Below are 70525 nucleotides of genomic sequence, written 5' to 3'. Positions count from 1 at the left end.
ACCAGAGAATATTGTATTTCTCATTATGCCACAGGTTGAAAAAAAAATACCCGGGTGTACTTTGAAGAGTTAGACATAAAATACTGTATTTTTATCGCTACTGTTAATGTTAATGTCTTTAATCTCCTACAAGTCAGAATGTTACAGGTTCCTAGTCATGATTTCTCACTGCTGGCATTAGTATTTCTGTGCCTTTTTCCCCCTGAGTTTTTGAAGTTCCTTCTGATTTTCATATACAGCAGAAATTCCCCTCTCTTCAAGAACTCTTCATTTGAATCTGAGCTGAGGCACGAGCTTCTCTTTCTTTTCTTACCAGCAGAACAGCACTCCAAGGAGGCAGTACATTTCTCTGCCGTGTGGAGCAGTTATTTTAAAAATAACACAACATGAAGTAACTTTATGATATGTTTTCCAGTTCACAGATTATTTGGGTAGGTGTTTATTTCCTAAAAAGCATCTTCATTCCTGGAAGGGTGTAGGCCAGTGCTTCTATCAAAATACGATGCATCTTTTTTTTTTTTTGATTTGCGTTCATATAAATTTTTAAACACCCAGCTGAACCATTTAAAACAGGCAATGCCATTTGCAGCTGCCTTTTGAAGGGTTCAAAAGGGTCTGCTCCCTCCATGTCACGCAGTGAGCTGCACCCTCCCCACTCCCCACCTGGTCCTGCCCTACCTCCACATCCAGCACCTCACGCGCCAGCCCTCGTGCCGCTGCCAGCTCACGCTCCCTGCGTATTAGCATTGATTAAACACCCTGGCCAGAAAACTGGCCATCTCCCAGGGGCAGAAGGATGCATTTTCCTCACATTGGATGAACAGTATTTTAGCAGCAAAGCTGCACTTTGGGTTATGGTGCCCACAAACATCTGCACTGGGCAGTGTTGGCACCTGTTTGCATATGGACTATGGTTTCAGGAAGCAGAGTAAAATAAAATTAATCCACCTGCTTCACCTAAACCGCTTCTTGTGACCAAAAACATTGGTGGAGCTGATGAAGGACCTTAAACCAAATGCTGCCCTGAAGCTGGACACTGCACACAGCTCTAGGTCTTATTTTCATCAGCACATAAACTGCTTAATTGCACTTTCTGTCCCACGAATTACTGCCATCTCTTTCCGATGCACTGCTTTGTGTACTTTTCATTCCCCACTAATGGTGACACATGTGAAATTAATGCATCTGGACAACTGAGCCCTTGCACGCTCCACCCTGCATTTGGCAGAAAATGAGTCCTGTTTCCCCTCCCTCCCGTGGGATGCTCCAGGCTCTGGCCCCTTGCTCTGAAGGGGCAGTCCATAATTTAACAGCCCCCCCCATGCTTCCCAGCTGTGTCTCCAGCCTGGGACCTTTTAGGCTTTACACAGATGTTCACTGTTAGATGTTTTCTCTGCCAAAGAACCATGGTGGATGATTTATTTTAAATAGATCTGATCTTTAACTTAAAAGTCCATGCTGAAAAACACTCTGCTCGTCCAGAGCTGGCGCTTCAGCAAAGCGGGGCTGGGGGGAGAGAGTTACCTCAAAAAGCCAGACGAGGATGACGACGGCGCCCATGGAGCTCATCATGCTGCTGTAGTAGTGCAGGAGGGCTTCCCGGCAGCCCCGGCGCCAGAGGTTGAGCTCCTCTGTTTGGTAGTCGTAGCTGTAGTGAGCCGAGTTGTTGGTGACCTGGTACTGGATGCAGGGTCTCGGGGAGCTGGGGTTGCAGCAGCTGAAAGGGACACCATCTACCAGGTACCGTCCGTCCACGTTGCTTTTTATCCGACTATGGGCAAGGGCAGAAGGAAGCATGAATACACACACATATGCACACATACATAAAGATATACCGGAGCAAACTTGCTCGAGAAAGGAAAGCAAAGGCAACACAGATTTTCCACCGTGCCTCCTGGCCATGCCGTTTCTCTGCATCCTCTGTTCATATAGCAGTGTTTGTCCCAGGTGTTTTCCTCTCTGAAATCGTTTTCTATGTCAAGGCTACACCAAATCTATAATTAACTCTTCATGATGGAAATGCACCCTCCAGATCACTTCTTAAAAAAAAACTTATTTTTTTGAGAAAAGTAAATGGCAGGGAGAAATTTCCGGAGGGGCAGTCAGAAAAAAGTGATCACAGCACAGTTAGGGTGGAAGGGAGATGCTGGAGGTGACCTGAGCTTGGAAAAGGACCCGCAACAGCCTTAGGACCCACCATATTCAGCCAGACCATGGATCTGGCAAACCTAATAGGTTCTGTTGGATGATAATAGCTCCAGGAAGGGGTTGTGCATTTACTCCTGGCTTGGGAAGATAGCCAGCATTTAAAACGTGAAATGTGCTTCAGCAACAGGATGCTGAAAAATCTCTGAAGTCGTTGCAGGAGCTCCCCAGCTGTTGTTCATTTAAGACTGTGGTTGCTCTCCATAAACAGCCATTTAGTCTGGTGCCTTATGAGATACTTAGATGAGAGATACTTAGAAGGCAAATAGTTCCACTGAGACTGTAAAAGACTATGATAAGAGGACTGCAACTCTAACAAATGCCATTTTGCTTAGAAAATGACAGAATGGAGAGCCCCAGTGACCCAGAAAGGTGAAAAAAACATCTGAGAGTCACTTGTAGCTTTCTATACGGATATCTTACAGCTGTGTCATAGAGAGAGAGAGGTGATTGTGACAGCCTGGTGAAGCAAAATTCCACTTTGCAGTCATGACCTAAATATACCTAAATGCCAAATGCAGTTGAGGTTTTATTTCCAGGTGCAAAGTGTGCTCTGAGTTGGGTCTAATTCCCAGTGATGTGTAAATGCTCCACCAGCTTCAGAGAGATTGTATCAGGCCTTCGTTCTACAAATAATATAAGAATCACATTGCTGGGGATAGACTCCCACCTTCCCTGGAATTAAGAACTTTGTTATTGACTTCAAAGGGGCCGGAACATCGCGCCAGGAAGGTGAGCAGACATTGTGCACCACAGCGTAGTTCAAACCTTGAATTGACTCATTAACATCCATTTGTGGATTTTTAATGGCCTATTTCCTGCCTGAGTAGTACAAAGAAATTGCCCTGAGTCTCAGTCCCAAACAAGACATCAGTTATTAAGGGCAATATAACCTTGTTTTGCCTCTGTGCTTTGCCCTTCCACTGCTGGTGGATTAAGTTACAGCTCTCAAATCTCCATATAATGCTGGCAAGGTGTTTTCAAGTAGTTATTTATACCCATGGGCATACCTTCGCAATGCAAATACTCCCTTATTAAATAGTGATGTATTTGTTATAACCCCACAGTGCAATAGGTTAAGCCTGCAACAGTTTTCACTATAAAGTCCTAGTTCAGAATTGCAAAAACAATCAGACCACCCAGCAAGTCAAAACAATATGCAGAGAGACACACACATGAAGTAACTCTTACACAGTCAGGCAGGGATCCCAAGAGATACACAAAGCTTTTTACAAAATTACTTCAGACATTTTTAACATAGGCAGTATATTTAGAAGGCAGATTGCTTCCAGTTTGCAAGACCCTTTGTGCAACCACAGAGCATGAACGCTAATGAATGATGTTCCCAAAGAACTCTGAATAACGATCTCTTCCCCTCGTACTTATTTTTTTTTAAAGTTGTGGGTATTTGTGCTCAACATTCAGTTTTTAATTTCAGAAGTTCTTTTGTTCTCGTTGTTTATTTCTTACTTGTGCTTACGGCACCTAACCTGATTTTGAGATTACTGCCTCTTTAGGCACTGACATCAGAGCCATTAAGATATTTCTGGTCAACAATCTGTCCTGGTTTGTACAGAGGAAACTAGTGCTGTTTTCTCATGAGGTTTAAAAAAAAATTAGGCACAAGTATATATATTGCACATGTTTTTACACAATGAAGAACTTAAAATGCCTTTGGCTACCGGGGACACTGTGCAAAGCCAGGAACATCAACGGGTGTTGATGCTCAGTAGTGTCACAGTGCTGAAGGAATCCATGGAGTGAATATAAAAATCAAACTCTAAATCTTAAGGATTTAAAACACAAGTTATTGGTAAAGTGTTACTGTTCCTATTTGTTTCCATGAGACTGATTAATTGCCAATACCTAATTGGAGTTTTGAAAGTGGCATTGACAGTATATATCCAGGGAAGTCTTGTTTTAGGAACTTGGTAAGTCCACATTGAAATGTGCTTTAGGATTAGTGAAGTTCTGATACTTTCCTGTAGTTTTGGGAGTAGGTATGTGTGGCTCAACAAAAAGGGTTTACAAAGAGGTAAAAGAGTAAAAAATACTACTTTAAATCTGTTCACGCTGCACTGAGTAAAAGTGAGAATTGTATATGCTTTGTATTTTAGGCTCTGGATAACATTAGAGGAATTTGTCAGGGGAGGAAGCCATCTAGCTGATCGTTTGGAGTCCTTATTAAGCAAGAGCAGAACAAAACCCCCTTGTATACAAAACCCCCTCTGGCCAGTGCCTCTTGGGATGTACATTTCTTTAGTATGAACGGTACTATGCACTACAAACCCCACTACGGCACTTACTCTTTCACTTCTTTGGAGCTGAAGTCCAGATATCTGTTGCTGATCCACTGAATTTCAAACCAATCTTTGTAGCCGTTGTTCCCACAGCATTTGAACTCAATTTGGAGCATGTCAATGGTCTTCTTCATGAAGCATCTTCCAGGGGTGTCTGTGTCCCGGTAGAACTTCATGCCATTCTTGAGCCCCTGGGCCAGCGTGCTGTCCAGAGAGCCCCGCATGAGAAAGCAAACCAGAGCAATGAAGAAAACAAGTATGTTAAAGAAGAAACATAGTGCCAGGTAGGGTTTCAGCAAAGGCTTCCACCTGGCAAATTTAGCGGGATCCAGAGAATCATAACAAATTTTGCCAGCAAAACCATTGTAGCCGCAGGATAATATACCCATCAATATCAAAGAATTGGGCACAAAGTGGCTTTCAGAATTGTCCATCACTTCACTTCGCTTCCGGAGTTCAATTTTGAGGAACAATCCCATGCTAAAAACAACGATTCCAGCAAACACTGAAAACCAGTTCATGAGCCATAGTCCCTGTGCTAGTTTTACCCGTTTCTTCTGATTGAATTTGACTTTCATCAGTGCCATCTTTGCAATGTGAGATGTTGGAAGATTTCACAGCCTGGACCCCTCTTCTCGGTGTGAGCAACTGGAGGAAGAACCATTCAGGCGTTGGAGGAGACCCTGAACGGCACGGCGGGAAGCAAGCCACTGCACAGTCCTTCCATCTTGAGCTCCCCCAGTCAGGATTTGAGCAAGTAAAATATTTAAGGATCCCAATTAACAATTTCACATTAGTGAGAATAATGGGCAATTAGCACCTACAACTATTTCTGGTAGTTCCTTCCAAGCAAAGGAGAAACAGTCTCAAGGTTTCAAATGATTTGATCTGGATCTGCAAGACGTCATTCTAATACCTTTAATCATTTGATCCAATCTGGAGAAATGTCTGTCAACAGATGAGTAGAAATAATCCCTCATGTTACCATTTAGTAGATTTGTGCTTTCTTATGGTAGGCTGCTGGGCAAAATATGAAAATCCAGAGATATAAAAAGACCTTTGCTGCCAGAAGAGTATGGATCCTTTGGGGAAACAGGAAAAATATACATCGCCTGCGTGATCCTGACCTATTCATATCTACAGCCAAAACCATCTTTCTAGTCCTTACCCTTCTGTGTTGACATGAGGTGACATCCCGTGGCTTATGTGTTCTGGAAGCAGATAAGCGTGTAGTTTACAGTGACCTAAAAAACCTAAGCTTGGCATTTTCTATTAACTTCCAGGGCTCGTACTGTCTCCGGGCCTTGGCAGGAGGGAAAAAGAAAGGAAAAGTTCAGAGAAACTCAATAAATAAAGCCTGGGGTGAAATTTAGAGGTGCTTTTACAAAAAGCGAGCTGACATGAGCAGCTTATGGGCTAATCGCTGGGCTAGGGAGGAGAGCAGGGCTGGCGGGGCTGCCTGGGTGTCCCGGGAGCTTACACCAGGGAGGAATCCCACCGAGCAGCTGGGGAGGGACCCTCGGCCATTGTCACTAGCAGTGTAAGGGAAGCACCCCGGGGTCCCCGGGGTCTGGCTGAGTGACCTGCAGCCTGGTCCCGCTTCCACACTGTAGTAGGCAGAAAAGGAGGGATGCAACCCTCCTCTTCAACGGCGGCCTTCCTCCTTCTGCCGCACAGCCGTTCAGGGAGCACAGATCCTGGGCTTTTGCTATTTCCAGTGCTTTAGGAGTTTTCCTCACCTGGAAATATCACTTCCTGCCACCCCCACCCCCCTTGCCCTGCAGAGGTTCAGAGCTATTGGGAAAGTCCTTTTTCCACTCACCACCTGCCACAGCAACACAAAATTAACCTCAGGCAACCTCCAGCGATGCAAAAGTGACTGCAGGTGTGTGATGGCGTGGGTGCTAACGCCACAGGTGAGAAAGGAGCAGCCCCAGGAGAGGGACCGGGAGGCTCTGCCCAGACCCAAACCAACCTGACCCGCTGCCGCCCAAGCGCCCTGGGGGCATCCTCTAGTGGCTGCCAGCAGCATGGCTGCCTGCCCCGAGCCAAGGGTGAAGGGACCTGCCCAGGAGGAAGGCAAGTGTGAATTTTTTTAATTTTTTTTTTTAATGCACTGAAAAATAGCATTTTGGTAGTCTCCTGCGATGTGGTACCATGGATGCTGCTCAGTTACCATTTGAGATCCTGGAATGCTGGAGGTCCCTTCAGTAAGGACAAAGGCTATCAAGCTGCTACTTTTTCCTGTGCTAATAGAAGGTTCTTGTGACGGACCGTTTTTGGCCCATCCATGTGCTATCATGGTGACCTGCACAGCACCTGGTAACTGGGATTTTCTCAAAGCAGGCCTGGTTGCTCACACTGCTGCCGCCCTTGCAGGTGAAGGGCGAACACGTAAGAGGAAAGGAGGAGGGCAATTATCCACCAGGGGCTTTTCTCTCTGCTTGCTGTGAAGCTGATGAAAAGCAGCGTTTCTTGGGAGAGCCTGTTAAATATTTTTGTGCCATAAACCATAGCGCTGAAGTAACATCTCTCCTGGCTTCTCCACAAAATATCCCATAACCATGCAGCACGTGTTACTACATTTCACTGACTCCTCCAGGGCTCAGCAAGGAAACATGAGATTGCAAGGGGTATTTATCTGACAGCCTGAAGTTAATTCTAGAGAAACTAACTTGAAACTATTTCCTTTCTTGCCAGTGATGACAGAGTGAAACTCTAGTTAAAGTGAAAGAGAATTTTTTATCAGGTCTGTGGATTATGAGGATATACAGTGAGGTATGTTCTGCAGTGCAATTAATAGGACAAAAAATAGTAAACCTGCCCACAGCAGAAGTAAGCCTGGTGCTGGCTCTCAGTATGGGAGTGTTCGTGTTCAGGAGCACAGATGATAGACAGTTTGAATACCTGCTACCTTAATAATTTAACATTCAGAGATCCATGATAAATGCAGCAAAACCATGTCATCGTATACACTAGGGCATTTCTTGTTAATTTAGGCATAAAAATAGTGAAACAGAACATGCAGCATATGCTTCAGGGCTCCTTGATCCCTCCAAATTGACTTTTTCTTAAACAAAGGTAACAGGAGGGGTCCTAATAAATCACTCCTAAACAGTTAGTGTTTTCCGGGAGACAATCCGTGATTCACCTGATGCTCAGAGAGGGACACTCAGGTACTAATTAGACCTTTAGGACTTCAGGTGGTACCTTTAAAGCCATCACAGAGAGCAATCAACACGATCAAAACAACCCAGATTTGGAAATCTGCTGTTTAATTAAGTAGTTTCTGTAGTTCAATACCAGCTGGGGACCCACCTATTGAGTTAACTCACCGTGCTTGGAAGCTTTAAAGGGGATTGGTGACAGTAAATCAGTGACACATGCTATACTTTGATGCTTCCTGCAAACAATGAAGGTAATGTTTTTAAAAGTGGGGAGTTAATGCTTCCAGCTTATCCCAGACACTGGCAAGCCCAGTGCAAGCTTCAGCACAAACTGGTCAGCTGAGGGCTGTCTCAAGCTAGGGCAAGCTAAGAGGAGGGTTATGGGGGGATATCAAGAAGTGTTTTGGGGTGCAGACAGTACAAAAAAGAAAACTGGTTTTGCCTGGCATCTGCTTTTCTTACAAATCTTTACCTTGGCTGGGATTTGCCTTTACTTGGGCAAACTTACTACCACTTTCTATCTCAAGTAGAAAATATTGAACTGATCCATAGCAGATAAAAGCTAATTGCTGCAAGAACGTTTCAATTAATGGTCTCCTCAAAGGCTGCCTATTAAACTCAAATGTATAATTCATATGGCATTTTGGAGGAAAAAATGGTAGAATAAAAATTTTAAATTATTATTGATCTCACTATGAATGTATTCAGATTCAAAATACTGTTTAAAAATTGTAATTTCTATGGACAACAATACAATATTGATGTCTTTGCAAAAAGCTATGCTTGCTAATCTAAATATAAGCCACAAATTTACCAGTTAATAAGAAGGAGGAAAAAATGTTTTTAATGCAGACAATACAGTCTGGTATTTGCTATATGGTCTTCTGCTCAGTCCTGGACTAACAATGCTCTTTCTGTCTTCAGGAATACGAGATATAAAAGGCAAATTCTCTTTGTATAGGTATATCCTATGTGCCTAAACTATGGAAGTGCTCTTAATTGGTAAAAAGATTAGTTTCCTGGCCCAGTCTTTCTTTTACACTGCTATGTGATATGAAACAAGTGGCTTACATGGGTTCTTTCTTCTTTTCTTTCCTTAGAAGTGGGGTTAGATTTCACTGCAAGAATGAAGATGGCTGGTTTTACCTACGATAGGAAGTGACTTTGTAGAGATAGGTTTGTTGATGCACTGTAGCTTATGGTTTTGATGCACTTGTAGCTGTGTGGTGTGTATTGGGCCACTCCTGAGGAGCAATGTGGTAAAAAGGTGGTACCACACTGTGTGATTAACGGGGAGAAAAGTCCGATTTATTACTTCCTTCCCCTCCCCTCGTATGTACACAAGTAACTTGGTAGGCTGCTATTTTTGTGGTGTGTGAGGTGACTGCAGGTCCTGAGGCTGGAAACAGGGGCAAGTTGCTAAATTCACTGCTGGGGCTGTTGCACACCCTGGGAAGGGTGATGGGACCCGCTGGACCCTGTGGCTTCTAAACGACGCTGGCTGGGGGACACTGCAGGGTTTTGCACTGGGTAGTTCCCAGCATTTTAGCCACCCTTATCCACAGTGTGGGTAAAGTGTTCAGAAAACACAGGAGGGTTTTGACCCCCCAAGATGCTCATTATGAGTATTTATTTGTATTACTGCAATGCCTAGGGTGTAGTTCTTCACTGCTGAAAGAATAAAGAGTTATAAATAAATGTTTGTCCTTGCAGAAACGGGAAAGAAATATGTTGGGAATTGAAAGAAGATTAGGAAAGGCTCCCAACAGTCATTACTGCTGGAAAACATCTCAGCACAACAGATGGATCCTCAAGTCAGATAAATCAGGTCACGATGTGAATGGAAATGCTGAAATTCTACAAATTGCACAGATTATTTTTGTCTTGCTGTTCGTATCTTTCCTTGTGTGTCATGAAATTGGCTTTTTAGTACAGTACAGGCTATGAGCGCTCTCATGCAGATCCGATGGCTGTAACAACAGCAAAGCTGCGTAGAAAAAAGGTCTCAGTCACAAGAGGTGGGGAGAGTCTGGTGGGAAGTAGGAGGTAAGAGGGCAGAGCTGAGCAGCAAATGGGTGATGCATAAAGGAGGTAAAGAAATGTACTCGTCTGCATAGAGTTCTCAAATCCAACAAGTCTGCCCTCAGATACCACTCTTATGTGCTGGGAGAAATCCACTTGAGAAGAAGTAGGATGTGTTTGAACTGAGGTGGGGGGGAGGAGGATTGTATTTATTCACAAAAACGCCTTCAGCTAAAGAATTTCTAAGTATTTTGTAACACTGAAGCAATTCCAGGTAAAGCCACTGAGATTTGACCCTTGTCTACATACAGCTATTGCTTAAGTAGGAAGAAAGTATTGAAAAGGAAAAAAACCAAACAACTTAATTAAAAAAAAATATCGAAGCCCTCAAAAATATTATGCATAAAAAGTGTGTAAGAAATTCTTATGCATGTATTTCTTACCTGTTTTTTCACACAACAGTTTTGCTAGAGCCCACACCAGAATCTATTTAAATGAAAGCGCGCTGGAGAAAGAGAGAATGCAAACAACTCCATTTTTGTCCCTGGTATTCAGAGAAGCAGGTGCTGGGAAATGCCTGGACTCCAGCGGGAACTGAGTGGGTCAGTCCTGCTTGGGATGGACCTCCGGGTGAGATGGTGGCCTCGCTGGAGGCAGCAGCAAAGGTCTCAGATGCTTCTCTGGAGGCAAGCTTTGGTATGCGCTACGTCTCACAGCCTCAACACTGGCTTTAAAGAATTCTGTAAGGCTGTCAGCTGGAGGAGGGCTGTCCAACCAGGCTGTCTTTCAAAAATGTTTAAAATGAATTTGCTCTCCAGAGTCCCTGTGGAAAATAGTTCCACACCTCAAAGCCCTGCACTGTTTTTATAAACTTTCAGCCAGTTAGCTCTCTATTCAGGGCCAGTTTGCACCTAGTTCATGGTGCTGATGTTTCTGTTATCCTCCTGTCTTCACAACCATGTCCCTGGCAGGCATTTATTTTTCAGCCCCTTCTGATGCCTAGCATAATTAATTTTTTTAGACTATGTGGGTTTTTTTAAAGAAGCTCCTTGTTTATTCTGGTGGCAATGAGATGCAAACCAGAGCTAGAGTTTTTGAGGAGACTTTGTTTGCTTGAGCCTTGCATTGTGCAGGCTACGTGAATCCAGCCACCAGATTGCATTGACAACCACTATGGCTGGAGGCAAAGCGGTGCCGCTGCTGCTTTTAGCTGGCCTGGGGAATTACTGTCCCTGAACACGCTCCTTCAGTGGGCTCCTTTGAACAGTTTTCTCCCATGCATCATGTTTTTAGTCCTCCATCTTGCTACTAGGCAAGGCAGCTTGAAACCAGCTGGTTTTCACAGCAGTTCCGGCTGCTTCTTCCCTCCCTGTAGCACGGCTGTGAGCCTGATGTTACCCGCTGCCGCCTCAGCCACAAAACCTGCTCAGCACAGGCTGGCCCAAACAAAGCACCTCCTCCACTGCGGGTCTCTGGGGAAGGGGATATTTGCAAGCCCTACCTAGCGGGTTAGCCACAAAGCAGTCCTGGCTCCTGGCCTAGAAGAGGCTGCCTGGCATTTTCTTCATGTCAGCAGGGCTTGTCGTTCCGAGGGAAGAAGTCAAGCATGGGCCGTGCTCCTTTCTCCACGCTGCTATCGGCAGAGGCTGGGACCGGGCTGGCATTGCATGTCTCCTTGACTCAGGAGAACGGAGAAAGCCTGGCACATCTCCTCAAGCCAGCTGCTTCGTGAACTCTGCCCAGCCCTCCCCATGAGTATTTCTTAGTCGCAAGCTTCAGAAGGGGAATTCAGGAGCCCGGCCACTTACCGCTTGGCAACTCAGGGCTTGTCGTGACACAGCCCTTCGTGTCTTTGAAGGTTTGCTTCAGTGTGATGTATGAGATGCTCCATCAAGTTCCCTAGAGACAAGACAGCACAAACTTCCACACTTGTTGAAACCAGACACTCTCAGTAAAACTGTTTCATTGCTTCCATACTTAATCTTTTTGACCCTTTGAACAAACAAGGCGCTACCTGCAGACAGGAAGCAGTTTTTCTGATGCCTTGTCAGTTGAGGCAAAAAGAAAAGAAACATGATGAAGCTACAAATACTGTGGACTAGACTTTTAGTCTTGGTGTTTAGCATTTACTTTGTAAGTAGTTCCAATGAAATAATCTAGACAATTCTATAGTCTAGACCTGCCAAAATATCCCCAACATCTTATTTCCAAACATTAGTTTGAGTATGTGTCAACATAGGTTTTTTCCATCTAAGAAATACTAAAAAATTAGTGCAAGAAATAGCTGTGAAGTTTTAAATACAGGTTATATACATCTAACTTAAAACAGCTATTTATATATATATACGTATATACTTCTTATCATGGTTTTAAATACTTCTGTAAAAAACTTAATGAGTATGTAATTCTCAATACATCTGAATTATCACTTTTCACTAGATTTGCCTGGAAAATGGATTCTCAAATGAGTAACTATTCTTTTGCAATATTGGCCAATAGTCTCTCACTCAGACGGCACGCAGAATGCTGGGCTGCCTGCACTGGTGCTGCCAGCAGATAATGTTCTGGGATACACAAATGAGTCTGCTAGTGCTTATACTAATTGTGACTTCCATATTTCTACTAAAAAATCATACTATAGTGTTGTTAAAGTAACTAATTAGATAGAAATGCTTAAGTGTTTCTTTCTTCCAGACCTGAAAAAGTTGCAATTTCTGTACTGATAGAACCTATGAATATACTAGCAAACCTTTTCCAGTAACTTGTGTTCACATTCTACATTACAATGAATGGAACATGCTTCTGTTCCAAAACAGTTTTGAATTTCTCCTATTATGAATATATATTAGGAAATGAACATTCAAAAAAGGTGCACGGAAACAGCAGCAGCTCTGTGTGTGTATAGATACAAAGGTATGTATTTAGAACTATAAATAACATCCAAATATTTACCTGACCAAACTCTTCCAGACTTGCTGTTCTCAGACTGAATTTTCTTGTTTCACATCATGCTTGAGCCCAAGATTCAATTACTTGTTTTGTATTACAAAGGTAATGATAAATCTTTAAGGGAAAGTAATTGTCTGGAACTTCTTTAGCAGCCTCCTCTGAAGTCATGTTCCTAACCTATCATTTTGGTTTGACAAAAGTTAAGTACTTGGAGGAAAGAAAACATTAGGGACTGGGGTATCAATAACTGATCTCTGAAAAATGTCACTAAGGAAGCATTTTCAGACTGAAATTGAAGTTTAAATGTCCTTGTTTTGATTAACACTGTTTATTCAAGCAATGCTGCGTGCTATGGACCAACAGCTAATACAGGAACGCACTTACATGCCAGTTTGAAGTGCATCAAGAAGTGCACATCTGTGAGACACAACAGCCTAGTGGTAGTCTCTCCATTTCTAGATTTGCCGATGTCCATCAACATACTTAGAAAATGACAATGTTTATAGCTTTTGGCTAGCAGAACAAAGGCATTTCTGTAGTTCTTACAGGCTGAACCATCTGCAGTCCCAGGACTAGGGGATGCTAAAGGGATTGATTCATCATTACCAGGATACGTGGAGAAGAAAGATTAACTGCAAAATCAAGTTCTGTACTAAGATGGATGTGTTAAAATTAAGATACGCGAGAGCCTCATCTGATCGCATCCCTTTAACAATAGGTATTAAAAATTATGTATGTTAAAGCAAGACTAAGGGTCTTTTCTTTAAATAATTTTATGATGCTGTCAAGGCAAAGAAGAAACAATTCAAAACAAATATATGAAATGCAAAATCCAATTCAGTCAAAAAGTATACATTAACAGAAGTAAACAAAACTGAAAGTTGTGAAGAATATACAAAAATTCCCTTTTCCCCCTCCCCTTTTAAATTAAACATGCTGAAAACAACTTGGATAAAAGGTTTCTCTGGTCAAAACCAGTCAAGACTCAAGTGAAATCTCAAGTACTTCTCGTGGCAATGATGCAGTTATTGACAGTTTAGCTAGTATGCATTTTCTGTTAGAGGCACATATATGATGGTAGGGCCATATAAATATTTTGTAGTTTTAAAATAGAACTCTAAGCTGATTCTTAGGCAAGATAAACCATGCTTTCTTACAAAATATTACAAGCTAAGGAATGGTTTTGGAAGCTTAGAACTACTATGTATACTTGATGTACAGATAGCGGTTGCTTCACCACCACTAACAGGCCATTGTAAAACTACTATTCTGTAAGGCTGCTACTTTTTTTTTCTTTTTCATTTAGCAGGACTGAAGAAATAGGGCTTAACTCACTGTGCACTTTATGCACGACAACATGCAATTTCAGAACTGGAATACAGCACCTCATCTTCCCATTTTACTGACTCCCTCTGTCAACACCGCACTTACGCAGCAGCAGGGTGCTGTAAATAAAGATCATAGAACCACAAAGTCTGTTGTTTGGTAGACAGATAAAATAGCTAGTAGGATGTAACAGAACATCTCTCCCCTGAAGTTTCAGACTGCAGTAGAGCAGTCACATTCTGTAATACTTTGAGCGCTTACTGTACACCTTCAGAAGTATACACAAAGCACTTATTTTATCCATCTCAAGTTAAAAGTGTTTACAGGAGCATCCTTTCACATCTTTTCAGATTGTGAAGGTTTAGTATTTATACAGCCTTTATAGATTTGTTAACTTCAATCAAATATATTAGGAGAGCACTAAATGTTCATTAGGAGACTCCTTTTCCTTCAGACTTCTCACTTGAAATAAAGACAACTTACAAATTTTACCCATATGAACAGAACCCAGCTCACAATTTTATCATAGCCTAGGATTCACCTCAGTCTGCTGAACTGTTCAGTTTACAAACTCCTTTAAACTAACTTTTTGTCCCCATTACCTCATGAGTCCTCTTCTCCCATGCTCCCCATAAGATATAGCGCACTGCTGTCTGCAACTAGAGAACTACAAAAAAATGAGAAGTTTGGTATTTGATCTTTCCATGCCATCTTAGCTTGTACTACTGGCAGGTAATTTCAGGTTCTGCCCAGATGACAGAAAGCAGCAAACCAGTTCTAATAGAGGCTCACTGTCGTTTGCGTATCGGTGCCCCTTCCCCCACCTTGATCTGAAAAACTCAGCAACGAGGTACTGTAGTAATTGGCAAATTCCACAGTGATACATAAAGATTATAGCAGCAACTTGTGTAAGAACAGTAAACTATTATTTGACTGGTATTCTTCAATTAAAAAAATCCAGTCATACACTGTAATTCACAATTTAAATATCGAATAGAATCATTTAATGGCATACTGGGGATGAAGTCCCACAGTTTATGAATCAATACGTTTACACCAGGATTTCTCGCTCTGCGCCGAGCTGCCTCTGCAGTCAGTCCCAGCAACTGACTCTTTCCTGCTCGGGGATCAGGCTCCAGTTGGGCGAAGGCTTGTCAGTTGCCAGCCAGTCAAAGTCATCCACCAGGTTCCAGTTGTTTCTGTTTCTGTCCAGCCCAGAAGACTCGAAATCTCTCTCGATACCAGGGTAGCTCCACGCGTAGGGGGCGAAGAAGACTTTAGTGCAGTCCTCGATTATGGCGCGGCTGGTCACCTGCACGTAGAAGCGGCTGTCGCGGGTGCGATGGGTGCGGAGCTGCTGGCAGGCCAGCACCAGGACACACTCGCTGCAGCCGTCCACCAGCACGGAGGTGGAAACGGGCCCGCAGAGCACGGTGCAGTCCCGGCAGTCCCGCACCCGCAGCGTGTTGGCGTTGCCGCGGAGCCGCACCCGGCAGCCGCGCAGCTCGGACAGCACCACGTCGCGCTGCAGCAGCTCGGTGGGGCCGAGCTCCAGCTCCTGGCCCTGGGCGCCGCTGAACCCGCACAGCGGCGGCCCGCTCGGCTCCCCTTCGGCGGTCCCGGGGCGGGGGGGCGGCGCGGCGGCGGCAGGCCAGGCGGGCTCGGCGGGGCGCGGCTCGCTGCCCGGAGCTGCTTCTTTCTTCAGGGCCCGGAAAGCGAATTTCTTCTTGGGCTGTAGCTGCTGGCGCCGGGCCGCCAGGTCCCCCTGCAGCCGCGCCACGGCCTCCTGCCCTTGCCGCACCTCGTAGGGCGCCAGGAACCGCACGCTCTCGGTCAGCAGCTTCTGCAGCCCTTGCAGGCGGGCGGCCGCCTCCTCCAGCGGCCCCGCCGCCAGCAGCGCCTCCACGGCCTCCCGCTCCCGGGCGAAGGCTGCGACGAAGAACTCGCTCCGCTCCTCCTTCACCACCTGCGCCTCCTTCTTCTGCCGCTGCCGCTCCACGCCCTGCTGCCGCTCCGCTTCCCGCCGCTGCAGCCGCTCCGGCAGCACCGCGACGGCGGCCACCTCGGGCTGCAGGGGAGCCACGAAGGCGGCCGGCGCCCGCAGCTGCTCGCCGGGCACCGCCGCCTCTCCCGCTGCCTCCATCTTGCCTCCTCGCTTCCCCTCCGGTCACTAAGCGGCCCGCTGATTGGCTGCCAGCAGCCCCGGTTGCGTCGCCGCCGCCGATTGGCGGGCTGGGGGGCTGCAGCGGGAGGGGAGGGAAGGAGGGCCGGAGGGAGGGGTCTCCTGTGGTTTTAAAGGGGCCGGCGCCTCTCCGCGGGATGGGGTGAGTGCTGGCGGCAGGTGCCGCGCGCCGCGTTAGCCCGCTTCCCAAATTAGCAGCCGCCCTGTAAATAACCCCCCGCCCTCCCCGCCGTGCGCGTCCGCGCGTAAGTCCCTGCTCCTTCTTCCCCCAGGCCGCGCCGGCAGTTGGGCCGTTGGTCCTGAGGGCGGCCCCGGCACCTCGCGGCCCGTCCTACAGGCGGCGGAGCCAGAGCCGGGCCGGGGGCGCCGTCTCCCCGCCGCGGGGCTTGGGGCAGGGCGGCTCCGCGGCGGGGCCCGGGCGGGGCGGGCGGCTACCTCAGGCGGGCTGCGGGTGGCGGTTCTCCGCCCGCCGTTAAAAATACGGGCGGGCCGCGCGGGCCCTGCCTCAGCCGGGCGTGTCTGCCGTGGGCGCCGGCTGCCCGCCCCGTGGCCCGGCGTGGTGCCCGCTGCCCCCGGGCCGGGTGGGCGCGGGGCTGCGGCCGCTTGCGGGGCCGGTGCCTTCGGCAGGCTCTGTAAGCGCGGGGCTCCCGTGAGCCTGCCCTGCCGCTGTCCTCTTCCGCGGTGGTGAAAAGGGCTGTCGGTACCCGCGGGCAGCTGCGGAGGTGCTGCCAGGCGGGCTGGGTTGAGATGACGGGTTGATTTATTGTTTCCTTCCAGAAGAGGGTTCAGTTCTTGAGGGAAGAGGCGACAGCAGTGCCAGACGGTGGCTGTGCCCGGGAGAGGTCTGTGTGGGGAATCCGCAGAGGCCCATGTGGAAGCATGACAAGGAAGGCTTGCTTTACATGTTTTAAGTTTTTTTTAATTTGAGATGTGTTCTAAGTAAATCTACAGCAGGAACTAGAAATGAAGTACACTTGGCTACAGAGCAGAAAAGTGACTGCTCTTCTGATGTATTTTTTTGTGAAGAGCTTTTCTATTCCATGGAACATTAATTTTTGCAAAGGAAGTTAACACAAAGCACTCCTTTTAGAAACACAGGAAAATAAATTTAAATTCCTGTCCAGTTCTAAGAATACCATTTCCCTTCCCTCGGCATTTCAGTTACCTATAATAAGTTAACACAGGACCTAAAACTATCCATTGAAACCAAAAGGTGGTAAACCCAAAGTAGACATTCTGAATTTACCGTTCTCTATTTGGTGATAGCGTGAGTATTCTGTGTAATGTTCCTGTCTGAAAGCATGGATTGTTACACTACTTCAGGTGAGCCTTTGAAAGTAGCCATTGTTTTCTGTTTCCTGGGAAATACGGTTTAATTTCTGTGTTAAGACATAACATCGTTCGAGGGTAGGAAGTACCTGAACCTTATATATAATCATGCCAGCCCAATTAGGATGACAGAAGAAAGGCAGTGAAATGCCTTTAATCCTTGTAACACATAAAAGACTTGCACTAAACCACATAATATTCTCTCCTTATAGCTGTTACAATATAAAATTGGGGGATTTCAAGGGATTGTTGTACAACAGTAGTATGCCAGAGTAGGTTAGGTGCAGGGCAGCAGGATGGATGGGTAACGTTACGCTCTATCTGCAATGTTAATGTATCCAGAATTTTGCTTCTACAACATCAGATTTTGAGTCTTAAAAATTAAAACCTCTTACCTTGTAGAAAGGGAGAATGCTTCATCGTGAAAAAGGAGCAATACCTTGAAATAGTCTTGCTTGATTTCTTTTTCCCTACCAATGTGTTTAAATGAGGCATTTAGTAAGTCTTAGGCAATTTTGCTAATAAATAGCCAAGTCCACTCCTGCAGTAATTGCAGTAATGGTACGTTAGGCAGGAATATGATGCAATTATTTCACTGTAAGAAATAAATAAATCCTTATTTCCTTCTTGTTTCATAGAAAGATTCATTTTATATAGCATGCTTTTTTGCCTTACGCTCCCACTATGAGTGTAGGTAATACAGATAGTAACAGTGAGTGCTTATCCCATGCATGAGAATATTGACAGAAACAGGCTTTTGCTGCTTTGCAGTATGCACAAATGTTATCAAAATATGGCTTTGGTATTGTTATACAGATGTGACCTGGCAGATGTACTGCAGTGGGTAAAACAACTTTATGTATGAAAAGATTACAAAAAAATACTAGTGTGCACAGCTCAAAATATATGTTAAATATTTTATGCTGCAGTATAATGGTAACTTTTTATTGCGTTTGGGCACTTAGAAAGCTAGGTGTTCTAAATTGTTTTTTCTAGAGGTGGTTGGAGGTTTAAGTTAGAAGCAAAGTAACCCCAGATACAAGAAGCTGAAGTGTATGACCATAATGAAAAACTAAAAAGGGAGAAGTAAAATTCTTCCAACTCTCTCATTTTGATGTTCCAAAATTGCTTTCCACACTTACAATCTGAGGTTTTGGTATAATTGATACTGGTGTGTGTATATATATATATATATTGTGATAATACAAAGACTGACAATTTTCTTCCTGAATTTGCTGGCAGCAACTTCTGTGTTTCAAAGCTGCCTAGTGTGCTCCATTATAAGCCATACAGAATGGAAGACTTAAAATATCCCAAGCAGTAACCACCTGGATAAAATGTAAGCCTTCTAGCTCAGGCTTGGACTCATTTTGGTAAGCTGCAACAAGTAGTTTAGCTGTTTGAGGATATTCGATAGAAGTAAGGTATATAGTTCTGCCCGTGCTATAATTTTTTTCTGTTCCCCGTCCCCCCTGGCCCAGACGTGCTTTAGTTCCTCTCTGGGTTTAAAGCAGATAGCAGTCATTTCAGTAAGACCTTTTGCTGGTTGCTTGGACTGTGCAGTGTCATTTGTTTTATGTGAAGTCGCAGGTTGCACTTGCTTACTTGGATCTAGTGCTGTGAAACTCCGAAACATAAGCTCTGTTTATTGCTTTTGAATGCTATCTACCTAAAACATTTTGTACTGACTTAAACTAGCTCAACAGCATTAACTCAGCTTTTTGAGGTGAGATGTATTGCATAATTCAGGTGAAGCTTCAAGATCCTGTCTCATTCCATCATTATTTTAATAAGAGTGGGCAGTAGAAGTGAGATCCACAGAAGCAACTGGCTGTCTGGCCTCGCAGTAGTGGATTGTTAAACCCGAGGTTCCTGGGCTTGTGGAAGTCAAGAACCTCATAGTTGTGGTGTGATCTCAAAATGTAGATTTGCACTCTCTAAAGCAAAGGAAGGAGTAAATACAGTTATTCCTTATTGTTGGTACATATTCCCAACACTGACATTTTGTATTCCAAAGCGTGTAATGTATGTACATTGGACCGTTGCATACAAAAATGCTATTTTGTCTTTTAGGTGTGTCTTCAAGAAAAGCAGCAATCCATGTCTCTTGTGTGGAGCTCTTATCTGATAGATGTGATCTCTGCCAGTTAGACTGAGTTTCTCCAGGAGAGATTAGCAAATGAATGTAATTACTTCTGGCTACAAAGTAGGTACTTCAGTGGCTTGCACAAGCATTGTATTCTACAGCTGGCTTTAGTAAGCGCTCTTTGAACTCCTCTGGCACGGTGATCAGGCAGTACAGATGCAAGCTGTATTACAGTTCATTTAAGGTACTGTAGACTGTACATTTTTCACGGTGGAATGGGGTTTCAGTAAAACTGACTGTCAAGTCACTATCTCTGTTCTTTTCTTGGGAAAAAAGTAAATTCCTTTAAGTTTGGCGTACTGATTGTTTTTAAAAAAGCTTTTTGGACTAAAATGTTGTGCTTTATCTATTTGGCCATATGGAAAGGCAAGACAATGTAAAATATGTGTGTTTTTTAATTACTAATTAGAGAGTTAGAGCTAAAACTATAAAACTTACTTGGTGCATCTTAATTGCTCTGAGTAATGCAAAAGCTTTGAAATGCAATCCTTGGGAATGCTTAAGTTACTAATTATATTCCAACCAGTCAAGGTTCACTTGTTTTGAAACCAGTGTGAGCTGGTCCTTTCCGAGGACCTGGTATTTCCAGTGACAAAGATGGAGAAACAAATTTATTTCTATGAAAATGAGTTACTCTCCAAAACCAAGGACAGACTTCAAAGCATAACATTTTATGACAAGAGGCGCTTCAAGATTAATAAAGCAAGGCCCACATATACCACACACAAAAGCTCAAGAGTGGAAGTGCACTTAGGTTTAGCTCAGGTCTAGCTGCTAACTGGTATTTAGAATCCTAACTTGCTAATTGACATTAAGTTAAATTCCAAAGACCAGTATGTAAGCTACAGATGCTGTCTTATGGACTCTCCCTTTGAGGTACTTATTCTATTAGTTCTAGAATTCCTAAGAGATTTTTTCAGTGCCTTTAGACTTCAGGTGCTTTTACCAATTTTAAGGCATTTCAGGAAACCATGTTTGGTTATTGGACTAGCCAGTTCAATGGATCACCTAGGTTCAACAGTATATCAAAGTTTTCAGTTTTGGAATTGTGAATCTTAATTGCAAACATATTAAATTTATTTTTCTGAATAATTTAAATATAATTAACTCGAAGTCATTGTATCCAAGTTTACTGATTCTCTGTTAGCTCTCCTGTATTATATTCATTAGTTAACAAACCATATTCTCTTTGCCTTTTACTCATCTTACGAAAAAATCTGTCAGCAATCATTTTGAAGGAGGACTGCCTCTTGTTATTATTAGCATTTGTTCTTTAGTCTAAATCCGAGAGAATAAATTCCATTCAAATTGATACACTTTCTAGCGATAATACTAAGATTTATTTTACAGCAGTCTTTATTCATATCCAGATCTTAACCAGCTGGTTTCTAGTAGGGTCCCAGGAATACCCAAGTAAAACCATTCTTTCTCAAAAGCTGTGACTTGCTGCTTTATTCAAAATGTCTCTTCTGTTCCTCCATTTTGTCTTGTCCAAGTATGGCTTAGTACGTTTGTGTTTCTTTTCTGAACATGAATGCTTTTGGTTGCAGTGGAACGCTTACCATTCCACTGTGTTTCTATTATCCCTGTAACACCTTGTTTCATGTTTCAGGCCTCCATTTTTTGCTTAGGTTCCTTCTATTAGTATTTATTTGATTTTTTTTTTTAAATACTTCACAGAACCCCAGCTGCATTTGGAACGGTCCTTTTGTTAGTTTCGTTGCCTGGCTACTGTTTTTAATTGCTACTTCTTTTAAAAAAAAAAAACCAAAAACTTTTGTCCATCTACTCATTAACATACTCCTGTATTTCTGTATCCTCACTTAGCTGATTTTTTCCCCCCATTCATCTATGCTAACCACATTAACTGTGCATATTATAGAAGCTTCTCCCAATTTCTGCCATATTTTTTTGTTTAATTTTCTTATATACATTTTGGCATTGTTAGTTGTTGAAGATGATTTTTCCAGATACCATAGTAAAGTTCTGTCTCCAGAGGTGTGTTTTTCCAATACATTTCAGTGGCTTAGTATCTTAATATTACTCTAAATTGGAAATGAGAGCTATTAATCTTTCAAACTTAATTCTCCTTTTTAAGGTACTCTAAGCTGAAGAATATGAGAGACTATTTAAACAACCTAGAGCATGATACAGTTTATCTTGGTCTGTTCCAGTAATAATTTTGCATTGTCTTTTGTTTCAATGGGAGGACCAGTCACCACATTTTCTCTGGTTTTACTTGATTGTTCTCCACGGACCAGATCCACATCTCAGAAAACCACAGTTCTCCAAAATCTGTTCTTCGGATTCATCACAGAACAGCCCTGTTGGCCTTCACACCATGTCCACTCATAGAAACCTGTCTGCCTTCTAGTATTGGTGTAAATCTCTTGTTCTGAGGTTCGCTCTTCATTACCTCCTCTTACTACCAACGTCCTAAACAATCACTCCTTAAGGTACATATTGGTTAGATAGTCCTATGTTTGGTATGATGATTGATACTGGAGTGATACAGCTTCCTAAATTACATCATGCAGTTATGACCCTGCTTCTGTAAGTACTGTTTTGTGTAAGTCAGTCATGGTATCAAGCTGAAATTTGTAACTTTTAGGAGATTTTTACAGGTGATTTATCAAAGTATTGGTGGCAACTATTCAAAATTTGCAGTTGATATGGATATTGAACTGAATTTTTAATGTGGTATGTTGCATTTATATTCCAAGTTAAAGACCTTGTCTCCTGTCATGCCACTGTATTTGAGTGCCGTACTTTTCGAGTGTTGTGACCTCTCCATCTTTCTAGTGCTTGTACCTTTTAATGTTGACCTGTTTGTTTCTGTGCCTTCAAGCTTAAGAGTTATTTATTCTTATCTAAATTAGTAATTAAGAAAGCAGTATGTAGTTGGATAAATGGTGTGCCTGGTGATAAGCTGACACAAGAAACATGTTAAGGGATGGAGAGAGAAAGAAGCATGGGAGGGAGAAGTACCATCAATAGAGCTGCAGCACTCTGTCTGAGGGAGCAAGGCTGCAGTGGAGTAAATGGTGTTCTTTTCCATCCAATATACCTCAGAATGCAGCGAGTTGAGGTTACAAAACTACTTTTCACTCAAGAATATTGGGATGTCTGTGGCGTTAATCCCTTTAATGCAAATAGCTTAGTCCTTAAATTCTTTCTTATGAATCTGCTGCTGCTTGATCTTCTTTTGGGGTACTAATTTATAATTAATTGCACAAGAATTAGAATGCTTGCGAGGCAGACCTGGAAAACTGGGCTGAGTAATAATAAAGTTACTTGATCTAGGAGAAACATGGAGACAGAATGAATGGGGAGGGTGTTTTGTACCCCCTTATTTTCATCGTCTCAATATCTAAGCCTAGTTTTCACTTCTCCGCAATCTGACATTTCAGGGCTACGTGTCTTAGCTCACTCCAAATGTCATTTGGTGTCTCTGAACACCTATGAGAGTGGTAGTTGTTAAATAGCATGGTCACAGTTTGACAGCTGATGTCAAAATATAGCCAAGTAGTATGTTGTGTGATGGGTGCGCATGATGTTCCCAGTAGCTATTCTTAAGAATTATTATGCCAACGTCTGTCTTCTCAAGATTTCTGCTATTCCTTTTTGACACTGGTCTTGCCTTGCCTTTCATGCTTATTTCCCCTTACTCCTTCTGAAGCTGCTACAGGAAAATCAATGAGAAAATGAATGAATGTGATTGAGGAAGCTAAGGAGAGACAGCAACCGAATGTGCATTGTATTTAATTTGGAGAATAGGACTGGTTGAGGGGAACAGCTGTCGGCAGGTGACCTTGGGGTAGAATTTTGACATATTAGGGTCTTTTGTGTTAATGCAGTAAGGCAGTGAGAAGAGGGGCAACCTCCTGGGGCAATGACATTCAGTTCAGAAACACCATGTGATCCTCTTAAAAAAGCACGAGTACCTTACGGCAAAAAGCAGTATTTCTTTACAAACATGGTCTGGAAAATTCTGTAATACACCAGAAAGTGATAACACTACAGCTGAAGACTGCCTTCAAACTTCTTACTATTGAAGGTAACATTAAGCGTGTACTTCAATCTGACCTATAAAGTCACATCCAACCCTTGATTATTTAAGTAACCGTTTTTACCTGAGCCAGTTTTGTTTCTTAACAGATACAGTTAATATAGAAACATACACAGATTTACTTTTGCAGCGGGTACAGTGTGTTCTGGTTTGGGTTTGTCCACTCAGTGACAATGTAAAGGGTTTTCATTGTTAAACTCATTGACTTGTTTAGATCTGGAGAAATCCAGTTGCTTCAGGGCGCTTCATTGTATAGATGTTAGCTCTCCTTTCCTTTTTGTTCTGTCCCTGCTTAGCAAGGTTATCTCCAGTGCTGCTGAGAAACATCCTTCAGGGAAAGTAAGCGTAAATTATGGTACATTCATGGACAATTTACATAGGCTTCCTTGTGTTTCTTATGATAAGGCAGACTATTCTAAATCATTTGTCCTCTTTCCTCCTATTCCTTCTTTGTATTGCCTGCTTCCTATTTGTGGTTTCTGTAGGACTGGGAGAATAATAACGTACTGATCAGATGTTCTGCCTCGCAACCTCTGCAGCACAGTTCCTTCCTGTTAACCAAATCAGAAGAACGCTCATGGTGCCCCTCCAGCTCACAAGTTATTACTTGAGCAATGTTCTCTGAAGCCAGTGATGCCATGTAGGCTTCCATGCTTCAGTTCAGGGCAGAGTCTGGCCCCTTGAAGCATTTGCTGAAGTTAGGGACCTTGCATTTGACCTTGTTGGTTTTTCTAATGCTAGTGTCAGGAGTATAGGCTATAATAGCAATTAGGGCCCTGAGCTCTTTGACACATCCATATGGTTGGTTGTTCAGGTCCGTACTGTACTTACAAAAAGTGAAGTTAATATATTGGCTGATGTGCTAGGCAGCACCATGCTTGTGTTCCATATGCCTGGACTGCATAAAGGATCTGTAGGACTCATGCTAAGGCCTGTTTGCCAGGGCCCAGCATTGCCATTTAGGGAGTGATTTGAAACTTCACCTAAATTTTCTGCTGTGGGCATGCATATAAACGGGAATTGTGGGCGAGTCTTGGCTTTGGCGAAGGTTTGGAATCAGGCTTAACCTTTGTTTCCCATATTATAATATGAATCGGTTGATCACTTAAAAAATAACATAACCAGATTCTAATTGAAAACAATGCTGACTTTTTTTTAAAATACAAAAAATCTGGCCAGCTTCTTTGAGAAGGTCCACTCAGTACACTGGCCATAACAGTTTTCATGTAATTGTATTTAAACTCTAAAAACTTTGTGTTTTTTCGAGCTGTGAAGCTAATAAAGAATGCGCTACTAATTCCTTGTCTCTAAGGAATTTTAACAAAGTTATGTTTTCTTAGGAAAAAATAGAAAAGGCTGCTGTGTGCAAGTCCTTGGGAATTACGATTACTGGCAGAAAAAGGGTCTGAAAGAGATTTCTTGTTTTAAAAGCAGTACCATTCATATTTCTACATGCTAAGAATCAAGCTCTGATTTCAATCAAAATGGTTTTGTTTTAAATAAACTAGGCTTCTGTGAATCACCTGAATAAAGATTTTTAAAATTAATTTTGAATGAAGAAAGTGAGTATTGTTAGTTTTGTATAACCAAAAAGCTTTGAACAGAATTATTATATTAATGCTTTTAGCCAAAATGAATTGTAGAAGTGTCAGTGAGCTCTCGGTGCTACATGCTTTGACTTCAAATTAGCGTTTTTAGGTTACCCAAAACTTTGTATAAGCAGCTGAAATTCACGGCATGTGTTTTGACCAACGGTCGTAAGAAAAATAATGCATCTAAAAATACTGCAACCTGTAAGAGGATCTTGTCTTTTTCAAGGTGACCTTTTTCTGGGGAGCCCCCGCCCACCCCAAGTGTGTAAGTGGTTTGCAACTTCAGTGTCAAGACCAGCCAAGCTGTTAAAATGAACGTTCTTCGTGGGAAAAAAACTTTATTTTTTTTTACCTTTCTGTCACCCAAAACACACCCCAACTTTTAACCGAAAGTAAACGGCTCAGGCACTTACAGATATCCTGACCTGCAGCTTTCTCACAAAAAAAAAAAAAAAAAAAAAAAAAGGCAGTTAAACTTTTTAAAGGGACTGACTGTAAAAAAGGCGAAGCGGGGATCGCGCCGGAGCTGGGGACTCATCATGCCAGGGCGGCGGTGCGTGTGGCCGGCGCCGGGCTGCGGCACTGTGTCCCGGCGGAGCGCCCGGCCGGGCCCCGGGTGCCGTGCCGCGCCGCGCCGCGCCGTGCCGTGCGGGGCCGTGCCGTGCCGCGCCGCGCCGTGCCGCGCTCTCCTCTCTCGCTCTCTTTCTCTTTCCCCCTCTCTCGCTCGCTCGCTCTCCCCCCTCCCTCCCTCGCTCTCTCGCTCTCCCTCTCTCTCTCTTACACTGCCAGCCCCTGATGTGATGGCGAAGAAACCCCGTTGACAAGGCACTGCTTTTTCATGACGGTGAGTTTCCCTTTGAGTGTATTATAATTTTGTGATAAAAATTTCAAGGAAAAAAAAAACACACAACCTCCTTCCTCCCTTCCTTCGGGGAGGGAAAAGAGAGGGGGGAAATCTATCTCCAGACAGACAGAAAAGAAAGAGGAGCAAATTAACAACCAGGAGTTGCCAAAACCAGGATATTAGGTTTCAGCCCAGAGAGCTATTGGCTCTGGGGCTATGTATATAAATATATATCTAGAGAGAGAGCGAGCGAGCGAGAGGGGAGACGAGGAGGAAGAAGAGGGATATTTTGTGGGTGGCTGTTGTTTGGGCAGATGTGGATTCACATGGAAATGAACTATATTATTTTTTTTTCCGCGAGGCTGGTGGTGGTGGCTGCTGAGGGCACTTAAAAAAAAAAAAAAAAGTTGTTTCTTAAAATAAAGGCGGGGGGTGGTGGTGGTGGTGGTGGGGGTGTAGAAGGGAGAGATAAGGTTTCAGGTCCAGGCTGATAGCTGCAGAGAGGGGAGAGGTTTGGGGTGGGTTTTTTTTTCTTGCTGATGCCATGCAAATTTAGGAGAGGAGGGAAGAAAAATCTCTTTTAATGACTCATTGATTGAGCCGGTTTAAAATTAGTTGTTGTTGTTGTCTTTTTTTTTTTTTTTTTTTTTTATTTTCCGCCCCCTTGATGGCCATCAAGAGAGGGATGGAAAGAGGAGAGGAGGGAGAGCGAGTGTGTGTGTGTATGTGTGAGTGTGAGAGAGAGAGTGAGAGGGAGAGAGGGGGATAGAGAGAGTGTGTGAGGGAGAAAGAAAAATAATCTTTTCAAATCTCCTCCCTCTTTTTTTTCCCCCCTCGTTTCTTTGCTTTTCTCTAAAGCTCTGTAGTCTGTGAAACACTCTTTCTTCCTCCTCGTCGGGAAAATGGAGACACTTCGTCTCTCTCCTGGCTGTGGAGCTGGGAAGAATTTTTCTTCTCTTTTTTCCTTTTTCACTCCTGGCTTGATTTTTTCCTTCCCCCCGTCCACTCGCCACCACCCTAACCTTGTAATTTCTTTGAGTTTGTGTCTCAGATTTGTGCCTTCTGGGGATTTATTTTTCACTCATTTCCTCGTTTTCGGTGTCGCCACTAGATTTGATTTGATTTGTTTGGTTCTTTATTTGCAATTTCCTCCGAATTGCTCCGTGTCTCCTGCTTTTAACCAAGGAATGGAAACGGTGCTGCTTTTTGTGGGTGTGCGAAATGCTCGGGCGGTAGGTTTGGGCTAATGCGCTTTTTTCTCCTTTTCGGGACTAAGTTTGCCGCTGTGGGAGGTTTTTTTGGGGTTTTTTTTGTCGTGTCCCCCCCCCCCCCCCCCCTTTTTTTTTTCCTTTTGGAGAGAATATTCAACTGTAACTCTTCTTTTTAAAACGTAACAATAAACCGTCTCTTTCTGGAGTAACCCGTTTCGCTTTGCTGTGGAGTGGATGTGAATCTGATCCTTTGTGCTGATGGGATTATTTTCTTTAAAAGAAGCAATGTTTTATAAATAGTTTTTACTTGTGGCTTGAAATAGTAGTCGGTTGTGGAGGGGATGCCGTGAAATCCTCACAATTCACATTTATTGGCTTATGGGGGGGGGCTTCAGTACTTAAGTTACAATTTGCTTTTGTTAATAATTGCAAAATTCACTTACAGCTTGTGGCAGATAGCAGACGTAGTGATGTTAAAATTAAACGCCGTACAGAGGGCACCTTTAATGTTTATTTAGAACTGTTACTAAAATAATCAGAGGGGGAAGGGAAGCGATGTGGAGGCCTTGGCTCTTGCCCGCTCTCTCGCCCTGGGGCCCGGCAGGCCGGGGCGCAGCAGGAGCCGCGGGAGAGGGAAGGGGTCCCGCGGAGGCCGCCCGGCCGTGCCCCGAGCTCGGCAGCCGGCGTTTGCGGTGCGGCGCTCGGTGCGAGTGGGCGAGAGCGGGGAAGATGGCGCTGTCTGGCTTCCTGCCAGCGTTTGTTGCGCAGTTTCGCTCTGACTCTCCTCCCCCACGGGCGCCATTTTAAGGTCCTTTCTGTTGTCGCCGCGCCGTGTGGGGCGTTGCCGTCGCGCCACGCTCGGGCCATTTCTCTTTCTGTCTCGGAAGCGTTACGCGGGGCTGGAGAGCCTCTCCCCGACATACCCGAAGCTGCTTGCTCCCCTCCCCGCCCCTTCTCTTTCTTTCTTTAAGAAATATCTGTAAGGGGTTTCTTCTGTGTGCGCTATGGGGAACGGGGGTGAAGGATTTGTTGGCGTGTGTGCGGGGAGCAGAGGGCGGATTGCTTTGGGCATGGGCGCTCTCGGGAGCGGCCCCGTCAGCCGCTCGCTCTGAGCTGCTGCCCCCGTCGCCTGGCTGCCCCCATCGCCTGGCTGCTCAGGGCCATCATCCTGTGAGGGGCTGAACTGGCTTGGTTCAGAGAGGCCTGGGCTCCCAGCTTGAGGCCTGTCAACATCACTTCAGAGCTTGTTTTCGTGTTTCTGAAATAACGTGTTTCTTGACATGAGATGCATTCGTGGTGTAGGAAGAAACAGTACATGAAAGAGTGGCCTCTTCTGTTGAAGAGATGACCCAAAAGTACACCATGTCATTAAAAAAGAACACCCCCACCCCAAAATGTTCTGGTGTAGCACATAAGGTAATCTTCATTGAAGAGCCTTTAACACCTTCAAAAATGCTTGTAAAAAGACAAGGACAAGTAACTTTTTGGTGGGTGGGTAGTTAACTAATTTCGTTTCTGTTACTCTCTTGGTAATTATTTTTGAGCGGGTGGACTAGCATCTTTCCAGGTTTTTACCGGTCCAAATTATTCAAATTTGACAGCTCCACTTTAATACGCTTTTTCAGCTTTTGTTTTGATGCTGGTTTTAGGGAGAGTGTTGAAGTGGTCTCCTGTTTTTTTGATCAAAACTTCCTTTTGTTTGCTTGTGGTGTTCCTACGTTTCTGTGTAATCTGATCAGTGCTCATGAGGCTTGAGTTGAATACCAACATCTGTATTCAGGGACAGCAAGCATGCAGCCAGACCAAGCCATGCTGCGCACGCTAAGGGCTGTGGAATCCTTGTTTAGTTCTTCATTTTATGTTTTTTGACAGATCAGAGGAGAGCCTCTTGCTCATTCCTGGAGGAAGTGGGAGATGTTTTTAAAATTTGGGATTGCTTTTGAGGCTGTTTAAATTCTTTGCCTGTTGGTGTTGAAGGGTTTTAAATGACATTTTAAACTATGCAGTTTTATTGCTTGGAGTATACTAAAAATATGTCTGTATAGAAACTCTTTTCTAAAGACTTTAATGGGGACAACTTCGTTAATGTTTTAGCTTTTTAAAAAATGCACCTCCTAAAACTTCAGTTCAAAAATCTATGGAGTATGGAGTACAGTATTTGTTCACATTTCAGAAATCTTACTAGTACATGAAATTCAGATTTTCTCGAAGTGATTATTTTGCAATTTAGTCCTGGGATTAAGATAGCAAATTTTTTTTTACTGTGTAGTGTATTTCTGTACAATAAAACTTTCCTAATGTCTGGCAGATTGTGTGGCTTTTTTCATTAATTTGTGAAGATAATGAAGAAATGACAAAAATGGGATAAAAATGACCAGTTTATATTCTCTCGGGGCATAATACTTGCCAAATTACTACGTATCTTCTGACCTGGTTGCATTAAAGCAAAATGTATTCTCATCTTGAGTTGACATCTTCGGTGGCTAGTAGTGAAATAGACTACATCTGTTCTTTGTAGATTTATTTCTTTGGCTGTGTCTGAGCTGAAGAGATTCTTCTTTTTGTCATTGTTGCAAGTAGTACTTTGTAGTTTGCATAGCTTGTTTACATCGATGGAGGAGTGCAGCTCACCAAGTCGATACACTAGTCTGGTTGCACTTCCATTGGTGCACCTTGGCTTATTCACTAGTGTGTGGTACTCCTGCATTTTAAGTTTCTTACTTTGTTCATACGTTGAGCACTTGCCCTGTATATTATACCTGTATTCTTGATAGTACTTTCAGTATATGTGTAGCCTTAGGTGAGGTCAGTGCTACATAGCTGTGCCCTTGACAGAGATGGTTCTACTGTAGCTAAATACTTACATTGCCTTATAGATATGCAGTTTTCCTGCCCCCACCAAGTGTCCTTTTCCAGTAGAGTTTATCTATTTAGCTTAATTGTTTAATTAACTGATCATAAACCCCCGAAGTCCTGCTAGTATAAGCTGCATTTCCAGTTTCTTCCAAGGACCCTGTCTGTATCTGTGAAGTTTTGCAACAGAGGTAGGTTGGTAGTCTAGAGCTGGAGCTTTGCAGGTGGGGATGTGTTGGTATGCTACTTGGGTATTCATTGTACTCTAGCTGTATTTTCAGAGTTTTGCTGGTGTACTTCCACATCAGTTCCAGGAAAGTTCTATCTGCATAACTGCCGTTACATGGTATAATGTGGCTGTAATGGTCAATGATCATGCCTTTTTATGCTGCATTAGGCTTGTGATAAGTCTAATGGCTGGCGCTTTTTAGCGTAGATGTAGCAGTGAGGGTGTGAAAGTGTGTCATCCCTGTCTAAGCAATAGATACAGTCCAGGCATAAGAGCCTCTCTGATAACGTAGTTCATTCTGTTCAGAGAGGTGGCATAATTTCTTGTAGTAGTTCTGCTGGAATAAGCTGCATCTGTGCTTGAAAGGTTGTTTTTTGTTTTTTATGGTGACATACCTGGTCCAGCAGAGACATGGGGTTTGTCAACAAAAGCAAGCATGTTTTGCTTTCTTATAGTACAAGAAAAGCAGCAAGATTAATAAACTGTTCTAACAGTCATTGTGACCTGCAGCTGTTCTAGTTTGAAAGCTGGAATAAACAGTATGGGTAAAGCCCTTGTTGTACCATCGTAAATCCATTAACACCAGCCTGAATTGATGTTTTTTTTCCCAAGACTATCATGTAGTTAAATGAAGATACGTATCTTTATTTTCAAATGTTTGTTTGCCCCTGCTTTCATTGTTGAAAAAACACAACTACTGTGTTTGTATTATTCTTGCTTTATTTGAGAATTGCTGAGGTTTTAGACAAAATTAAGATAGCTAGCACAAATAGACTATCAAGTTCTTGTATTGCTTTAATTTACTTTCTTGCACTAGTTTTGAAATTCTCTAGAGCTATATCCAATGTTACTTTGAGTAAGGGAGTGCTTATGAAAAGGAAAAGAAAGCAAATGGGCAAATCGCTGTCAAAACTTAATACAATAGCCTTTCTTTCATTGAAAGTATTAAGAAAGGGTGGTGAAGAGAGGGGAGTCAGGGGAGAAAGTTGTAACTTCATTGCAGGAGACTGATCATTTTTGTAATGGCTGATCTTAGTCTTGTCTCAGGTGGAGCCTGTAGTAGTTTCACTGTGAACTTGATCTGAGTGTAGAATTTCAGGATCTTGTGTTGAAGTTTGAGTTTATTGACATGTGTCAACTACAGAAGGTATCTTGGCCCCACTGAAATACCTGGCAAAATATCCATTGGCTTCAACAAGGACAAGATTGGCGGTGTGGAGGATTTTCAGCCTGGTTTTGGGGGCATTGATATGGACCACACTGCTGAGTTAGTTACACATCTGTCAGTTCATCATACTCTTAATTTCAGTTGATATCTGAAACATAATAACTGAAAGGAGTATAAATGTCCATTCAGCTTTAATTATTGGCAGTTGTTAGCTGATACTAACTTGTGTGAACCATGCCTGTGGCAAGGTAAACAGTTTTGGGTTTGGTGTTTGTTTTTTTAAACATAGTGTGGACTAGAGTGGCAGTGAAAATGTATTAATTGGGCATGGTTTATTAATTGAGAAATTATCAGTTCATAAGGAAGTTACATTATGGGATTGCATAAGGGTTTTTTTCGAATCTTTGGAAATTATATGCACAGAATGAGAAGTATGATACATGGGTATTCCCTAGTATAAAGTGAAAACATCTGAAGAACTGACTCCGTGTTTCTTGAAGTATCGTGTTGCATAAATAATGTATGCTTAATAGCCTGTGTTACTGCATACAGTAGTTTCTAGAAATACTTGAAGAGTGTCTAACTTTCTTTGGGCAGTGAACATTTCTTTCTGAAGGAACTGTTGAGATTGACTGCTTCTTTTCCTCTTTTGGTATGAAACCAGGACCTTTCAAAATGTTTTATGACTATTGAGATTCCTGAAGAGCTGTGTATGTGCTGGAGCAGCTTAGAAGACAGAGCCCAAAATAGGCTGTAGCATAGTGATGAGGATGGTGTTTGCTGGGGAAACGGGCTAAGTGTGTTCAACCTGGGGAGTCCCGTTGGGGTAGGTAAGCACCCTGACCTCTGGGCTGCGAGTTACACTGGATTTTCTCTGTGTGGTTTAAAAAAAAAATAAATTTCTGGTTGAAAGTCTTGCCAAATTTTTGGTGTTGCCAAGAGCAGCTCTGGGTGCAGTATGGAAAAATGGTACTGAATAAATTAGAAATTTGATGCTGAACATGTGTGGCTGAGGGAAACCAGATTTTAGACAGCTGCACAGAGGATTTACACATGTACTCGGTGTGCTTGCCTGCAGCTGGATTAACCTTCACTATCATACATACTGTTGAGTATTGAACTGTACATTTCCATATTTTTTTTCTTAATAGAATATCACCATAGTTTTGGGAAGCTTGATAAGTTGCCACATTTGCCAAACTTAAGAATTTTTTTTTTTTTTTGTAGTATACTAAAAGGAAATTTATGAGTTGGATAAACAACCTATTGTAGGTTGCCTGTACTTTAGTGTATGGTTTTTATTTGTTCTTCTGTATAAGGAGCTGGTACTTCACAACTGTGCAGAGACCCTGCCTGTCCTCTTAGGTGTTTGTCTCCTGCCAGACTTTAGAAACCATGAAGATGCATAATGTTGTGCTTAGTAATTCATGAGGTAGCACTTTGTGTTTCTTTTCTTGTTGCAATTTATCTGACTCCTGAACAGTTCCCATTTTTTGGAGCAGTATTCCTAGAGAGGTGTTGAATCATTCTTTGAATATTTAAAGTTAGAAACAACTTCTTGCACTGTGTTGCATAAATGTTGTGTTTGAAATACTGATGATTAAATTCAGTTCCACAGCTCATTTCAAACATTGTAAGTTCATCTTACTATCATTATTATTATTACTATTATGAGTAGTAAGTACTACTCAAGTTTAGAATGTTGGAATGAAAACACATTTTCATATATATAGAAAGTCCACACTTGCATATTGCACTGTCATACTAGGTTAGAATCCCTAATTCCTTTGTTAGCTCTTCTTGAGAGCACAATTCCTGGTAGATTTTTCAACAGTATAGTAGTTACTTTTTGTTGATTACTGTGGAAGAGAAAATTTTTGAAAGGAATAATGAGATACTTTAGAATATAAGCACAGCATGGTTTACAAGTGAGCAGTTAAATGTACAAAGTCCATTTTTAAAAATAATTTTTCTTCCTTAGTCCTGTTGTCCTGAAATGACAAATTTTTGACAATTATGCCTTCGGTATTTTTGCCCAAGTAAAATTGAGAGTGAGATTTTAGTTTTCAATCAAGTTTGTCAATATTTACCTCTTTTCCATTGAATACTGTGTCATTATTCTGATGCATATTGTTTTTTTACAGTAGTAAGAGGGGAGAAGTGGAAATAGTTTTCAATATTTGCTTTTTTTATTCCATCTATGTAAAAATCAGTTTCTTGAAAATAAAGGGCTTGATGTGGTGAGCGGCTCATAGGATGATTGTAAAACATGTGCGTGGCTAGTTACGAGAACCTGAAATTGTCCAGTTTGAAAGGTAATAGATTGTTCAAAAGTAGCATGGACTTGAAATTTAAGAACAAAATACATGGTAATAATGGTTTGAGTTTATACTCCTTTCTTCCACTCCCGTGTTGCAGAGAATGCAAATTAGGTCTGGTTGTTCCTGTGTACGTTAAGTTTCTTTCAGTGAATCCAAGGCTGGCTGACTGTTAGGAACCTGAGAGAGAACTGGCAGTGTAAGGAGGGCAGTAGTTACAGCACCTTAGCAACCTGAAGTGCATGCTGCTGAAATGATACTTATTGCTGAATATGTGGTAAAACATCCTCCCCCCACCCCCTGCCACAGTTCAGAAGCACACTGAGTTAAAATACTAGCACTGTGAAAATTAGTGGCAGTTGTGGGGGAAATTTGTGTGAGGGAAGGACTTCACTGGGCATTTTGCCTCTGCAGTCGGTGTGGAATCACATAATGCTGCTGTGATCCTTTGATGTAATTTAACAAGGGAGGGATGTTTGCATCTGGTTAATAGTGCTATCTTACATCTCACATATTCAAAAACAATGTAAGGCATAAAAATACCATAAATCTGATGTAGCACACGGTTCGCTACAGTACCTTTTTCTACATTGACTATTAGAGTAATTTTGATCTTTTCAATTTTTGTTGTTCTGATGATTGTTGTTATGGTGACAATGTATTTCTTCAGGTATTCCATAGTGAAGTTACTGTTAATGTTGGGATTGTAGATCTGGAAAATGGTGTAGTGCAGCAGAACAGTACAGATTTGATGGCTTGTATCCGTTATAAAGCCTGATGGAGATGTCGTGAAGAGTTCCTGCTGTCTGGATGTGTACGAAGTCTCGCTGAACTTGTGGGGATTAGTGGGCATATCTCCTAACTCAAACACTAGTTGCTTCAGGTGCTACATATGTTACTGTATGCAAGTTTCATTATCGCCCACTATAAAGCTGTTAACTACAGCAGTCATTTCCTTGCTTTAAAGCATTGATTTCCAAAGGTCAGTATTCACTCTCAGAAGGCATGGGCCAGCATGCTGCCAGTCAGGAATTGATACTGTGTAGTCGCATGGAAGTGATGAGTCTGTAAGATTTTTACAACAGTTTTGCAGGTAAATTTATTTACTTGTGGTTTACTAAGTTCTGGTGTTGATCATATTACACTTTTGGGGATTACTGCTCTAAATGTTGCTTTTCTAAACTAACTACTGTTTTTGGCTTTTTACAAACTGTGAAAATAATATTTTACTGCTTGGTATCTGAAGTTGTGTGTTAAGGTTGTATGAAATTATAAATGACTTTGAGAAGGGAAATAATTCTTTGAGACAAGCTTGAATATAATTTGAGCAGATTTAAAATTCAGTATTTACAGTGGTTTTGAATACTTAGATTTTTTCAGTTCTAAAAATCAGGTACAGTATATGAGGCATGTATGAATAGTTGGGCTGTTTCTGGACAAATACAGTTTTAATGACTCTTCAGGCTGTAGACCCTGCATGTGTTGCATGCCACCGTGGATTGTGTAGCATGGTGATGAAAAATTGAGTCTGTTAAGGAGCACTGGAGTTAATCTGGCCCTGCCTCCTGCTGTAAGCAGAACTAGCTTCAAAGCTGGGACAGGTTGGTCAGGGCCGTTTGAGTTTTGGAAATTTCCAAAGAGGGTGATTACACCTGCTTGCTTGAGTGTTCTTGTTTGTGAGCTTCTTTTTTCCTTACGTCTGGTTGGATTTCTCTGTGTTGCATGTGTTGGCTGTTGCCTCGTGTCTTGCTGCGCACTGATGAGAAGAGGCTGGCTCTGCTCATCTTAGTATCTGTTTTAGCTAGTGGAAGGCTACAGGTGGCACCTCAGTTAGCCTTCTGTTGTCCAGGCTGAAGTAATGTAGTTCCCTCAGACTTCCTTAGTGTCACTTGCCTGCAGGATTTTATTGGCACTCTGCTGGGTTCTAGCAAGTTTTTCTGTATTTCTTTTAAGAGGGGAGAGGTATGTGTGGCAAAAGTGGACACAGCATTCCAAATGGGAGCTCACAAGTACTGAGTAGAGGGGAATAATTGCTTCTGTCGACCTGCTGCCTGCACTGCAGCTAATGTGAGAGTGGTGGCTGTAATAACTCTACACGTGTGGCTACAGGCTGACAGTTGCTTTAAGCTGGCTGAAGCACTGCTGCCTTCCCCAGTACTTAACTCCCCAGCTTGCCCATTCCTATTCCCTCTCTTGTGCTGCCACTAGCAGTCTCGTGGCAAGCCAGAACCAAATCCAGAAGCTAATTGAAGTTGAAACAGATCAATGTATTTTGTCGATGAATTTTCTGATCCAGGTGGCTGTTAACAGCCTTGAGCAGACTCGGGGAAAGTGGATGAGAGGGGTGCAGGACTGCTCTCTCCTTCGTTTGTTTGCCTTTGCTCTGTAGTAGGTGAGAGTGTTGTTGAAAGTGAGGCAGAGATGTTAAGGCCAAGTACTAACAGTCCCCCAGAGGACTGACCTGCATAGCTGGGATATCCTTGTCAGTTTTATTACTTTAACCTTTTCTTATATTCTGTTTGGTAGGATGTGATAAAGGGCACTCTGGTTATTTCCCAAAAGGGACAGACAGTGCTGCTTCCTCAAGTACATGTGACCCAAGTTGAAGTGTATGCTAGGTTCGCCAGTGCAGCAGCAGGGTTATGAAATAAGGCAGCAGAGGCTTTGCTAATAATAAGTTAGAGGGAGTATCTGTGCTGGGTTGTTACTAATTAGTAAGGATTGCCCTTTGTAAAGTAGTTGAATGTAGCAGCAGGGCTGAGTTTGGCCTACTTAGGATAAACAGCCTTTTTTTGTAGGATTTTTTTTATTTTTTAAGCAAAGACACTGTAGAACAGTGTTGATAGTAACTAGGTATTTCTTAGGCTACATTGTAACAGTGCTCCAGCAAGTTGTGTGACTCTTTCCTATGTGTGTGTTCCCCCAACTGCCTCTGGCCTGGGCTCTTGTCAGGGGACTGGGTGCACTGGGGGGCCCCGATGGCCCAGACAAGCCTCACCCGGAGCCTGCACCCACAGCCCTTGCCTATGGGCTGAAACCCGTGTCAACTGATCCAAATACAGAAGTGAGTCAAACTTTTAAGAGCCTAAACCAGTGGTCTCCAAATGTTCTTAATTGCACACCCCTATCAGTAAAAGTTTTTTGAGCATGAACCCCCAAGGTATGTATATTTGTGTATGTGCTAATGAAGTTCCAGTGTTTTCTGTCTGCACCCCAGTGGATTGTCTTGCATGCCACCCCTCTTTGGAGAACGCTGGTCTAGGCTATTCTAATGCTCTTAATTCCACTCATTGTGTTGAGTTCTGTTTTCAAACTGTCTTGGCTTAATACAGTTTATGCCCATTTCACACGGCAGTCATTGATTTGCCCCCCTATATGTTAACGAACAGCGAGATGGACAGAATTTATAACTTGTGTATAGAAAACCTGAAAAGGTGGTCAGCAAGAAAAGCAGCACCATTTGTGCTGTAGAAAATGTATTAGGAAAATTTCACAGGATAGGCTTGCTTTTTATTAACACACTTTTAAATGATCATCTGTGTCAAGGTCATGTGTTGATAATGTTTCCCTCTTTTCTAAAGAGGCTGAATGACTAGTTGTTTTTGGGTGTGCAAGGACTCTGTCGGATTGTGCACCACCTCTGTTGCTGTCATGAAGTTAACAGGACACGAATCCTCAATGAAAACTGCATCAGTTAAAAAGATGTAAACCTGCAGTGTCCTAGTTTCTGCTGGGATAGAGTTAATTTTCTTCCTAGTAGCTGGTATGGTGATGAATTATGGATGAGAATATGCATGAGAATAATATTGGTAACACACTGATGTTTTAGTTGTTGCTGAGCAGTGCTTACACTAAGTCAAGGACTTTTCAGCTTCTCATACTGACCTGCCAGTGAGGAGGCTGGGGGTGCACAATAAGCTGGTAGGGGACACAGCCACGGCTGACCCAAATTGGCCAGAGGGGTATTCCATACCCTATGATGTAATGCTGAACAATAAAACTGGAGGGGAGTTGGCTGGGGGGGTGGTATCCCACTGCTTGGGGACTGGCTGGGTGTTGTTCAGCAGGTAGTGAGCAGTTGCATTGTGCATCACTTGTTTTGTATATTCTTTTATCAATATTATTATTTTCCTTCTTTTTCTGTCCTCTTGAACAGAACCTCTTAATCTCAGCCCATGAGTTTTACCTTTTTTTCTGATGCTCTTCCCCATCCCACAGCATGGGGGAGGTGAGCGAACAGCTGTGTGGTGTTTAGCTGCCTGCCAGGTTAAACCACAACATGCAGTTACACGGTTATGTAGATCTTGGGTATGTGTGGTGAAATAGGAGCAGAATTTAATCTAAATAGGTAGGTTTGTGTGTTGGCTGTGACCTTGATTTTCTTTCACAGACCACATACCCCTATGTGTGCCATGTAACTTGTGTGTTGGTCCTGTGGTATTTCACAAAAGCGTTGCTATGCAGCATTATGTTAGTGTCATGTTACTTGGGCATCATTTGTGGGGATGTTGAGGTGGTAGCAATCTGTCTGTGTGTTATTTGCAGTTGTCAAGGTGTGAAAGCATGTAGCCCCTTAGGCTGCAAATGCTGATCAGAACAACTGAATGTAGCAAGAGCTCTGTGTATGATAGGTGTGTTCTTGGCTGTGTGACGGTTCATTGTTCAGTTGTATAAAAACTTGGCAATGGTTTTATACAGATTAGCTCTTTGGTAAACCAGCATTAAAAAAAGGTGACATAATATTTCTTTTCCATGTGTATATAAAATTCTACTAGTAATGTCATTGTCAAAGCTTGTTAGAAGGATGCACTTCTGGAGGGGACTGGTTGTGATTCTTTGTGTTTATAAAAATGTAGCTGTTTTCTTTAGGTTTTATTGTCTGTCATAAACTGGCAGAAGTTTATGGTGTATTGGGTAATTTTTCTTGTATCATGTTTGTGAAATGAGGAAAAAGAACAGATTATATTTTCTAATAAGGCCAACTGCATGTTCAGCTAAAGGGCTGAGTGGTGAAGAATATGTAGTACCATTAAGATTTTCTGTCATTGGTGTTCTCATGCAATTTATTTTCCTTCTGATTGTTATATTCAGGTTTTCAAGAATTTAGTGAAATTATCAGATTTGTCTAATACCCACAGGAGTACTGATTGAACAAAGTTCTATGTGGTCATTTTTGATAATATTGAACTCTTATAGTAGTATAATCACAGAGAGTATTTGATTTGGTAAAGCAAATACAATTTATTTTATTTAAATAATGATGTCAGTATTGCTGTAGACACATGGGATGGTGTTTTCACAAGCAGGCATGTAGTGTCAAAACAGAGTTCGTGTTGACTTATGGTAGAGCTGATTTTTACTTCTGGTTAGTTAGCAGTCTTTGAAACCTGGCTCTTGAGAGATGGATATGGTGTTTTTTAGCTGTTAGAGGAAATAGCACCTTCCCCTAAGTAGTACTAACAATACAGTTAAAGCAGAATGCTAATCACCGAATGCTAATTGCTTATTAATTTGTTCTTACTAATGAACATTTACATATAAATTCCATGATGTCATAAAATGTCATTTTACTTGCATAGCATTAAATTGCAAGATCAGTGCTCAGGCTGGTGGCTGTATGCAAGAGTGAGCAGGTGTATTACTGAATTACAGGAGAAATTACTAAGATGCATAATCACCTCATGAGTGCTGATTTTGTTGACTTTTGAAGTAGTTCTTGGTAGCTGTGCTTTATTTTCCAGTTGTCTCAGAAAGGTGATGCTGAGGGATCCTTATAGTGATGCATGTTCCGGTTCTGCTTCACCCTTACTAAGCTAAAGCACAGGAAATTGAGGAAAAAATCTGAATGAGGCTATGCAGTATGGAGGGCAGACTGCCATCTGCTAGTCTAAAGTATAAACAGTTTCGGAATTAGTGAGGTATAGAAAAAATCCAGGAAAGAATCACAGGATTGCTGAGGTACGAAGGTAGGTCTGAAGATCACCTCATTCAGTGTCCAGCTTACAGCAGGCTCTGCCAGAGCAGACTGCTCAGGGCTGTGGTCCAGCAGGGTTCTGGTTATCTCCAAGGATGGAGACTCCATAACCTTGCTGGAAAACCTGTGCTGGTATTTAACTACCATTTTAACTACTATTTTTTTTTTGTTTGTTTGTTTTTTAATTTCTTATGCTTAAATAGATTGTTGTTGTTTTGATTTGTGCCCCTTGCCTCTTGTTCATTCAGTGGGTATCAGTGAGAAGGATTTGGTTCAGTCTTCTTTACACCTTTCCGCCAGGTATTTATACACATGGGTAAGATAACCCCGTAGCCTTCTGTTCCACAGGCGGAACGGTCCTGGTGCTCTCAGTTTCTTGTGTAACAGATGCTCCAGTCCCTTCCATTGTCTTAAACATTATGAAGATCTGTATGAGGGAGAGCCTGAAGAACAATTCACATGGATCTGATCAAGGAGAGTAAGTTTCTGTTTGGTGAGAAGTAAGAGAGAGAGCAAAATCTGTATTAATAGATTTGGTTAGTATGATAGCAGATTTTTAAGAGAAGTTGAGAAAAAAACAGGCATGGAATGCACAGTGATCAATTTGATGTGATTAGAAGATGTGTGAAGGTGAGACTGGATAACTGATTGGAAGCCAGGGTACCGAGAGGTTTAGGAAATGCTGGCATCCGTTGATGACTGAACTGGTGGATTATATAGGACCTTTACAGAGGGAATAAGGGAGGATAAAGTCCTGAGAGTTACTGATAGGGAAAAGGGAGAAGGTACAATCTTAGATGACATTCTGAGAGTTATGGTGAACAGACCCAGAATATGCAAACAGAAACTTTGAAGGAACAGCAATCAGGCGAAAAAGTGATGAAATGTTTGGTACGGGCAGCACCCAACTGAGTAGGCAGTGTGTAAGGCTTGGTGGTTGTGATACTGTGAGGCTGAAAGTGTTCTGTACTCAATGAATGGATGCTTACATTGTGTGATTAAGGTAAATTAATTCCTCACTTGCTGTTAAAAGGGTTGTCAGTGGTCTGTACTATTAATCACAGGTTTGTTTAAATACACTTCTGAGTATTGTTGAGGAAAAAAAGGAAGTAGCCATATTGTCACTAGCAATAGCTAAGGAAGTTCTGCTAGAAAATAGTGTTCTTTTGAATGTTTTGGCTTTGTCATGTCTTGGCTGTGGTTTTAGCCTATAATAGCACTGTCATGATATTGACCTAGATTTGTTTACCTTTTTGGCTGGTCGGTATTATAGCCAGTAATTGTAAAAGTAGGTTCTGTAGTGGTTGGTTAATCCCATGCTGGGCTTAGCTGGGAGTAAATTCCTACAGAAACATTTTAATTGGAGTCTTGAGATTGTATTCAGTGTTGATTTATTTTTTTTTTAAAGTCACAGAAGTTCTGTTTAATCAGTTTGGTTAATCATTTGTCTTTCTCCAATTTAAAATTCTAAAAAAACCCCTAAATGGTAGAACTTTGCATGGGCTTTTGTACATCATTACATGTGACTGAATTTCATTTTGAGATAAATCAGTGGATCTCTGTAGAAGGTGCAGGTTTAAGAACTTTGCCAATAGTAGACACTGTCAGCTTCATAAATCAAATAAAAATATTGAGATATTCTAAATTGGTCTTATTGTTGAAGGCAGTCTTTTGTCTGACACATCAAATATCCATCCTCTCCCTCTTTGTTCTAGTTGTCATGGATGATGATGATGATGAATCCTGTCTCCTTGACCTTATTGGGTAAGTTTTCCTTAAGCAATTCTTTCAGAAAAGTTGGAAAAAATAGTTTTGCAAAATCATCTTCTTGAAGGTGATTCTGTCTCAGTATTGTCTCAAGACTAGGTGACTTGCAAATGAAATGAGTAGCTATGCTTCACTTTCTCCCCGAGGAGATGTGTGTATCACACAGCCTTCAGCCCCAGTGTATACCAGCTGACAGTCCACTTGCTGGCCTTCTCCTCCAGAGAGGTGAAGGAATAAAGTGTGCATGGAGGTTGGATTCCCTTCTCAGCTAGTGGCAATATCAGGTCGGTGTTGAAGCACGTTACTAGGGATTTTGTTACAAACTTTGCTGCAAAGAACTATTTTTTTTTAACTAAAAAATAAAGATCTCAATTTTTTGAGTAGTGGAACTAAATGGTTTATTAACACTATGCTTGTATTTTACAGGGAAAAGTAAAATTATAAATAATTTCTACTAATGACATGCATTTGCATGGAAATGTTAGAAAAATAGGATTGCTACCCGGTGCTGTTAAGTATTCACAACAAACAAGAATTTATCAGCATTTGGCTCAAAGATACTTGATTTTAATAAAATTGGGGATTTTAGATGGTCCTGTTTGGTTTGTTTTTTCTTTTCATCATTTCTGTAACAGATTTATTTGGAGGTTTATAGTTCTACATGGGAATCTCAAAAAATAATGTTGGTAGCTGGAGCATGAGCAAGATTTTTGTGGATTGTGTATATGAGAAATTACCTTCCTTTGGCCAACATTCATGTCAGTATTGAAGGAGAGTTAATACAGTATAACGCATTTAAAACTTTAAAAGAGCATCGAACATTTAATGTACAATACTTTATTCAAACTCTGCCAGAAGTTAGTATGACATCAGTCTTGTAGCAGCTGCTAAAAGTTCACTTCTGCTTCATACAAGATTTTTTTACTGTCTTAAATACATCGGCCATTTACCTTTCTCATGCATGCAAAGCTTCCAGTGAAACCAATGGGAGCTTTACCTTCAGAAAAACCAAAATACCACCACAGTGGCTGCTGTAATTTGGGGGGTTACTCTGTGGATGCTGTAGCAAAAGCATTGCCGGTAATGGCAGACAGTTACATTCTGTGAAGTATACTGTGCAAGATTACTGATTGGAGCTGTATGAAAACACATCCTCCTTGGAACATAAAGATGATAATTGACTGCATGGGACAATTAAATGCTCTGTGGTGAGCATGAATCAGGAGGATCCTGCTACAAGTTCACAGGTGGTCCAGGAAATGAAGTGCTCTCTATACAGATGAGTGTTTGTGTGAAAAAATACAGTGTTCTTCCTGCTGCTGGCAGCAATTACTGTCTTAAGCATCTAGAAGAATAGAAACCAGCATTTTTTACCCATCTTATCTTTGATTTTGGTAAGTGCCTTCTAAAATTCCTTCCTTACTAAAGACAATATTTAAGGTGATGAAGTGTTCTTCATTTTCAGTTGCATTTTTTAATGATTTAAAGTCAGTGAGTGTAACTAGTATTAAGCGGCCTGGTTATTTTATTGATAAGACTCATAAGCTTGATAGAGCCCTATATGAGATAATGAGTCCTATTCTCCTTAATTATTGAAATTTAGTGTAATCTACTATTTGAAAATATATGTAACCACTTCTATGTTGTAAGCGTAATAGTGCCATGAGGTCCCTGCCAGGTAGCAAAATGTCTTTTGTAAACACATGAATAAGCTTGTTTTTGAAATAAAAGAGAGAGAAATCAGAGGTGTATTTGTGCTTTTAGAAGAGTATTTGTAAACTGGAAAGATCTTTAACTTGTTCCCTCTTTATTTTCTAGGATGATCAAGAGAGAAGGAGAAATGTTTTGAATTAATATTTTTTACGTGAGAATTTGCTTCTCAGAATGTTGTATTATTACTTATTAATCAATAAAGATATTTTAAAATAAAAAAAACTCCATGTCATTTTACTCCTCATGTTAATGGACATGTTGGGAAATGCTGTATAATTGTTGTATTAAAATAATCCCATGTAACACAACCTTTTAATGTTTTTTACTTGGTTTGTATGTGCAGTTACATTAATGTATTTTTTTGTCTGAATTTCCCATGATCATTCAACCAGACCATATTTTTAATCTGAGTTTTATTCAGTGATAGTGCTAAGTTAATGAAATACATTGAAATTGTATTTCATACTATTTAATCAATTATATCTATGGTTGATTTCACTTGGAAAAGGTGCTGCTCTTTTCTCCAAGTGAAGGGACTGTTACTCTGGCAAGCATAAATTTCTGCTGACTTACATTAAGGGTGGCAGAAAACATGTTAAAGATTCAGGTTTGTCACTAGGGTATTTTTGTCAATGTTAAACGTGGCAGAAAACATGTTAAAGATTCAGGCTTGTAAATAACCCTGTTGATTTAGGCACTAGCTAAACAGACACTGTAGTTCATCTCTGGAGAAGCAATGATACCTGTTTTAGCTCTCATGTTATTTGGTGCTAGTATTTTCCTTTGGTTTTGTACTATGTGCTGTCATAATATCCTGTGTGTTTTAAGACAGTATGAGTAATACTGTTATAAAGGGAAGTAAGGTAGACTGCAACTAAAGTTTTGTATTGAACATAGTTTATTGCTTGAAATGCCTTGGTACAATGACAGCAAATACCATCAACATCTGAAGATTGTGCTGATACAGATACACAGATCCTCAGATGGTATTAACTTTCAGCTTTGCATTGGAGTCAGTGAAAGAAATGTGCTTTTATTATAAACCTGATTTATATGAATGCAGTATATGGCTTAGTTAAATTAGTTTCATTAGCAGAAAGAGCTTCCTAAAAGTGGTAACTTTTTTTCTTTTCCCCTCCCTTAAGGGACCCACAGGCACTGAATTATTTTCTACATGGACCTAGTAGTAAATCTGTAAGTAGCATTCCTGTGTATTAGACATATATAACCTTCATTGAGTGTGTTATTTCTAAACATTATTTTTGTCTTTTACCAGAGCAATGAAGACTTGACTAATGCAGAATATTCTGTAGCCAACTCAAATTCAATTTTCGCTAACTCCAATGTAAGTGGTCGGGAGATAAATTATATTTGTATTGAGATTGCATGGTTCTGTTATGGCTTTACATGGCTTTTATAAAAGGTTTTGACCTTTTTCATATGCACATTCTGAATGCTGACATAGAACCACCTCATGCTGTTAATATTTTAAGTGTTTCAGCGGGGAATTGATCGAAAGATACTGCGCTGTTGGGCCATGTTTTGTAAATATGTAAACCAGCTTGCTGAGCAGTGAAAATGTTCTCCGGTGTAACTCTCTTGTAAACTGGACTTGTAATCTTAGTGATGGTAGATGTATAGTTGAGCTCAAATGTAGACCTTAAAAGTTGGTCATTCATGCATTTCCTGTGTATGTTAGGATGGTTTTGTTTCATATTTCTAAGTAGAATCTGAGCTAGCATTTTTTTTAAATTAATAAATGGGGTTTTTTTTGTTCTTTAGACTGAATAGCTAGCTTGGGATGTTTCCATCCTGTAACATCAGTGTTAGGGAAGTCACTTCAAATTCATTAGGTGTTGCAAGTTGTCTTCGGTATTATTTTTTCACCAGGAGTGTACTGCAGCCCAGGACCAAGTTTTACCCAATGAGGTTGTGGAATCCCCATGCTTGGAGATAAAGCCAATGTTGATCTACTTTAATACTGTAGTAGTCCTACTTTGAGTAGGAGGTTGGGCTAGATGACTTCCGGAGATCCCTTCTGACCCACATTTCTTTAATTTCTTTGGTGTGTTTTTTTTTAAAAAAGAGTTCAGTTATTAGAATACATAGGGTAGGGTTTCCTTGGTAATTCCTCTTTCTGTTGTACTGTTGTCTTGAGTCTGTCCCATGTTCCTAACAGATATGTGGGTATACTTGTAGGTGATCTTAAATAATTGGCATAAATAAATCCTGAAAACTGTTTATCTGTGTGTAGAGAACTAGTGACTTTTCTGTAGCTACAGTAGTGTGATGTGAAGTATTTGCCCCATCCTTCATTTTGATATCCTTACTAAATATTACAGGAGAAACATTGAGTGACAGTTCTTTCTCCAGATAAGCTGGTTGAGGTAATGGTGGGGGAGTGGGGTACCAACAGTAATGGGTATGCCCAGTTTTCAGCTAATCAGGAGCAGTGGTTTCAACTTGGTACCAGTTAGCCATTATCGGACAGCAGCTTCCTGTATGCAATATGGCAGGTGGGTTTTGTAGACTTAATTCTAAGGAAAATGAGGTTATAGGGGAAAAAGGTGACATATGACATGCATTTGTCAAAGCCTAGACTTCCTAGTTGTTTGTAAAGGTTTTTCTGTTACGCATGAGTAGGTGGAAAGACATCAGGAGTGTATTTCTGGCATATTTTCAGAAAGTGAGTATTTGGAGTGATTTTGAGGAGTAGGAGATTCTGGGCAATGTGGGATTCTTGCGTAGTAGTTGGAAGAAACAAAAATATTTGGTGAAAGCCAAAAGAGCTTTCTGGTATGTGAGGTTGGGGGTTAGGTAATCTAGAAGGCAGATGGTCAGAGGAGCAGGGATTTCTAGTGTGTGTTCCTAGGATGGCTTACTGTATTTACATTCTCCAGCACTTGTTCCTCTCGTGTTCTGTTTTCATCCTTTGTATTTTCATCATGAATACCAATGCCATTTTCTTTTCCTCCCTCCCTTGCATGAGAGCCCTGTGCTGACCTAAGTGAAGAATGACTTGATTGCAAATACAGATTCTTATAGTGTGTTGTGAAGGAGCAAGGAGTATCTAAAATACAAATAGATGTTTTTTCAGTCCCTGCTTATAATGTAAGATACGTGAAAAGTTAAAGGCTTCTGAGTTTGTTGTCATTGAAGTTTTTGCAGATACTGAAAGTTCTGTCTTTGTATGTATTCAGAATTGCTACCATGAAGTAGGATTGACTGTCTTGATGCCCGTCTCATGCCTTTCAGTGGCAGAGTTGACAAATTCAGTGTCAAGGGTTCAGTGCCTCAGCTGGTAAGCATGCTCAGCCAACACCTAACCACAAACAAGATTAAGTTCCTGCTGACTGAAGGATGAGAAAGCAGTGTCCACTCTGCCCCCCTGTGCCCTGCCCCCTCCTCCCCACCCCCCACCCTGAGCTGAATGATTGCATAACACCTCTACTGATGGCAGGTTGGTTTCCTTGGGCAGTTGTCAGTCTCTCTTAAAACCCGCATGAGAGGGTTCCTTAGCCATTGTCCTATTCTGTGGGTTGTACTCAGTGACTGCTTCCACCTTCCTATTATAGTAGGGTAGAACAGCTTAAAAGAGCAGAATATTCATGCATGGAGCCAGCAAGAATAAGACTCTTGAAAACTCAAGAATAAGCAGATTCATGAAGCTGCAGAGTCACTGAGTTCTGGTTGAAAGTAGCATGGTGTACTGCATGGCCGTTCTGAATCTGGGAAGCAGTGATTCAGATGTTAAGTTGGAAGGTCCCAGGTTCCGTGCCCGTAAAATTGGTTTTGGATGTTAAACAGTTCTGGAAGGAGGGAGTGAAACTTGGGGTTCTTCATTCCAGTGGGAGAGTTTCAAACTGTTAATCTTGATTGCATGTAATATTATTTATTACTACTGTTGCTGTTAGTAGTAGTAGTAATAGTTATATTGTTAGTACTAACTGGAATAGCATTAATTGGAACCCTCTTAAGTTACACAGTCATGAAATATTTCAGATTGGTCATTGTCACGGAGGCAGGTTACAGGTGCAATAGGAAATTCTCCACAAGAGCCTCTACAGTTGTGAGTTCTAGTGATGCCCTAGTTAGTGACTCCTTTTTGCTCTGCCTGATGGTAGCTAGGTACAGTTGAGAACCCAATTTGTAATTTTACGTGTTCATAAGATGCAGACATCGAGACAGTTTCATAAAATATACAGGCTGATTTGGAAAGAGATTGGGGTAAAATTCTGAATAAATATGCTTGGGGAACTGAAGTTAGGGTGGGGACGTTATTGCATATGATAATTACGGCTTGCAGCATCTTCACACTGGTTATATGAGGTGAAAACAAGTGTCTGTGACCTTCAAGGAGTGAAGACTTGGAGTATGAATGGTCTGATAATTTCACACTCATGTTTTGCATTATCTTGACCTAAAAAGAAAGTGCATGTTGTTTTTGAATAGTTGAGATACGATTTTGCAATTTAGAAGGGTGTACTCTGTCTAACTTAAAACTATTGCAAGTAGTAGTATGCATTTACATTCATCATTCCACCTGTAGAATCCTGATAGTTGTGTTCTCTAGAGTTTTTGGACATAATGTTGTTTTAGGAAAATCTTACTAGCCGTAGGCCAGAGTAAAGTAGGTTCTGATATTCCTTATCACAGTATTTGTGGATATGAATTTGAAGGATTTTTTTTCATTCAAGGTGCCACTTAATATTTGTTGTAGTTTCAATGTTTATAGTTCTCTCTAATCTTTTTACTAGCATAAAGCACAGTCTGTAGCATTGTTTTTCATACTACTTTGGTTCTACAATTTTTCTAAACAAAGAGCTAGTGTAATTCCTTTACTTCATTAAATACTTGCTAGTTTGCATTGTGTGACTATTGAAATATCGGTAGGGTTTTGGAGATGGATCTAGAGGAAGTCAGCGAAAGAGCATTGTGAAAGGCGCTTTCTCCTGCCTTTTCCGGGCTACTACTGTTGCTGCTGAAACCTTGCCCCAAACTGAGTTACAATGGAGGTCTTCTCATTCCTCCTTTCTTTTATCCCTTTGTCCATACAGTGCTCAGCTTGAGGAAGGGAAAATGGTACTTTGTCACATCCTCTTGAAACAGTGCAGCTGCAGAGCTGAGTGCTGTGGAACTGGAAGACTTGAGAAGTGAGAGTGGTGTCTCCAGCAGTCTGTTATGTGGGCATGAGTGGGGTGCCAATGACACACATGTTTATGCTGGCCCACTGTATGGGATGAATGCCACCTTACATACAGACTATGCGAAGAATATAATTCTGTAAAGAATGTTTGCTTGCATGAAAAAGAGCTTAATGGGGAAACAAAGTAGAGCTTGGGCTTTCTGAAAATGATGTATTTCTTGGTTTGCATTTCAGAGCACTGATCCGAAGTCGTCTATAAAAGGTGTAAGCGGTCAGCTTGGAGAGGGGCCTAGTGATGGACTGCAGCTGTCCAGTAGCCTTCAGTTTCTTGAAGATGAACTTGTATCTTCTCCTTTACCTGATCTTACTGAGGATCAGCCTTTTGATATTCTTCAGAAGTCCTTGCAGGAGGCCAATATTACTGAACAGACTTTGGCAGAAGAGGCATATTTGGATGCCAGTGTAGGTTCTAGCCAACAGTTTGCACAAGCTCAGCTTCATCCTTCTTCATCAGCATCCTTTACTCAGGCTTCTAATGTTTCTAATTACTCAGGTCAGACGTTGCAGCCTATAGGAGTTACTCAAGTGGTACAGCAACCTGTTGGAGCATCTTTTGCAAGCAATACAGTCGGTGTGCAACACGGCTTTATGCAACATGTCGGAATTAGTGTTCCCAGCCAGCATTTGTCTAATAGCAGCCAGATTAGTGGTTCTGGGCAGATACAGCTAATTGGTTCATTTAGTAATCAACCTTCCATGATGACCATTAATAACCTTGATGGATCTCAGATAATACTGAAAGGCAATGGTCAGCAAACACCTGCAAACATGAGTAGTGGCCTCTTGGTTCATAGACAAACTCCAAATGGTAACTCACTGTTTGGTAACTCAAATTCAAGTCCAGTAGCACAACCTGTAACCGTTCCATTTAACAGCACAAATTTTCAGACGTCATTGCCTGTCCATAATATCATCATTCAAAGGGGTTTGGCCCCAAACTCTAACAAAGTTCCCATTAATATCCAACCAAAGCCTATCCAGATGGGTCAGCAGACTGCTTACAATGTGAATAACTTGGGAATACAGCAGCATCACGTGCAGCAAGGGATTCAGTTTGGGTCTGCAAACTCACCTCAGAGTTCAGTAGTTGGTCCTCATATGTCTGTTAATATCGTTAATCAACAAAATGCAAGAAAGTCAGTTACACCTCAGACAGTTAGCAATGCTGGAGGTAGTATTGTTATCCATTCTCCTATGGGACAGCCTCATACACCTCAAAACCAGTTTCTTATACCTACAAGTTTGTCTGTTAATTCTAATTCAGTTCATCATGTCCAGGCCATAAATGGACAACTTCTTCAGACTCAGCCTTCCCAGCTGGTTCCCAGCCAAGTGTCTGCTGAGCATGTAATGCTCAACAGGAACTCTACAAACATGCTAAGAGCCAACCAGTCATATTCGGGACAGATGCTGAATAATCAGAACACAGCTGTTCAGCTTGTCTCCGGCCAGACATTCACAGCTCCTGGAAACCAAGTTATAGTAAATCATGGAACTTCACAAATTGTTGGTGGACAGGTGCCACTGCAGCAGGCATCACCAACGGTGTTGCATTTGTCACCCAGTCAAGCTAGTGTTTCTCAAGGTAGATCGAGTTTTACTACGATGTCACCTGGGCAGTCTACAGTCTCAAATATGTCAGCTTCTAATCGATTTGCTGTTGCAAGTTCTTCTGGTTCAGTACATCCTAGCTTGGGACCATCGGTTCAGTCTGTTGCATCAGGAGGAAACTTCACTGGAGATCAGCTTACACAGAACAGAACTCAAGTTCCTGTCAGTGCATCGCATCGTCTTCCAGCATCCTCTTCCAAATCCGCCAGCACCTTCAGTCACACGTCAATTGGAGTAACACAACAACAGTTCGCCTTTGGTCAGGTATGAAAGCTGCTTGAGAATGTAGCCAAAGAAATGCTTCTAAGTTGTGCTGAAATCTGGTTAACAAAGTATTAAAGTTGATGTTAATACAGAGAGCAATAATTTTGCTAATTTATATTTTTCAAATACTGTGGAACTGCTGAAAATTACTGTAACCCGGAGATGTCATTTCACTCGATATTTTCTATCCTGTCACTGAGTGCAAATGAAGGAGTCTGTCACTTCCATTAATTCCGAAGGTTTTGTTGGTGATGTATAGTAATGTCTTCAGAAGTGCTTAGCACTGATCTGTTTCTGCTCCTATTTATATGAATGGACATTGTAAGATTATAAATAAGCTCTCCTGAAAATCTTACCATAGAGCTAGTTTTAAAGGCTGGGGTACATTCTTAGCCACTTTCAAGTCTTCTGACCTCACTAAAAACTGTGCCTGTATTTTCAAAGTTTGACCTATTCAAATAAGGGGTGAAAAAGTTTCTTGGGTTTCTCTGTTATTTGCTGTACTGGCATTTTGCCCACTAGTTCTGTGAGTCTGGAACAGTTAGCAGTTTTCAAATTTGAAGCAAAGACAAGACGAGATGTTCTTAGAATCCTTAAAAGGAAATACCTTTTAAAGTAGTTGTAAAAGCATAGCATTCAAAAATATTTTCTTTGAGAAGAGGTCTACTTTCTAAATTTGCTTCTAAGGTGAGAATGGGTTTTTGTTTTGTTTTGGTTTGGGTTTTTTTGTTTTGTCCAATTGGTGCAGCTGCAATATATGTGCAACTGTAGTTTGTTTTTGTAAGTGAGCTTCCAGGCTCTGCCAATACTTAATTCAGTGACTTCTCACAGAATTAGCAACAAGCTATTATTCCACTTCTTTCTTTTTTTTTTTTTTCCCTTCCCCCCCCCCCCCCCCCAGTCATATAAAATACTGATAACATCCGTCTCAAAATGCATTTGCACTAATTATGTTAGACCTTTCTCTTTTCCCAAAGGTGTGATGGATTTTTTTTAACCAAGACCAAAATGGGCAATGAAAATGTGTCTTAGAAAATAATGTCACTTTAGGAAATAAGGGCAAACATGTTGCAGAACAACGTATTTAGTCTTTGCCAGAACTACTAGCACAGGTTGTAACATTTTGTTTGCAGTTGAGTAATTTGAGGCCTGCTTGACTTTCTCTTCTTGCGTCTACATCTATTTGTAGGCTATGTGCTGGGTCAGTGACTTTCAGCAGTTACAAAAGCATAATATTTCTTACAGCTGTAAAAGATCATTTTAGTTTTGTGCTGAAATTTCAGAGCTGAAAATGGGAACTACAGAGAACAAATTCTACTGTTTAACAAAACCTTTTTGATTTGTTTGTACTTGCATTTTAAATATTGTACTGTATTGTAAACCATGTATCATTCAGTTGCTAAACACTGGATGGTTTGTTCCACTGTGTATTTTTTTTGTTGTGGAAACAGCTTATTTAGTCATCTTGCAGTTTTGAGACGCAAAAGCTGAGCTTTGAGGGCCACTTGTAGTGGTAAATCATGGGGTTTCTAGAATGTAACTGTAAATTTCTGCTAATTTCTGATTTACTTTATAAAATTACTGAACTTAGGAGGAATTGAGATGTCTGAAATTTCACCACTTACAAGTTTGAGTTTGAAGAAGTATGTGTAGAGCTGAATTTTACTTGCCTTTTTTCCTTTTACCTCTGTTTATTAAAGCTTTCAGTAAATGTTTGATTGTGGGTTTTAATTTTTTTTTTAATGTATGTTGCACAGAAAAAAGCTATGAACCAGACATCACCAGTTTCTGCATCGAAGACACAGGATAATTTGCGACAGCCTCAACTAACAAGTCTTCTGAGCAACACACTATCAGGTCAACTAAGGTCTTTTTAAAATCATTTTCTTAATTTTCTCCATCAACAGAAATTGGTGGTTCTTTGATGTGTGAGACTTGCATTGATGGCTCATGCTGATAGGGTCCTAAAGGTTATCAAAATTTTATCTTCAGAAGAACGCTAAATTTTTCGGTACTGAATGTGTGCTTTTATATTTCCCAACCACGGCATTTAGTAGAGTGAAAAGTTGAATCTCCACTTTTTCCATTCTATAAAATGCAAAATTGTACCTTTTTTGTGGTTTTTTTTTTTTTTTTTTACTTTTTGTCCAGCTTAGGAAAACAGAAATAAGCAATTTTCAAAATACAAGCATGCTAAAAATTCTATGAAAATTTTAGACCTTCTCTTCTGATAGTTGCTTCAGATACAGAGGAAAGAAGAATAGCGATTACAAGGTTATATGCAGGCTGTTATTGTTCAATTTGTTTTGGAATGTGTCACATTCACTTAAAAGAGTTAATGCATTGTTCGTGGCAAAATACTTAGCTTTTCAAGCAGCACCATGCTACTAAAAGGACAAAATCAATATATTCGAAGCAAACAAAATGCAGTAACCTTCATGTTCTCTTTATTCAGAAAGGTTACTTATGTACAAGATCCCATAATCTGTTTGTTGGGGTGTTTTTCCCATGTGTACAGTTATGTGCAGGCTGTCCAGGCAGTTCTCTACAATAGACACAGTATGGTTGTTTGTTTTTTTTTTAAAAATAAATTCTCATTTGTGTTGGTTGTAATGTAGCGTGGCTGATAAGATGCTGTTTGAATTCCTGAGCATAGCAATTGAAGGAAGTCTGCCTATTCAGAAAATCTAAAAAAACGTGTTTATAATGCCTGTGTCTACATACTTTCAGGAGCTCTAGATTTTTTTTTAATTTATTTTCTTGAGGGGAGGGTTAGTATTGGAAATTGAAAATGTATGATTTTCAGTAAATTCTTGGGACGCTATACTTAATGGTACTTGAATTTCTTCTTATATTGCAGTACTGTAGTAGATGATGATCTATATCTGAGGATTTTTGTAGCTTGCAGCACAAAATATCAGTCCTGTTTCATTTTTGAGCCAGTTTCTCCACAGGGTAGTTGCACTAATGCTTTTAAGCGTATGAGACATATAGGTACATGAAATTATTCTGTTCTTGCCTAGGATGACAGTTGTCTTAACATATTTTTTATAGGGCAGGACTGTGGAGGAAAAATCATACAGCAATCTCTAGGGACAGCACAGCCACAAGAAAAAGTAATAGGATCATCATCAGTTCAACAGAGTATACAGGTAGAGAATACTTTTATTTTTATGTTTTCCTTTCCCTTAAAGCTTTAGTGGTTTGGGATGTTTCACCTCCATATTGATAATCTAGGAGTCCTTGCAGTTTTTTTCAGAGTGTATGAAGTCACTCAAGCTTGTCAAATCTACCTTGACATAATAAACATTGAGTCTTCTGCAAATTGATATTCTGAATGCTGCTTTGAGATTTAATATTCAGTAAGTGGTGTCTGACTGTACTGTTCCTTGAAGATAATTTCATATGACATAGCAATTCTTCATTGAGTTGGATGTGATAGACCTACTCTTACCATTACTTCTTACAAACTCAGCTATTCTCTAGCTGATTGGAGGGCATGGTTTGTGAGAAGTAGCAGAAAAATTCCATCTGGTCTTTGTTTTATTCTTTACTACATTGTCATCTTTTTTTGTTTTTTTGTTTTGTTTTGTTTTTTAAACCACCAGAAGTGTGCAACTATGTACAAAAATTTGACGCTATGTCCGGGGTTTGGGGCTGGAAGGGGAGACCAGCTTTTTTGGAGGAGGAATACCAGAACTTCTGGAGGGAGGAAACAATTGTTAACATTCATGGACCAAGTAGCTGAGGGCGAGAAGCGAGGTTTTGGTATAGGCTTGAAAGTGTGAGCTTTTTTGTGGATGGAACTAAACTACAAAATCATGGAAGAAAACAAGGGAGGATCAGCTTTAGAATTTTTGCTCCTTGCTGTAAATGTATTTATCAATGTAGTGTGATGTGAATGTTTTTCTCTGCCTTACTGATGTACAAGCACAGCAGAAGATGCAGTAGTACTCAGTTATGAGTTAAGCCTGGTTTTGAAATTGTTGGCTAGATGTTCATTCTCCTGTTGGTGAATGCTTTTTATGCTCTGAAGCCAGAGGCTTTTTGGCCAGCAAGTACCATTATAATATGCCTGCTTTATGTTGCTTCTACTTTGCTAAGGATGATGCTCTGTACCACATGTTTTTTTGTTCATTCTAACCGTTTTGTAGTTCAAAAGAGCTTTAATGCAGTCTTTTTTAAAAACCATAAGTAACTTTTACTCTGTGACTGGTTTCATTAGTGTGACTAGCTGACTAAAAAAATCCCCAAAACTTCATATTAAACAAAGACTCTGATCCAGAATGGCTTCTTTGGGAGAATACTTGGATTGCAGTAATGCCTCTTAAACAGTAGGGACATGAATGTTTACCACCTCAGAGAACCTCACATCTTAAGACAGTGTTCATGTGAAAAACCTCGGCTTCATAAGTGTCTAAGGAAAGGAGATGATGATGTAGATCTACCTGATGTATGCATCTATAGCATTGACACTGAAACAGAATTCCTAGAACCACTTTCACCCCACACCCAGCCACCATGGCTTTTGAGAATTTAAGTATGCAACCTTAGCCTTCTTTCCTGACAGATACTCTTAATCCATCAAAATCAGGCATGATGACATCAGCTGAGAAATGCAGAGACAGTTCTTGAGAGCGGATTTATTTGGAAAAGTTTTTAGTTGTGCGTTTTCTTCTATTTACCTGCTAAATTTGATAACCAACCTTTTTCCTAATGAAGCGTGTATATGCACTATAGTGGAATTTGCCTGCAAACATTTCAGACCTTTGGTCTGGGTAAGAGAAGTGACTTCCCGAAGTGCCCTGTGAAAACAGGAGATAGTTGAAAGTGTTTATACTTACGTGGTCACGCTTAGTATTGGTGATATACTTAATTTGCAGAAACAAATGCTGAAACTTAGACTTTGCAGGGGAGGGGATATATTGTAATTTGTCTTTTATTTTGAACTTAGGTGGATGGTCATTTAGTTGGACAGAAAAGGCCTGCTGCTAAACAGTTAACTAAAGGAGCTTTGTAAGTCATTCTTCTTTTGTAATTTTTCTGCAGATGTTTCCTCTAACCTTAATCTCTTTTTAGTTTTTTCAATTTATAAAGTTATGTTAAGAGTATATGTTTATATCTTTAATTTTTCTTGTAGTATTCTACAGCAGTTACAGAAGGATCAGGTGCATGCTGTGACACCAGATAAAAGTCAGTTCAGATCATTAAATGATGCAGTTCAGAGACTCCTTTCATACCACGTGTGCCAGGGATCACTGCCAACAGAAGAAGACTTAAGAAAAGGTACTTTTCTTTTTAAGAATTGGAAATAAGATTCTAATCAATGTATTGAGAGATTTTTTTTTAATGTAAGTTAGAGCAATAAGAAAGGGAATATTTTTAAGTTTGTGCAGGTTACTGAAGAACAGTGTTTGAAAGTATGTTCTTGTCCTTCCAGTGGACAGTGAGTTTGAAACTGTAGCTACACAGCTTCTGAAGAGGACACAGGCTATGCTGAACAAATACAGATGTTTGCTTATAGAAGATGCAATGGTAAGGTGTATAACCCATGTACATTTTATGTTTATGGGATGTGATTCAGTTTGTTAAAAAGAAAAATAAAAAAAAGATATCTGCAGGAAGGTGAGAGTTGGGATTACACTTCATTTTGTTGAGGGTTTTAGAGATACATACATACATATATGTATATATGTATGTATCTCCAGTGTACTTGTTATACCACCAGCAATCTTAGCGGCCAGCCTGCATTTTTATCAGTGAAATGGGCTGAGTTTGTATTTCCCATTCTGCCTAAAGTACGGATGCTGTTACATTTGAGTTCCATAGGTGCTGAAGACACATGAACTTCTGCTCTCTGCTTATACTTGCTCTTGCACTGAACAGGCTGTGGGAGTCAGATGATTTCTGTATATTTCTGTGGGTGATAGAGCCTGAAAGAATGTTGAAAATTTCCATTCAGAGGCCTCCAGCCATATTATAATTGGACCCAAACCATATTACAATTTAGGAAATCATTACTTCTCCTTAGAAGCTAGGTAAAGCTTCACATTTTCATCAGAAGTGCTTCTGATTTAAGTGATTTCACAACCCCAGGCATGAGGTAAAAAGAAAACTGACAGAGCTACTTAAGAATATATTTTACAGGGGTCAGGAAATGTCATTGTAGCTTTAAACATATTAGTTTTCAAGTCTGGAAAAGTTTTGAATTTAAGTATAATAGACATTTAAATCACTCTGTGTTATCAACAGGAATATGTAACGTAAGTGTTAAAATTAATATGGCTTTGGAATCTAGCAGTCCCATTAAAAAAGACACTAACCATCAAATATTTGCAAGTAACTGCAGGTACAGAGGGGGAATGGAGGTTAAAACCTATTCTCTTAGCATCTGGTATGTTGTATGATAAATCCTATTCAGCCATTTTTAAGAGCTTAGTTTACATAGTGTTCAGGTTCGGAACTAGTTGCCTGTGTTGTGACTTAGTAGCCAGTGAACTTTTTTCTGTGATGAATGTATCCATCTGGGTTGAAGGCATCATCCAGAAAATGCCAATTGGCACCAGCTACTTAGAAGGACGAGAGAGAAGTGCAGGGAAGTAACAAGACAACAGGGTGGTCCCATTGGAAGTTTTTTACTGTTTTTCTCTCTAAAAGAGAAAGATGCCATATGGTGTAAAAAAAATGTGGTGTGCAGTGGTAAACATACTCAGTCCTGAAAAGGTACAGTTCTTACAGTTGGAATAGTAAATCTTTGTTTGAAAATCTTTAACAAGTAAAATGTACCATAAAATGTGAATAATACTTTGTGGTGGAGTTATAGTAGTGGTTGGGGTCCCAGTCAAGGGCATTTAAGATGCTGTGGAATTGGGAACAATCTCTGCAAATACCTACTGAAAGTAATTTCTTTTTCTCTGAAGAGTAACTAAGCTGTAGATACTTTGATTTGGTACCAGCCTGTGCGTGACTACAGAGATGATTGGTTTTGTTACCTTTTCCTGCAGCGGATAAATCCCTCTGCAGAAATGGTTATGATCGATAGGATGTTTAACCAGGAAGAAAGGGCATCTCTGACCCGGGATAAGCGTCTTGCACTTGTGGATCCTGGTAGGTAATTGCTAACTTCTGAATCTTACAAAGGCAGCATAAGTGTGGTTTGTTTAAAAACAGTTGTGGCCACAGTGAGGCACTGATTGCTAGGGATTCCAGTAATCGAAATACTGAATAAGCAGTTGCAAGTTCAAATTCAACATTCTAGAGACACTGTAAGGTTGAAGGTAGTTATTTGGGAAAAGAGTATATTTGGCCTGTTTGGCAGAGAAATACTTCGGAGTTTCTTTTGACAATAGCCATGACTCCTGCATGGCCTCCCTCGGTTCTAGTAGGGAACAGTATGTGAGGTTGCTGGCAGTCAGAAGAACACTGCTGTGTAAAGCCTGAGTAGTCTTGTTCATCTTAATGAAGTGTTGTTTTTGGAGTGTCATGGTGACTTAAATGGCAGCATTTTTAACCAGACTGTCGTTGAATGTAGCAACTAGAAACACATTATTTGTGTAAGGTAACAGTTGCTATTTGTTAAAATGTTCTGCATATTCTGCATATTTTAAAAGATACTCTGAGGATTTATTGAAGAAAGTGTTAGTCTTCCAGATACCATATTTGCATATTTAGAATGCTGGGAAGTGCCTTGAATCTGGTTTTACAGTGCACATACGTGCGTAGTATGCTGATTAACTTGGTGATAATCTACACTGGATGCAGCAGAATACTTAAGTATGTGTACGTCTCTTAAAGACACAAATCTGTAGACTGTAGATGTTACTTGAATTTTAATACTCCGAAACTACATTGGAGTATGTGTTACTTTGATGTATAGGTAATTTAAGTATAATGTTGCAACTTAATTTTCAGATGGTTATCAGGCCGATTTTTGTTGTTCTGCCAAACAATTTGATAAAACAGCTGAAGAAGCACAGTCCAGCAAAAGTGACCATCAGTCTAGCAAAACATTACCTTCTCGAAATCAGACTACCAAAACCCAAGCCAGAGACCGACCAAAATCCAGCTCAGCAGAGTCCACAAATCACAGTAAACTTCCTCTAGTGCCTAACAACGTTCTGACACTGCAAGAAGGAATAGCTTCTACTAAAAAATCAGAGAGCCTCACTAAAGCTTTAAAGTTTGAGAAAGCTAATTGTTCTTCTGAGAGCCAATGCGTGGCCCTTTCTGAAGAAAAGGTGGCTGGGAAAGATCTTGCCAAGTCCACTGAGAATTCTTCGAGTTCTGAAGACTTGTCAAAAACTGTGTCAAGAGGCAGTCATGGAACACACAATAAAACATCAAGGAACACAGTTCAGTCTTTCTCAAAGGTAACGTGTAATAATTCCCTCCAAGACAAAACTCTGAGGAGCTCTCCAAAGAATGAGGTTTTACATCCTGATAACAGGAAAGGCTCTGGTGAACCCCAGCAAGACTTACTGCTCAGTAAGAGTTTAGAAACTACATTTAAAAACATCTTGGAACTTAAAAAAGTGGGGAGACAGCCACAAAATGAGGCAACAAGTAGCAGCTCAGTTGAATTAGAATTTCCTAATTTTTCACCTATTGCTTCACAGGAAAACTTCCCGGAAAAATTTATTCCAGACCACAGTGAAGGTGTTGTAGAAACTGACTCTATTTTAGAAGCAGCTGTAAATAGTATCTTAGAGTGTTAATAGTTACAGTACCATGGACAAGTTATGTTTCTCTTAGCAGAAGCAAATGTGAATGACACCACAAGTACAGCCTGACATGCATTTAAGGTTAATCTTTCTAAACTAGATTCTGTTCTGTGTTTGAGAGCAATACTCATTGTGGTTACAGTGAGATATCCAAGTAAAGTTAATCCTTGTTAGAATGCAGTCTGTTAGGGCCTTACTATTTCAAGTATTATTATGATAGTGCTTTTGATAATTGTGCAGTACTGCAACGTAACAAGGTTGCACGTCATTAGGCCCTATGTAATACGGTAATATACTGACAATCACAGTCATTTGAAAGGATATATTTATTAAGAAGATGTTTTTAAAAAGTGATGAAAGCAACAATTCTCCCCTACCCTTCCACAAATCATCAAATTTTTGGTTTTTTTTTCTGGAAAACCCACTGTACCTCTATTCAGAAGTGATAATCTGCTTTGTTAATGAATCTGTGTTCTAGGATTCTTAAGTTGGAAGGATATCATCAGTGTGTTTACAAGGCTTCATAATTTAAACTTAAAGTGCTTTTCTATTGCTATCTGAGCAGAAACTAGTACTTGATGATATATTTGTAGTGGGTAACTTTAGTCTGTGGGATGATATTATATGATCTTAGTCACAGTGGCATGATATGAAGTAATAAATGCTTGACTAAGGGAGGTAGAATGGAAGCCAGTAAATGGCAAAGTGTACAGGATGAGGCCATGATAGAGCCATGAATTTATATATATAACACATATATATGTTAACTCTTGAGGAAAAGATTTTGCATTTTATAATTGGATGTAGTCAGCCTTGACTCTTTCTGAAGTGGTATAAATGTTGTTTTTTATTTGTTGTTTGGGTTTGTTTTTTTTTTTTAGACCAAGTGTCAAAAGCACTTTTATTTGAAAACTGTTATGATATTTGTAGCTTATATTTTAAGAGGACATTAGCCTTACTCTTGATTAAATTTAAAGGCCAGTGTTTATTTTTGATTTTTTTGCTTTTTGCTGTCAGAGAATGTTAAATCATCCACTGTAGCAGTCATAATTATCAAGATATGTACAGACCAAAGTTGATCAGCAATCCCATTGTTTTAACATATCGAAAAGTATGTAATTATTAATTCATATTATAGAGCCAAGTGAAACCATTGCATGGTTTGCATTTGGCTTGCTGTCATGTTGTTAAGATAGAATCTTATTATTTTATTTATTTATTTTAAACTATGACATCTTTTTTTTTTGTTTTGTTTTGCTGCCCATGCTGCTTTTTCCTCGTTTACTTTGGTCATGAGTGCTTTTGTGCACGTAAGTGCACTGACATTTGTCATGTGCGTGTAGTACATATGTCTGCTCAGGAGGATATAGCTTTTGTGGTTTCGAAGGTATGCTCATGTTCTCCCCCAGATCTTCTCCACAATTTCTTAGAAGAATTACCAGCCATTTTCAACTGGCTGATTACAATTTTCGTGATGTAGAGGCTCATTGTGACAAGCTGTGGTTGTCAAGTCAGATTGCCAGGAAGGAAAACAAAAGGATTTGGTGTCACTTAATTTAGTCCATCTGAATAGTACAAAAGAAAGCAGAATTAGATGCTGTCCCAGTAGAAGATTACAGTGCAACTCGGTATTGAGCTACAGTCCACTGTCTGACCACTAAAGGAAACCAAATCTAGAAAGCAATGTGAGAAAGAAGAACTTACTTAAAATTCATTTCCCCTTCAACATGAACAGAAATACTGGTTATGTGTGTTACTAATTGCCATTTAAAAAGATGTGCCAATTTCAAAGTACATGTTTGTAAAAAACCAACATTCCCAAGTGTTGTATAAAATATTCAAGGTAATAATAAGTATTGCCAGTTTTAAATTTCTAGTTAGGTGTCCATAGAATAGACTCTCAGGCGGTTAGTTGTTTTCTTATTGGCAAAACTGACAACATAGTCTTCACCTATTGCCTTTTTAGATTTAATATTATGTTCATGGCTGTGTATCCCGATGCATACTTTATTTTACTGTTTTGGAAATGTAACCATTCTAAACTATCTAGGAAGGAAAACAGTGAGTTACACAGCTGTATGTTAACTAGTTAATTTTTTCTTTCATAGGGAAAAAAAGTAAAGTTGCACATTCATTGATCCACTTGCTTTTTGTACCACCTCAAAATGGGTATGGGGTTTCCAGCCTCTCTGCAGCAAATACATAATTGAAGTATCAGACTATGTGTCTTCTATTGGATCTCATTTTGGGATGGGGGACAATGGCATATAAAAAATGCCAAATTACAAAAAGTAATCATGGTTGATTTGGTCAGACACATTTCTCTGAAATACTTATGAGAGGAACCCATTGAACAATCCTAGCAAGATTAATCTTGGATTGTTAATGTTCTGTTGTTCACTCCTTTGAATTCAATTCTAAAGGAATTCTGGTACGTGGTGAAGCTGTAAATGAAAGAATTGTATTTTTGTGGTGCTTAAAAAAAAGTATGATATAGGCTCAAGTCCAGCAAAGTACTGTGAATGTGCATGACTTTAAACATGTTCTCATTATTTTGCTGGATCAGCATTGTGATTTCAATGTTATTTAATACTGCCTAATATTAAAACAAATTTTAAACTGGCAATTAAGAAAACTATGTTCATTTTGAAGATTTTAGTATAATTTATCTGTTAGATTAGGGAGGCCTTACAGACTGACTTCACTTAAAGAGGATGTGTCACTTATTGTCAGTGTGGTATGGACTTTATTTGCTTAAATACCTTCATTTGTAAAGTATGTCTCACTTGAAATTGCTTTGTATACATTTTGTAAAAATATTTATAAAATGTTTTGTAAAAAAAAAGTATAACAAATTGCAGTTTATTTTGTTATGTTGGATAAATACTGTTAAAAGACACAAGTCAGTAAATATATTGTTAATCCATGGATAGGAAATGTTTAGTTGGAGATTACAAATTGAAACAACCATTGCAATACAGCCAAAGATTTGGGAAAAAATGTCTATCTGTGATTGTCTTGATTTAACCAAGTTGAGTATTTACATTTCCAAGAGAATTGTTCTCAGTTTTAAGTAATACGGTTGCAAAATATTCTTACTCCTGTGCTTTTTATATGGCAGCTCTGTTATCAAATATTTAATAGGCCAACTTCCTGTACTCTTTATGAATCTTTCTGAATGTACGCTATTAGGATTTGGTTCCTGTGGCATTATAACTACGTACGGAAATGTTGATCTCCAGGTGACAAGAATGCCACCGGCCCTGCTCTGTTGCCATTAGAAATCTTGCGATGGTGAGGTCGCTGAGACGTGCTCTCCTTCAGCGTGTTTTCACAAGGCAGAGGCACCATCATCCTGATACCTTGGGGGGGTAGAAGAGAGGGGGTTTTTTAGTCAGCTGGCCACCTCATCTGTGCTACAAGTTTCAGAGTTGTGCCAGTTGTATTGCATTATAGATACCTGTGTGTGCAGTATTCCCCTTTCCTTCCTTTTGGCTGTGAGAAGGTATTACAATTGCTGGGATACGATGCTTCTTCCTACTTTCAGAGGAGTGATGAACCTTTTCTTACTGTGATTTCATTTTTCAGAAAGTATGCTGAGATTCTAATCTAGTAAAGCTCTCATGCTTGGAACTTCAACACTATTTTTGGAGGCTATGAAAACAAAAGGATTGGTGAAGTGCACTGCCTTTTAACTTGGAGTAGGGTCCGCAGTGCTGAAAGGTAGAAGTCTTTATGGTTAGTATTCATTATTTTGTCAATCAGACAAAATAAACATGCCTTTCGAATGCTTCCCACATGGATTCAGACAGTAAGAAAATGAATAAAATCAGTTATATATTATTCTAATCGCTGTTTGGGTTAGGATGGCTAAGCATCCTGGATTTTTTTTTCTTTTATAATATCCCTATAGAATTACCAGGCAGACTTTCTGGGTTGGGAAACATTTGATGTGCAGTTAACTGTGCAGCTGTCTCCACTTTAGAGTATCTTTTCATTACAAGAACATGGTTTATTTTTTAATTGTCTTTCAATAGCACTTGTATGGTGGGGTTTGTTACATTTATTCCAACACTGAGGGCAGAATTTCTGAGGATTTTTGGCATATGTGTTGATGCATAGCTTATTTAAGAAAGTCAGAACACCTTTCATTTTGAGAATCTGTACAAAGAAAAAAAAAAATTGCCAGAATAAGCCTGGCACAAGGAAAAGTATGTCAGTGATTTTTAAACCTTAGAGAAATTTCTCTCCTCTTCAGAAATGTTTCCTTTATAAGCCTTTGAATTTTTGCTTTAGACCTGTACATGCTTTTTTTGTGGAGTTTGCACAACAATGTGTGTGTCAGACAACTTCAAGTAATGCAAGAAAGTGCCTTCATGACTTTTGGGGGTCAGCTGTCACTTCGGTTAAAGAAAGTCATTGCAGAAAATAAGTGGCTGGAATTGCAAAAGTGAGCTAAAATAGTTGACATTTATATGAGGCTAAAATCCTGTCTGGATTATTGTGATCAAAACTAACGTTCAGCAACTGAAACTAAATTCAGAAATTACAAATCGTGAATTTTAATTGGAGATACTCAAAACTGACAGCTTTTTGAAATGATCGGGTAGGACAGAAATGACAAGGAAAAAGGTGCTTGTTTTTTAAACTCTGCATGTAACTCCTGAAGCTGTAACCACAAACTATGCTGTTATTTTTGTGAGTGAATTCCATTGCTGACTAGTCAGACAGCTAATAGGTTTCCAGAGAGCTGCATACGGTGTGTATTTGTGTACAGAAGAACTCAGTTAAGGAAAATGGCCCGATTTGGCTTCAATTGTTATTATATTGAAAGTAAAGGGACTGACATTACAAATACAGGTATTTAGATGCTTTTCTTGCACTGCAGCATTCAGCCACTGGGTCAGCAGTGACAAAATATGTATACAAGTGTCTGTAGTGTTCTCTCAAGTACATGTAAGTGATGTAAACAGTAATATTTCTGTGCTAGTACTGCATTTTCTTAAAACCGAGTTCAATTTGAAGCTGATTTCGCCTCAGATTAGAACTTCTTCCGAAGTCTCATTCCAAAATGCAATAATACACAGAAACTATATACTTGTTTTTAAATTTCCTAAAAAATCTTTTTGGCTTTTTTTTTTTTTTTTTTTTTAGCCATGGTGTGCGTGGCGCATATCCATTTGAGTAAGCAGCAGCAGAGAGTAACACTGCTGGAAGGAAACCTGCTGTAGTTCATTACACAGCTTGATGCTGCTAGGTATACCTGAGGCTAACAAATGGCAAACAAACTAAAAATGCATGTGTTTAATGTTACTGAAGTTGAACAATTAAATTTCACCTTGCTTTCAAGGTAAAATCCATCAGGGATTTGGAAGGTCCCTGTTAATGGGGGCAAATAAAGACTAGTCTGCTGTGTCTGTGGAAGGTTGGAGGTTGGATACCGAGTGGTCAGGAACAGGGACTCGGAAGCCTTTGTGTACGGAGACGGAAATTCAGATGAAGCTGAAGGAGACGAGGCTCCAGGGTTTGGAAGACGTGAGCAGGAAGGTAGGTAGGCATGTGTGGGATGGATTTTGTGGGGATCTTTGTGATCTGAATGACTACAAATGGTTTTAAAAACACAGGATGTGTTATACAGACAGGAAGTTGCACAGGGTTGGATCCATTTCTGTATTAGATCGTATAATCAACATATGTTTAAAAAGTTATTAAACATACTGTCATCTTTTTCCCCCCTTGCACCTCTGTGAAAATACCTGGATGGTACTGGGTGAAGAATGAATTTAATATAGTGAATATTGCACTCAGATGTAGATTTGTATGTCTTACTGTTGCAAGAATGGGCTCAAAACACAGTTTGCAAGCTGGTTGTGAAAGAACTTACCTAATGTGCAAGGTCTGGTTTTAAATTGAGGAAGAACATTACTAAAAATTCTGAGTAAACAAAATATTGTGGAGTTGGGGAAGTGTTTTCGTGATACTGGATGAGCATTGTATAACATACTCTTTTAGCAAAAGGTAAGGAAAATGTGGAATCTTATTTGCTACTGCGCTGTTGGGTGTTTTCCCCTGAGGTTAAATTTTCCCCATTGATAGAAGAGTAGATTTTGAGTCTTTAGTGAAAATGTATACAGTCTTATGACACCTGTAATAATTAGTATTCAGTTGATGAGGACACATTATATTACTCCTTTCTGTTAAGGAGGGCAATTTTGATTGTGACAGCCAGTCTGAGAGTTAAAACTTACTTCCCAAGGAGCTGAAGACCTGCTTTTTTTAAAAGTTGAATTACACAGCATCTGATTTGTTGAAGCCGAAAGAGAGGTGCCATCCCATTCTGATTCTTTTTTTGTTGTTTTATTCTTTGGCAATCAGATTTCACGCCCCTAAACAGATAAGCACTGTCAGACAGTTGTAGCCTTTGTCCTGTTTCTGCAGCAGTGTCCTGTCAGGGACTGTCCAGTTTATTTCATTGTGATCGAGCAGGATCCTACAAATAATGATAACTATTTAAATGTGCTCCCATTTTCCTTAAGTGAGATGTAGTAATTTTGGGGGAAACATAGGTTTATGTCGTCAGTTTGTAAATTCTCTAGCTAACAGACCCCCTTTGCGATTTGCGTGCAGGTGTGAAGGTGTTTTCTTTCTTACCTGACTAGCTTGGTAGTAATGAATACTGAACTGGGCATCAGGGCAAGGTTATTGGTGACAGTGAAAACTGGAAATTGGATTTATTGGGGTTTTTTGGGTTTTTTTATCTGCCATGCTCTTTCAGAAGGTGCTTTTAGCTAAAGGTCCAGATGCTGGTTTTATGACTACAACTCTTGATACCCAGGTCCAGGCATGGAAAGAACATGGGACTGAAGGTTGGTGTTCACCATGCCAAAAATGGTGAGACCAGGCTGAAGAAGCCTCAAAATGTTACAGGCGAATACAGATCTGTTTGTCTGTTCTGCAATCCAAGGGCAGTATCTGACTTTAAATCCAGTTTTGTTGTGTTTATGGAGAGGAAGAGGAGTAGTAGACATAAATTGTTAAAGGTCCGTTGTTTTTTATAACAGTCAAAAAATGAGGATTTTTGGTTGCTTCTTGCTTCCCCTCCTTTATTTAACAAGGCTGCAGGAGCTTTGGCATTGGTGAGTTGACTTAGTCTTCTGTAAAAGGTTTAAAAAAAGAAAAGGGAGGGTGGAAAGCTCTGTGTGTGTGTCCATGTCCATTCCAGTAACATCAGGTTCTGAGCAAATAAACAGTAGGTTTCAATTATCTGCTGCTAATTATCACCCAAATTTGATTTGCACGCTCTTCAAAGGGTCTCATATCTTTCCATTTAGTTATTTGTTTCAGTGTGATGAATCTTTAATTCAAACCAAACGTGGGTCAATTTCCAACTGGAAAAAAAAATGTGAGGAATGTGTTTATCCGCGGTCATATCAGTGTCGCTCTTTAGTTTTATATATGTGGTGGTTTGTGGCCTCGGTGGGGAGGTGAATTTGTGTCAGTCTGTGAATTGGCTTTGCCTGCAAGTATGTGAAGGGTTTGGTGAGTTGTAGAAGGGCTTAAATAATTGTGCTTAATGGGATGGTTCTGGTGGGCCTGGAGTAATGAGGGGAAGTTTGAAAGTTAAACAGATGTAACCAAAATCTCCATGTGACTACATTTTCCCCTCCCTGAGATATTATTTCCCTTATGCAACATCAGGTCAGTTGGTCCTTTACATGCACGTGTTTTCTACTCCAGTAATTATCTTTTTAATCTTTATAGGCAGGCTGTTTGCTCCTCTGTAGTGATGCACCCTACAGTCTCTGAGGGCATTGAAATAATGGGCGCATGCCTTTCCTCTACCAAAAGCATGGACTGCAAACTGTAGGCCTGTAGTGAGAAAATAGGGCAAATAAAGAAATGTCTCATGCAGTGATTGACTAAGTAGATGTTGAGCACTGTCTTAGAAATCTTGCAGTGCTGTGTCATCTGGGCATTGTCCTGGGCAATCGGCTGTGGGTGGCCCTGCTTGAGCAGGGGCGTTGGACAAGATGACCTCCAGCGGTCCCTTCCAACCTCAGCCATTCTGTGCCAGTAATATTCAGCAGAAATTGTGAAGAAAGGATATTAAGGCATGCAGTACTAAATGTAGCTGGTTTCACCGACTGCAGCTTTGAATTGCACCTTTTGGGTCACACAGGTGATGGCTGTATTGAAAAATATGTTGGTTTCAGTTCTTCCTGAATAGAGTGAAAGAATGAATATAATATATTGTCAGAAACTTTTTAAAAGATTGTTACCAGTCAAATGCTTAGTATTTTAGAAAGAAACAGAATTATAGGTTCCTCTATCGCTATTTATCCTGCTTAAGGGAGCATATTTTTCATTTTTATGCTCTCATAGATCAAGTGCTGAGAACATGCCCTGTGCACGTTGTCATACAGTGCATTTGTGTGCTTACACACACTCACCACACTCTGACCTTTTGGATCTGCAATTACCCATGGCTGTCAGCTTTTTAATTACATGACTGCCTTGTGCTGCAGTCAGGTCTATCTCAAGGCTTGTCTGCGTGCTGTGTAAGAGTTACACCAAGCCTAATGAGGCCAAAGGCTCATCTGAACAGCGTCTGTCGCCTGGGTAAGAGCCTGTCCCCTAGCAGAACGCCTAGCAACTATTCCCACTTCCTCAGCTTCCTCCAAGAGCCAAGTTTCCTCTTCCAGCTGACTGCTGGGGGGGGGGAGCACCCATCTCCCAGTCCCTGGGTACTCCCAGTACCAGTCCTTGTGTAGCCAGAATAGCAACTGGCAGGAGAGTTGATGTCATCTTTAGCAGAGTTGGCTCTTGAGGATTTAGCAAATGCCACAGCTACTGATGCTTTGTTGGGCAATCTGCTGTAGGCTGCTATACGCCGCTATATGCTGTAGCTCCTGGCAGTCGTTCATAAAGCATTCACTGGATGGGGTGAATGCTCTTCGTTCTAACAGACCTTGCCCGTTTTCACTGTTACACATACTCGATGTCCGTCCTCATCCACAGTCTCTGTGCCTGCTTTCCAGCCTGTTACCCACTGCAGCTGCCGGCTTCCTCCTTGGGAGCAGTCAGGGTCTCCTCCTTCAGCCCACGGTGAGAGCAGCGCTGGCAGCTGCTTGCCCAGTGCACATGGCAGGACTTCGAAGGTCCTTGTTCAGGCATTCGAGCCTCTGCTTTTCCTGTGCCTGGAAATCAGTCTTTGTGATAAAAAAAAATATTATTTATTTAGTGCCTTTGTGCTGTAGTGGATGCAGCCAAAGCACAGCCTGCCATCCAGCTGGCTAGGCACTTGGCAGCCGCAGCAGGGAAAAGGGTAAATCCAATCACGGAACTGCCGCCTGGAACGGTGGTAGCGACATCGTTAGCCAGCCCTGGTAATTGCTAACAGCCATTCACAGCTGCATGGAGTTTTGGTACAGATTCTTGCAGAAAACTGTATCCGAGACCATGCGCTCCTGTTTCTTCTCCTGCGTGTAGGAACGTATGGCCCTGCCAGGCTCAGGGTGCTGCAAACTGGCGCCGCGTGGCACCGGCCACGTGCTGATGTTATGGCTGCCGAGGTGGTTGGGGTGCCTGGCTGTGCTGCGCCCGATGCAGGGGTCTGGCCTCCCTTCCCCTCAGCCAGTGAGTGCCTTTCTGCTTGCATCCCTTCTACCTCTGGGTAACGTGTTTTTAGGAGTCCTTTTTTGTTTTGTTTTGTTTTTATTTTCCCAAGATAAGAAGGTACTGGGGGCAGGTAAACACTCAAATCTGGGTAAAAGCTAATATTTACTCTGCAGACCCTTTTTTTTTTCCTGCATTTTGACTACTTTTCAGAAAGAAATAGCAGGTACAGGTTCTGTAAGCAGACAGACACAATAGTACTGCAAAGTGTGAATTTCTCCCAGCTGTCTTAATGGAGTGTTGATTTTAAAACCTAATTTCACTGCTGCTTACCATGCAATTAACACCCAGTTATTACATTTGGTTAGTTCAGCTGAGTGGTACCACACTTTGTGTCAGGGTGGGTGTCAATATGGACACTTGAATCAAAACATCCGTTTGAAGATAAGTGACTAGTCAAAGAGCAAACGAGCGCTGAGGCTGTGGAAGCAGGAATGAGCCAGGAAAACCTGGTAATATTATAGCTCTATTAAAATTAATTTGAATAAAACGTTAATTTCCGTTTGCTAAAGAAAACAAACAAACAAACAAAAAAACCCCAAAAACACAGCAAAGAGAGTTAAGAAAAAAAAAAAAAAAACCAAACCCAAACAAGCAAACCAAAAAATACAGCAAAGAGTTAAAAGACAGGAAATTAAAAAAATGTTTCCATGGGTTTACAAAGTTATCAAATAAAAGGGAACCAGACCAAACAGCAGCTGCTGCAGAGGTGAATCAGGTACCTCCATGTAAACTTGAAATACAGGAGGACAGGACAGCTAATGAGACAAAGGTAAGCATCAAGTGAGGTCAACCCCCTTTTATTAAGAATGTAACTCTTCCAGAATGGTAACAGAATAGTAGCTACTGTCTTGTGCAACAGCAATGGGATTTACTCGTACAAGGTTTTGAAACCTGGAGCGCAGCGAGGTGAAAAAGCCCACCCTGACGGAGGATGCTCTGCGCTTGTTAATGAGAAAACAATTTGTAAAAGTTAAAACTTTCGAGGTAGTCTAAGATCTAACCCTTCTTCCCAGCAGCGATCTCCTAAGCTGCTTCTCTGGATCCCCTGTGGATGCAGTGACGGCCCGCGCTGTAAGACAAAACCAGGGGTTCTGGCCGCTCGGGATGGATCCGGTAGGACAGGAACCGAGTCCCAAACCTGCTGGAGCTTTCCGGGCTGGGGAAAGATACTTACTCAGGGTGTAAAATGTCCGTATATTGCCAATTCCCGGGCGGCTGCGGTTTGCCCCTCACTTTCACGACTCTCCACGAGGTGGAGGAAGCGGCTCGTGCTCCGGCGCGTGCGGGGCTCGGCCCGGTGCGGGGGCGGCCTCGGGGGGCTCCGGGATCCGCCGGGGCTGGCTCCGGGAGAGACCCCGCCGGGATCCGCCGGGGCTGGCTCCGGGAGAGACCCCGCCGGGATCCGCCGGGGCTGGCTCCGGGAGCGGCCCGCTGCGATCCCGGCGGCGGGTCGGCTCCCAGAGCTCAGCATCCCTGCGGAGCTGCAGCTCTTTATGAACGAGGTACAAGCAGGAGAAATAACAGCAGTGTCTGTGGTTAAAATCCTGCAGCTTCTCCGAGGTGTCTGCTAAGGGCCCGGGTTGGTGAGCGGCGCGTGGGGTTTTGTTGGCTGCGGTGGGGTTTGGGAGAACCCACCTTGCCCCATTAGCCCCAGCTTTCCAGTGCCTCAGTCCTGGCTTTTC

At 41.0% G+C, this 70525-nt stretch overlaps 3 protein-coding genes and 1 long non-coding RNA gene across 8 annotated transcripts in view; 2 read left to right on the top strand and 2 right to left on the bottom strand.

Annotated features, from left to right (window-relative positions):
* Positions 1 to 5646, bottom strand: part of PRPH2 (peripherin 2) — a 13358-nt gene extending 7712 nt beyond the window's left edge. The window contains exons 1-2 of the mRNA XM_005438984.4: positions 4512 to 5646; positions 1525 to 1771 (exon numbers count right to left, since the gene is read on the bottom strand). Of these exons, the coding sequence (XP_005439041.2) occupies positions 1525 to 1771; positions 4512 to 5092 (828 nt within the window). The 5' untranslated portion in view covers positions 5093 to 5646. The remainder of the gene's footprint in view (positions 1 to 1524; positions 1772 to 4511) is intronic.
* A 9297-nt stretch (positions 5647 to 14943) lies between these two features.
* TBCC (tubulin folding cofactor C) lies at positions 14944 to 16167 on the bottom strand. Its single transcript, XM_055725346.1, has one exon. The coding sequence runs from the start codon at positions 16110 to 16112 to the stop codon at positions 15063 to 15065; it is 1050 nt and encodes a 349-aa protein (XP_055581321.1). The 5' UTR covers positions 16113 to 16167; the 3' UTR covers positions 14944 to 15062.
* An 82-nt stretch (positions 16168 to 16249) lies between these two features.
* On the top strand, positions 16250 to 62270 carry BICRAL (BICRA like chromatin remodeling complex associated protein). Of its 5 annotated transcripts, none has more exons than XM_055725343.1 (12): positions 16250 to 16293; positions 41600 to 41648; positions 44510 to 44558; positions 44641 to 44709; positions 48745 to 50445; positions 52203 to 52302; positions 53500 to 53597; positions 55400 to 55461; positions 55586 to 55731; positions 55886 to 55980; positions 57450 to 57552; positions 58357 to 62270. In XM_055725343.1, exons 2-12 carry the CDS (start codon positions 41605 to 41607, stop codon positions 59157 to 59159), a joined length of 3270 nt encoding a protein of 1089 aa, XP_055581318.1. In that variant the 5' UTR covers positions 16250 to 16293; positions 41600 to 41604; the 3' UTR covers positions 59160 to 62270. The 5 variants fall into 5 exon arrangements, with proteins under 5 accessions (XP_055581318.1, XP_014135265.1, XP_055581319.1 ...); XM_014279790.3 differs by lacking the exon at positions 16250 to 16293 and adding an exon at positions 25758 to 26131 and having other exon boundaries at positions 58357 to 62269; XM_055725344.1 differs by lacking the exon at positions 16250 to 16293 and adding an exon at positions 26582 to 27363.
* LOC129737244 (uncharacterized) lies at positions 41655 to 43586 on the top strand. The gene is made up of 2 exons (XR_008734846.1): positions 41655 to 43045; positions 43470 to 43586. It is a non-coding gene; the product is annotated as an uncharacterized LOC129737244 (long non-coding RNA).
* Positions 62271 to 70525: the final 8255 nt, after the last annotated feature.

This window comes from Falco cherrug, chromosome 13 (genome assembly GCF_023634085.1).
Source record: "Falco cherrug isolate bFalChe1 chromosome 13, bFalChe1.pri, whole genome shotgun sequence".
NCBI lineage: Eukaryota > Metazoa > Chordata > Aves > Falconiformes > Falconidae > Falco > Falco cherrug.
The sequence above is the reverse complement of the archived record's forward strand: the minus strand, read 5'-3'. Positions and strand labels throughout refer to the sequence as shown.

Excerpts from the sequence above, each read along its gene's own strand:
- BICRAL (XM_027805143.2), top strand. Across the intron at positions 41,649-44,509 it reads TGTCTCCTTGACCTTATTGG|GGACCCACAGGCACTGAATT; the intron begins GTAAGTTTTCCT and ends CCCTCCCTTAAG. Across the intron at positions 44,710-48,744 it reads CAATTTTCGCTAACTCCAAT|AGCACTGATCCGAAGTCGTC; the intron begins GTAAGTGGTCGG and ends TTTGCATTTCAG.
- TBCC (XM_055725346.1), bottom strand. The coding sequence starts at position 16,112 with ATGGAGGCAGCGGGAGAGGCGGCGGTGCCCGGCGAGCAGCTGCGGGCG.